The 72,089-nt window shown below is 32.6% G+C and overlaps 1 protein-coding gene and 2 long non-coding RNA genes across 3 annotated transcripts; all 3 read right to left on the reverse strand.

Moving 5' to 3' along the window:
* Window positions 1–25,229: 25,229 nt before the first annotated feature.
* Window positions 25,230–26,688, reverse strand: LOC139902839 (uncharacterized). Its single transcript, XR_011777719.1, has 3 exons — window positions 26,625–26,688; window positions 25,838–25,902; window positions 25,230–25,362 (listed from the first exon to the last, which is right to left on the reverse strand). It is a non-coding gene; the product is annotated as an uncharacterized lncRNA (long non-coding RNA).
* Window positions 26,689–28,271: 1,583 nt separating this feature from the next.
* On the reverse strand, window positions 28,272–33,179 carry LOC139901908 (uncharacterized). The gene is made up of 2 exons (XM_071884572.1): window positions 31,391–33,179; window positions 28,272–28,303 (listed from the first exon to the last, which is right to left on the reverse strand). The coding sequence occupies exons 1-2, from the start codon at window positions 33,177–33,179 to the stop codon at window positions 28,272–28,274; spliced, it is 1,821 nt and encodes a 606-aa protein (XP_071740673.1).
* Window positions 33,180–33,613: 434 nt separating this feature from the next.
* Window positions 33,614–35,072, reverse strand: LOC139902838 (uncharacterized). The gene is made up of 3 exons (XR_011777718.1): window positions 35,009–35,072; window positions 34,222–34,286; window positions 33,614–33,746 (listed from the first exon to the last, which is right to left on the reverse strand). It is a non-coding gene; the product is annotated as an uncharacterized lncRNA (long non-coding RNA).
* Window positions 35,073–72,089: the final 37,017 nt, after the last annotated feature.

The raw sequence follows: 72,089 nt of genomic DNA on the forward strand, positions 1-72,089 counted from the left end.
TGGTCATTCTTTGAGTAAATAAGTATGTCATCAATGAAAACAATGACAAACTTGTCAAGGTATGGTCCACACACTCAGTTCATAAGGTCCATGAACACAGTTGGTGCATTAGTTAAACCAAACGGCATGACTATAAACTCGTAATGACCGTAACGTGTTCTGAAAGCAGTCTTTGGAATATCATCTTCTTTCACCCGCATTTGATGATACCCGGAACGTAAGTCAATCTTTGAATAAACAGACGAGCCTTGTAGTTGATCAAATAAGTCATCGATTCTCGGTAGTGGGTAGCAGTTCTTGATGGTAAGTTTGTTCAACTCTCGGTAGTCGATACACAACCTGAATGTACCATCTTTCTTCTTGACAAACAAAACAGGAGCTCCCCACGGTGATGTGCTTGGTCGAATGAAACCATGCTCTAAAAGTTCTTATAATTGGCTTTGCAGTTCTTTCATCTCGCTGGGTGCGAGTCTGTAAGGAGCACGAGCTATTGGTGCAGCTCCTGGTACAAGATCTATTTGAAATTCAACGGATCGATGTGGGGGTAATCCCGGTAATTCTTTCGGAAATACATCGGGAAATTCTTTTGCGACGGGAACATCATTGATGCTCTTTTCTTCAGTTTGTACTTTCTCGACGTGTGCTAGAATAGCATAGCAACCTTTTCTCATTAGTTTTTGTGCCTTCAAATTACTAATAAGATGTAGCTTCGTGTTGCCCTTTTCTCCGTACACCATTAAGGGTTCTCCTTCTTCTCGTACAATGCGAATTGCATTTTTATAACATACGATCTCTGCTTTCACCTTCTTCAGCCAGTCCATGCCAACTATTACATCAAAACTCCCTAACTCTACGGGTATCAAATCAATCTTATATATTTCGCTACCCAGTTTAATTTCTCGATTCCGGCATATATAATCTGCTGAAATTAATTTACCGTTTGCTAATTCGAGTAAAAATTTACTATCCAACGGCGTTAATGGACAACTTAATTTAGCACAAAAATCTCTACTCATATAGCTTCTATTCGCACCCGAATCAAATAAAACGTAAGCAGATTTATTGTTAATAAGAAACGTACCCGTAACAAGCTCCGGGTCTTCCTGTGCCTCTGCCGCATTAATATTGAAAACTCTTCCACGGCCTTGTCCATTCGTGTTCTCCTGGTTCGGGCAATTTCTAATAATGTGGCCCGGTTTTCCACATTTATAACAAACTACATTGGCATAACTTGCTCCGACACTACTTGCTCCGCCATTACTCGTTCTGATACCATTTGTTCCTTTCGTTCTGTTAACCCCTGGTTCATAGACCTCACACTTCACCGCGCTATGACCATTTCTTTTACACTTGTTTCAAAATTTGGTGCAGAACCCCGAGTGATACTTTTCACATCTTTGGCATAGCTGCTTCTGGTTGTTGTTGTTGTTGTTGCGGTTGTTATTGTTGTTGGAATGATTGTTGTAGTTGCTGCTGCTGTTGTTGTTGTTGTTGTTGTTGTTGTTGTTGTTGTTGTTGTTGGGCCGTTTGTTGTTGTTGTTGTTGTTGTTGTTGTTCGGCCGTTTGTTGTAGTTGCGATTGATGTTGCGATTGTTGGGATAGTTGTTGTTGTTTTGGTGACTCTTATTAACGTTTTCCTCCCACTTTCTTTTGACTAGCTTCACGTTGGCCTCTTCGGCTGCCTGTTCTTTAATTCTTCCCTCAATCTGGTTCACTTGTTTGTGAGCCATTCTACATGCCTTTTGTATGGAGGCAGGCTCATGTGAACTTATATCTTCTTGGATTCTCTCCGGTAACCCTTTCATAAACGCGTCGATCTTCTCTTCCTCATCTTCGAACGCTCTCGGACACAATAGGCACAATTCTGTGAATCGTCTTTCGTACGTGGTAATATCAAATCCTTGGGTTCGTAACCCTCTAAGTTCTGTCTTGAGCTTATTGACCTCGGTTCTGGGACGGTATTTCTCGTTCATCAAGTGCTTGAATGCTGACCACGGTAGTGCGTAAGCATCATCTTGTCCCACTTGCTCTAGATAGGTATTCCACCATGTTAACGCAGTACCTATGAAGGTATGCGTAGCGTACTTCAGTTTGTCCTCTTCAGTACACTTACTTATGGAAAACACCGATTCGACCTTCTCAGTCCACCGTTTCAATCCGATCGGTCCTTCGGTTCCATCAAATTCCAAAGGTTTGCAGGCAGTGAATTCTTTGTAGGTGCATCCTACACGATTTCTTGTGCCGTTAGCTGTATTGCTAGATTCGGAGTTATTGTTGGTATGTAGCGCAGCCTGTACTGCGGCTATGTTTGAAGCAAGAAAGGCACGAAATTCCTCTTCGCTCATATTCAAGGTGTGTCGAGTAGTCGGTGCCATTTCCTTCAAAATAGTCAAATGAAACGAGTTAATCATATAGAATATCAAGAGTAGTTAATAGTATTTTGTAGCGTAATATGAACTTATTTATAAAAGCTCTTTCTTCATATTAGCGTTTTATACTCTTTAATTCGGGTAGTACCTATCCGTTAAGTTCATACTTAGTAGCTAACATACCATTTCAACTACTACAATTCTATATGAAAAACTAATCACAAAAAAAAAAAAAAAAATTATCATATTCAAACCTTTATACAATAACTTGCAAACTTACAATACCGCTTTTTTTTACATATAGCATGAAATATAGCACATAAAACTTTGATACAAAGTAGTTGCGAAGATAATTCTAGTTAATAAATAAGGTGTTCAGCAAAGGCAATAAAGACACGTAATTCATACGTCCAGAAACAAGTCATGCATTCTGGTTTTACTAATACCACTTCCCATCCTTGGTTTTGTGGAACATAACCGTTATGACCGATAGTAAGACAATGTGTTGTAACGTCGTCAAAAGGATGAAGGTTACGTAATGACCAACAGTCTCGTAATAACCTAAAAACCTCATTTCTTACCCCAATTACCGACTCCGTCACTTGTGGGAACGTTTTGTTTAATAGTTGTAGCCCGATATTCTTGTTCTCACTTTGGTGAGAAGTGAACATTACTAACCCGTAAGCATAACATGCTTCTTTATGTTGCATGTTAGCCGCTTTTTCTAAATCACGAAGTCCTATATTCGGATATATTGAGTCAAAATAATTTCTTAACCCGTTGCGTAAAATAGCATTTGGGTTCTCCGCAATATATGCGTCAAAGTAAACACATCGTAACTTATGGATTTCCCAATGTGATATCCCCCATCTTTCGAACGAAAGCCTTTTATAAATCAATACATTCTTGGAACGTTCTTCGAATGTCTTACAAACTGATCTCGCCTTAAATAGTTGTGCTGAGGAATTCTGACCAACTCTAGACAAGATTTCATCAATCATGTCTCTGGGTAGGTCTCTTAAAATATTGGGTTGTCTATCCATTTTGTGTTTTTATACTGTAAAATAGACAAGAGGTAGATTCATAAAAAAAATACTTATTAATACAAGCAATTTTTACATATATCATAAAGCATAAGCACACTATATTACATATATTACATCACACGAATACAACTATCTTATTCCGACTCGCTCATTTCTTCTTCTTCGGTTTTGGTTCGTTTTGCCAAGTTTCTAGGGATATATGATGTTCCCCTAATACGAGCCGTCGTTTTCCACATTGGTTTAGAAAAACCTGGTGGTTTAGAGGTTCCCGGGTTATTGTCACAACTTAAGAAATACGGGTGTTGACGATACATATAAAGTTCATCGGGTTTGGAATCAAATTTCTCTATTTTTATGCCCTTTCCCTTATTGTTCTCTTTTGCCTTATTAAATTGTGTTGGGGTAATTTCTATAACATCATCGGAATCCTTGTCGGGATCCGATTCATCGGAGAATTGGTAATCCTCCCAATACTTTGCTTCCTTGGCTGAAACACCATTGACCATGATTAACTTTGGTCGGTTGGTTGAGGATTTTCTTCTACTTAACCATTTTATTATTTCCCCCACTGGTTCTATTTCTTCTTCCGGTTCCGACTCTTCTTCCGGTTCCTCTTCGGGAACTTGTGAATCATTCCACGAATCATTCCAATTTACATTTGACTCTTCATTATTATTAGGTGAGTCATCTATCACATAATATCAAATATGTTAAGAGATTAATATATCACATAATATTCACATGTTAAAAATATATAGTTTCCAACAAAATTTGTTAAGCAATCATTTTTCAAGTAAACACGGTCGAAGTCCAGACTCACTAATGCATCCTAACAAACTCGATAAGACACACTAATGCAAAATTCTGGTTCTCTAAAACCAACGCTCGGATACCAACTGAAATGTCCCGTTCTTATTGATTAAAAACGTTCCATATTAATTGATTTCGTTGCGAGGTTTTGACCTCTATATGAGACGTTTTTCAAAGACTGCATTCATTTTAAAACAAACCATAACCTTTATTTCATCAATAAAGGTTTAAAAAGCTTTACGTAAATTATCAAATAATGATAATCTAAAATATCCTGTTTACACACGACCATTACATAATGGTTTACAATACAAATATGTTACAAAGAAATAAGTTTCTTGAATACAGTTTTTACACAATATCATACAAGCATGGACTCCAAATCTTGTCCTTATTTAAGTATGCGATAGCGGAAGCTCTTAATAATCACCTGAGAATAAACATGCTTAAAACGTCAACAAAAATGTTGGTGAGTTATAGGTTTAACCTATATATATCAAAGCGTAACAATAGACCACAAGATTTCATATTTCAATACACATCCCATACATAGAGATAAAAATCATTCATATGGTGAACACCTGGTAACCGACATTAACAAGATGCATATATAAGAATATCCCCATCATTTCGGGACACCCTTCGGATATGATATAAATTTTGAAGTACTAAAGCATCCGGTACTTTGGATGGGGTTTGTTAGGCCCAATAGATCTATCTTTAGGATTCGCGTCAATTAGGGTGTCTGTTCCCTAATTCTTAGATTACCAGACTTAATAAAAAGGGGCATATTCGATTTCGATAATTCAACCATAGAATGTAGTTTCACGTACTTGTGTCTATTTTGTAAATCATTTATAAAACCTGCATGTATTCTCATCCCAAAAATATTAGATTTTAAAAGTGGGATATAACTCACTTTCACATATTTTTACTTCGTCGGGAAGTAAGACTTGGCCACTGGTCGATTCACGAACCTATAACAAATATGTACATATATATATCAAAGTATATTCAAAATTATTTACAACACTTTTAATACATTTTGATGTTTTAAGTTTATTAAGTCAGCTGTCCTCGTTAGTAACCTACAACTAGTTGTCCAACGTTAGATGTACAGAAAAAAACTGATATATATATTATCTTGAATCAATCCACGACCCAGTGTATACACGTCTCAGGCTAGATCACAACTCAAATTATATATATTTTTTGGAATCAACCTCAACCCTGTATAGCTAACTCCCACATTACTACATATAGAGTGTCTATGGTTGTTCCAAATAATATATACACATGGGTCGATATGATATGTCAAAATATTTGCATATGTGTCTATGGTATCCCAAGATTACATAATATATTAGAATACATGTATAATACAATATAAGTTAGCTAGGATATGATTAATATAGATTTGTTACCAATTTTTTCATTGCTACAACAAGAAAAATTATCCAATCTTGTTTTACCCATAACTTCTTCATTTTAAATCCGTTTTGAGTGAATCAAATTGTTATGGTTTCATATTGAACTCTATTTTATGAATATAAACATAAAAAGTATAGGTTTATAGTTAGAAATATAAGTTACAAGTCATTTTTGTAAAGGTAGTCATTTCAGTCGAAAGAACGACGTCTAGATGACCATTTTAGAAAACATACTTCCACTTTGAGTTTAACCATGATTTTTGGATATAGTTTCATGTTCATAAGAAAAATAATTTTCCCAGAAGAACAACTTTTAAATCAAAGTTTATCATAGTTTTTAATTAACTAACCCAAAACAGCCCGCGGTGTTACTACGACGGCGTATGTCCGGTTTTACAGTGTTCTTCGTGTTTCCAGGTTTTAAATCATTAAGTTAGCATATCATATAGATATAGAACATGTGTTTAGTTGATTTTAAAAGTCACGTTAGAAGGATTAACTTTTGTTTGCGAACAAGTTTAGAATGAACTAAACTATGTTCTAGTGATTACAAGTTTAAACCTTCGAATAAGATAGCTTTATACGTATGAATCGAATGATGTTATGAACATCATTACTACCTCAAGTTTTCTAGATAAAGCTATTGGAAATGAGAAAAATGGATCTAGCTTCAAAGGATCCTTGGATGGCTTGAAAGTTCTTGAAGCAGAATCATGACACGAAAACAAGTTCAAGTAAGATTTCCACTCGAAATAAGATTGTTATAGTTATAGAAATTGAATCAAAGTTTGAATATGAGTATTACCTTGTATTATAAAGATATCTTACTGTAAATAATAAAGATTTCTTGAGGTTAGATGATCACTCTACAAGATTGGAAGTAAGCTAGCAAACTTGGAAGTATTCTTGATTTTATGAAACTAGAACTTGTAGAATTTATGAAGAACACTTAGAACTTGAAGATAGAACATGAGAGATATCAATTAGATGAATAAAATTGATGAATGAAAGTGTTTGTAGGTATTTTTGGTCGTTGGTGTATGGATTAGATATAAAGGATATGTAATTTTGTTTTCATGTAAATAAGTCATGAATGATTACTCATATTTTTGTAATTTTATGATATATTTCATGCTAGTTGCCAAATGATGGTTCCCACATGTGTTAGGTGACTCACATGGGCTGCTAATAGCTGATCATTGGAGTGTATATACCAATAGTACATACATCTAAAAGCTGTGTATTGTACGAGTACGAATACGGGTGCATACGAGTAGAATTGTTGATGAAACTGAACGAGGATGTAATTGTAAGCCTTTTTTTTTAAGTAGAAGTATTTTGATAAGTGTATTGAAGTCTTTCAAAAGTGTATGAATACATATTAAAACACTACATGTATATACATTTTAACTGAGTCGTTAAGTCATCGTTAGTCGTTACATGTAAGTGTTGTTTTGAAACCTTTAGGTTAACGATCTTGTTAAATGTTGTTAACCCAATGTTTATAATATCAAATGAGATTTTAAATTATTATTATATCATGATATTATGATGTACGAATATCTCTTAATATGATATATATACATTAAATGTCGTTACAACGATAATCGTTACATATATGTCTCGTTTCAAAATCATTAAGTTAGTAGTCTTGTTTTTACATATGTAGTTCATTGTTAATATACTTAATGATATTTTTACTTATCATAATATCATGTTAACTATATATATAACCATATATATGTCATCATATAGTTTTTACAAGTTTTAACGTTCGTGAATCACCGGTCAACTTGGGTGGTCAATTGTCTATATGAAACCTATTTCAATTAATCAAGTCTTAACAAGTTTGATTGCTTAACATGTTGGAAACACTTAATCATGTAAATAACAATCTCATTTAATATATATATATAAACATGGAAAAGTTCGGGTCACTACATTAACAACTCGTACTATAGTGCTACCGGCTCCGTGGTTCACACTATAACACACATACCATGATTCTACCAGCTCCGTGGTTCACATCATAGCACACTCGCACATGCTATGGCACTACCGGCTCCGTGGTTCATATCATAGCACACAAATTAATACACTATATACATACACGTATAATTATTCCACTCACCTTGGAATGCCCGCACATGTCATGTATAACATGATCTCCGTCCTCAAATCCGAGCAAGTAACCACCTATATCACACATAGGTACAATATACACATAAATAGTCATTCTCTTAAAGAGAACCCGAAACAAACATCCCTTAGCCGAGGGATCACACCTTGCTCGCCAAAACCCGCCTATTTAACACCTAATGGACACGCACCAATTACCACTTCGGGTGGTAATTTAAACCCACTCTACAATGCACAATTTAACCCAAAATTATACTTGACACCAATTAGACCAACCTAGGTCTTAGCACTAGATTACCACTTAGGTAGTGATCATTTCAAACCGCCATTTACACAAAAACCAACACGTGCAATATTGACCCATATTGCTTTTGACCGCATTTGACTTATGTTAAAACATCACTTTGACCCGAAATCACTTCTCATGCGCGATTACTTCCAAAAACTCCATTTAACACTTAACACAAGTGTTTAAACATCCATTTGACCAAAACTAGTGTCATTATCAACTTTGACCCAATCAACTTACCCATTTTGACATAAGTCCCAAAAATGCCCAAACTTAATAAAGGCTAGTGATTATATTTCTAAAACATCAATTAACACATAAATCAAGTATTTACATACTTGATTCACCAAAACTTGACTCAAAACTCATTTTGACACCAAATCAAGTCAACACCCATTTTGACTAGCAAACTTGTTCTTAAGAACATCAAAATCACTCACAAACCTACAACCTAGCGATTTAACACCCAAACCATGACAAATACTACAAATTTCATCATCAAACCCTAAACCCACAATAATCGCGTTCACTTACACTAACAATACAAAAAACACCCAATTTCATGAGAAATGGGGTTTATAACCCTAACTAGCTCAAACCCAAAACATGAACAAGAATCTCAAACAATGAAATTCAGAGTTAGAACTTACCAACACTACCACAACGTATTCGTGAACGAGGAGAACAACTTTAACTCTTGCACTCTTGACCGAATTGTGACAACCCGGAAATTTCCAACCAAATTTAAACTTTATCTTTATATTATTCCGACACGATAAGCAAAGTTTGTTAAGTTAAATCTCAAGAATTTTAAATTGTGTTCATACATTCATTATAACCTCGACCAAATTCTGACGATTCACGAACCGTTATATATAAATAAATATGTATATATATGTATATATATATTATAACTTGAGAATATTAATAAAGTATTAAACGTATAATACTTTACATGAACGTATTTGTTTCAATATGTTTATCGATGGAATTAGAAGATAATATCAAATGATTGATTTATCAGATACATTATGATATGATTACGGGTCTATGTTATGAGGTCCACTGTGATTTAAGAAATCTATTCTTTTTTACAACATTCGGAAAATGGTAAAGTGATTTATGAGTAAGAACGTGAAGTGTAAATAACTTAGATGTTGGATATCGACAAGTTAAGTAACTCGACATTTTTCATTAAGATGATTTCATACGTTTATTTAACCTTTGAACTTTATCTCATGCTTCACCAACAAACTGTAATTTAAAAACTTGAAACCTATTATGAATATATATGATTCTACTTTTCTAAAAAATTTTATGATATAACGATTTCCATTATTTTAACCTTTAAATAAAATGATTCTTAAAAATATAATTGGTTTTGGAAAACAAAATTATTATATTTGTTTGATTTAGTTTCAAACGTACAAAAACGTTTTCAGTTTAAAAAGAACTTTATTATTAAAACGTATATAACTTTTATAAATATCTAGAACCACTTTTGACAACTCATTACTTAACCAGTATGATAAAGATAACGATATTTATATTTTATTTTATTAAATATATATAACGATTTAAATTAATATTATATATTTATACGCGTATTATACGTACATAGTTTTATACTTTTACTATACTTAAACTTTACCTTTAATTTATTTTTACTTTACTTTAACTTTAATAATTCACTTTAATAATTCATACTTTAATAATTCACTTTAATAATTCATACTTTAATAATTCACTTTAATAATTCATACTTTAATAATTCACTTTAATAATTCATACTTTAATAATTCACTTTAATAATTAAAAAATCTATTATAAATAGAATTCAATAGGTTTCATTATTTCATAGAAACTTGAAAATATTTTTCTCTAAACTCTCTCAATCGATTTACATATATATATTTACTCCGTATTATTTCAAGATATTATTAGTATACATAAAATATTACGTCAGAGTGCTGTCCGAGTGATTTCGAAATTGTTTTTCGAGTGGGATTGGATTAAGGAAATTATGGGTTATAGCTATGGAGGTGATTGGGTATGGTTCATGGGTATGCTCGTGAGGTCAATATAGTGTTTATCATCTCCGTTGCGTCTACGCACCTTTCCTGCAATATTGAATCTCAATATTGATACGTGAGTACTCATAATTTAACTTTTACATACTAATAGTGTTGAAATGTCCCGTTCTTATTGATTAAAAACGTTCCATATTAATTGATTTCGTTGCGAGGTTTTGACCTCTATATGAGACGTTTTTCAAAGACTGCATTCATTTTTAAAACAAACCATAACCTTTATTTCATAAATAAAGGTTTAAAAAAACTTTACGTAGATTATCAAATAATGATAATCTAAAATATCCTGTTTACACACGACCATTACATAATGGTTTACAATACAAATATGTTACATCGAAATCAGTTTCTTGAATGCAGTTTTTACACAATATCATACAAACATGGACTCCAAATCTTGTCCTTATTTTAGTATGCAACAGCGGAAGCTCTTAATATTCACCTGAGAATAAACATGCTTTAAACGTCAACAAAAATGTTGGTGAGTTATAGGTTTAACCTATATATATCAAATCGTAACAATAGACCACAAGATTTCATATTTCAATACACATCCCATACATAGAGATAAAAATCATTCATATGGTGAACACCTGGTAACCGACAATAACAAGATGCATATATAAGAATATCCCCATCATTCCGGGACACCCTTCGGATATGATATAAATTTCGAAGTACTAAAGCATCCGGTACTTTGGATGGGGTTTGTTAGGCCCAATAGATCTATCTTTAGGATTCGCGTCAATTAGGGTGTCTGTTCCCTAATTCTTAGATTACCAGACTTAATAAAAAGGGGCATATTCGATTTCGATAATTCAACCATAGAATGTAGTTTCACGTACTTGTGTCTATTTTGTAAATCATTTATAAAACCTGCATGTATTCTCATCCCAAAAATATTAGATTTTAAAAGTGGGACTATAACTCACTTTCACAGATTTTTACTTCGTCGGGAAGTAAGACTTGGCCACTGTTGATTCACGAACCTATAACAATATATACATATATATTAAAGTATGTTCAAAATATATTTACAACACTTTTAATATATTTTGATGTTTTAAGTTTATTAAGTCAGCTGTCCTCGTTAGTAACCTATAACTAGTTGTCCACAGTTAGATGTACAGAAATAAATCGATAAATATTATCTTGAATCAATCCACGACCCAGTGTATACGTATCTCAGTATTGATCACAACTCAAACTATATATATTTTGGAATCAACCTCAACCCTGTATAGCTAACTCCAACATTCACATATAGAGTGTCTATGGTTGTTCCGAAATATATATAGATGTGTCGACATGATAGGTCGAAACATTGTATACGTGTCTATGGTATCTCAAGATTACATAATATACAATACAAGTTGATTAAGTTATGGTTGGAATAGATTTGTTACCAATTTTCACGTAGCTAAAATGAGAAAAATTATCCAATCTTGTTTTACCCATAACTTCTTCATTTTAAATCCGTTTTGAGTGAATCAAATTGCTATGGTTTCATATTGAACTCTATTTTATGAATCTAAACAGAAAAAGTATAGGTTTATAGTCGGAAAAATAAGTTACAAGTCGTTTTTGTAAAGGTAGTCATTTCAGTCGAAAGAACGACGTCTAGATGACCATTTTTGAAAACATACTTCCACTTTGAGTTTAACCATAATTTTTGGATATAGTTTCATGTTCATAATAAAAATCATTTTCTCAGAATAACAACTTTTAAATCAAAGTTTATCATAGTTTTTAATTAACTAACCCAAAACAGCCCGCGGTGTTACTACGACGGCGTAAATCCGGTTTTACGGTGTTTTTCGTGTTTCCAGGTTTTAAATCATTAAGTTATCATATCATATAGATATAGAACATGTGTTTAGTTGATTTTAAAAGTCAAGTTAGAAGGATTAACTTTTGTTTGCGAACAAGTTTAGAATTAACTAAACTATGTTCTAGTGATTACAAGTTTAAACCTTCGAATAAGATAGCTTTATATGTATGAATCGAATGATGTTATGAACATCATTACTACCTTAATTTCCTTGGATAAACCTACTGGAAAATAGAAAAATGGATCTAGCTTCAATGGATCCTTGGATGGCTCGAAGTTCTTGAAGCAGAATCATAACACGAAAACAAGTTCAAGTAAGATCATCACTTGAAATAAGATTGTTATAGTTATAGAAATTGAACCAAAGTTTGAATATGATTATTACCTTGTATTAGAATGATAACCTACTGTAAGAAACAAAGATTTCTTGAGGTTGGATGATCACCTTACAAGATTGGAAGTGAGCTAGCAAACTTGAAAGTATTCTTGATTTTATGAAACTAGAACTTTTGGAATTTATGAAGAACACTTAGAACTTGAAGATAGAACTTGAGAGAGATCAATTAGATGAAGAAAATTGAAGAATGAAAGTGTTTGTAGGTGTTTTGGTCGTTGGTGTATGGATTAGATATAAAGGATATGTAATTTTGTTTTCATGTAAATAAGTCATGAATGATTACTCATATTTTTGTAATTTTATGAGATATTTCATGCTAGTTTCCAAATGATGGTTCCCACATGTGTTAGGTGACTCACATGGGCTGCTAAGAGCTGATCATTGGAGTGTATATACCAATAGTACATACATCTAAAAGCTGTGTATTGTACGAGTACGAATACGGGTGCATACGAGTAGAATTGTTGATGAAACTGAACGAGGATGTAATTGTAAGCATTTTTGTTAAGTAGAAGTATTTTGATAAGTGTATTGAAGTCTTTCAAAAGTGTATAAATACATATTAAAACACTACATGTATATACATTTTAACTGAGTCGTTAAGTCATCGTTAGTCGTTACATGTAAGTGTTGTTTTGAAACCTTTAGGTTAACGATCTTGTTAAATGTTGTTAACCCAATGTTTATAATATCAAATGAGATTTTAAATTATTATATTATCATGATATTATCATGTATGAATATCTCTTAATATGATATATATACATTAAATTTCTTTACAACGATAATCGTTACATATATGTCTCGTTTAAAAATCATTAAGTTAGTAGTCTTGTTTTTACATATGTAGTTCATTGTTAATATACTTTATGATATGTTTTCTTATCATAGTATCATGTTAACTATATATATATATCCATATATATGTCATCATATAGTTTTTACAAGTTTTAACGTTCGTGAATCACCGATCAACTTGGGTGGTCAATTGTCTATATGAAACATATTTCAATTAATCAAGTCTTAACAAGTTTGATTGCTTAACATGTTGGAAACATTTAATCATGTAAATATCAATCTCAATTAATATATATAAACATGGAAAAGTTCGGGTCACTACAGTACCTACTCGTTAAATAAATTTCGTCCCGAAATTTTAAGCTGTTGAAGGTGTTGACGAATCTTCTGGAAATAGATGCGGGTATTTCTTCTTCATTTGATCTTCACGCTCCCAGGTGAACTCGGGTCCTCTACGAGCATTCCATCGAACCTTAACAATTGGTATCTTGTTTTGCTTAAGTCTTTTAACCTCACGATCCATTATTTCGACGGGTTCTTCGATGAATTGAAGTTTTTCGTTGATTTGGATTTCATCTAACGGAATAGTGAGATCTTCTTTGGCAAAACATTTCTTTAAATTCGAGACGTGGAAAGTGTTATGTACAGCCGCGAGTTGTTGAGGTAACTCTAGTCGGTAAGCTACTGGTCCGACACGATCAATAATCTTGAATGGTCCAATATACCTTGGATTTAATTTCCCTCGTTTACCAAATCGAACAACGCCTTTCCAAGGTGCAACTTTAAGCATGACCATCTCTCCAATTTCAAATTCTATATCTTTTCTTTTAATGTCAGCGTAGCTCTTTTGTCGACTTTGGGCGGTTTTCAACCGTTGTTGAATTTGGATGATCTTCTCGGTAGTTTCTTGTATAATCTCCGGACCCGTAATCTGTCTATCCCCCACTTCACTCCAACAAATCGGAGACCTGCACTTTCTACCATAAAGTGCTTCAAACGGCGCCATCTCAATGCTTGAATGGTAGCTGTTGTTGTAGGAAAATTCTGCTAACGGTAGATGTCGATCCCAACTGTTTCCGAAATCAATAACACATGCTCGTAGCATGTCTTCAAGCGTTTGTATCGTCCTTTCGCTCTGCCCATCAGTTTGTGGATGATAGGCAGTACTCATGTCTAGACGAGTTCCTAATGCTTGCTGTAATGTCTGCCAGAATCTTGAAATAAATCTGCCATCCCTATCAGAGATAATAGAGATTGGTATTCCATGTCTGGAGACGACTTCCTTCAAATACAGTCGTGCTAACTTCTCCATCTTGTCATCTTCTCTTATTGGTAGGAAGTGTGCTGATTTGGTGAGACGATCAACTATTACCCAAATAGTATCAAAACCACTTGCAGTCCTTGGCAATTTAGTGATGAAATCCATGGTAATGTTTTCCCATTTCCATTCCGGGATTTCGGGTTGTTGAAGTAGACCTGATGGTTTTTGATGCTCAGCTTTGACCTTAGAACACGTCAAACATTCTCCTACGTATTTAGCAACATCGGCTTTCATACCCGGCCACCAAAAATGTTTCTTGAGATCCTTGTACATCTTCCCCGTTCCAGGATGTATTGAGTATCTGGTTTTATGAGCTTCTCTAAGTACCATTTCTCTCATATCTCCAAATTTTGGTACCCAAATCCTTTCAGCCCTATACCGGGTTCCGTCTTCCCGAATATTAAGATGCTTCTCCGATCCTTTGGGTATTTCATCCTTTAAATTTCCCTCTTTTAAAACTCCTTGTTGCGCCTCCTTTATTTGAGTAGTAATGTTATTATGAATCATTATATTCATAGATTTTACTCGAATGGGTTCTCTGTCCTTCCTGCTCAAGGCATCGGCTACCACATTTGCCTTCCCCGGGTGGTAACGAATCTCAAAGTCGTAATCATTCAATAATTCAATCCACCTACGCTGCCTCATATTCAGTTGTTTCTGATTAAATATGTGTTGAAGACTTTTGTGGTCGGTATATATAATACTTTTGACCCCATATAAGTAGTGCCTCCAAGTCTTTAATGCAAAAACAACCGCGCCTAATTCCAAATCATGCGTCGTATAATTTTGTTCGTGAATCTTCAATTGTCTAGACGCATAAGCAATCACCTTCGTTCGTTGCATTAATACACAACCGAGACCTTGCTTTGATGCGTCACAATAAATCACAAAATCATCATTCCCTTCAGGCAATGACAATATAGGTGCCGTAGTTAGCTTTTTCTTCAATAACTGAAACGCTTTCTCTTGTTCATCATTCCATTCAAATTTCTTCCCTTTATGCGTTAATGCAGTCAAGGGTTTTGCTATTCTGGAAAAGCCTTGGATGAATCTTCTGTAGTAACCAGCTAGTCCTAAAAACTGGCGTATGTGTTTCGGAGTTTTCGGGGTTTCCCACTTTTCAACAGTTTCTATCTTTGTCGGATCCACCTTAATACCTTCTTTGTTCACTATGTGACCGAGGAATTGAACTTCTTCCAACCAAAATGCACACTTTGAAAACTTAGCGTACAATTCTTCCTTCCTCAATACTTCTAACACCTTTCTCAAATGTTCACCGTGTTCTTGGTCATTCTTTGAGTAAATAAGTATGTCATCAATGAAAACAATGACAAACTTGTCAAGGTATGGTCCACACACTCGGTTCATAAGGTCCATGAACACAGCTGGTGCATTAGTTAAACCAAACGGCATGACCATAAACTCATAATGACCGTAACGTGTTCTGAAAGCAGTCTTTGGAATATCATCTTCTTTCACCCGCATTTGATGATACCCGGAACGTAAGTCAATCTTTGAATAAACAGACGAGCCTTGTAGTTGATCAAATAAGTCGTCGATTCTCGGTAGTGGGTAGCGGTTCTTGATGGTAAGTTTGTTCAACTCTCGGTAGTCGATACACAACCTGAATGTACCATCTTTCTTCTTGACAAACAAAACAGGAGCTCCCCACGGTGATGTGCTTGGTCGAATGAAACCACGCTCTAAAAGTTCTTGTAATTGGCTTTGCAGTTCTTTCATCTCGCTGGGTGCGAGTCTGTAAGGAGCACGAGCTATTGGTGCAGCTCCTGGTACAAGATCTATTTGAAATTCAACGGATCGATGTGGGGGTAATCCCGGTAATTCTTTCGGAAATACATCGGGAAATTCTTTTGCAATGGGAACATCATTGATGCTCTTTTCTTCAGTTTGTACTTTCTCGACGTGTGCTAGAACAGCATAGCAACCTTTTCTTATTAGTTTTTGTGCCTTCAAATTACTAATAAGATGTAGCTTCGTGTTGCCCTTTTCTCCGTACACCATTAAGGGTTTTCCTTTTTCTCGTATAATGCGAATTGCATTTTTGTAACAAACGATCTCCGCTTTCACTTCTTTCAACCAGTCCATACCGATTATCACATCAAAACTCCCTAACTCTACTGGTATCAAATCAATCTTAAATGTTTCGCTAACCAGTTTAATTTCTCGATTCCGACATATATTATCTGCTGAAATTAATTTACCATTTGCTAATTCGAGTAAAAATTTACTATCCAAAGGCGTCAATGGACAACTTAATTTAGCACAAAAATCTCTACTCATATAGCTTCTATCCGCACCCGAATCAAATAAAACGTAAGCAGATTTATTGTCAATAAGAAACGTACCCGTAACAAGCTCCGGGTCTTCCTGTGCCTCTACCGCATTAATATTGAAAACTCTTCCACGGCCTTGTCCATTCGTGTTCTCCTGGTTCGGGCAATTTCTAATAATGTGGCCTGGTTTTCCACATTTATAACAAACTACATTGGCATAACTTGCTTCGACACTACTTGCTCCGCCATTACTCGTTCCGACACCATTTGTTCCTTTCGTTCTATTAACCCCTGGTCCGTAGACCTCACACTTCGCCGCGCTATGACCATTTCTTTTACACTTGTTGCAAAATTTGGTGCAGAACCCCGAGTGATTCTTTTCACACCTTTGGCATAGCTGCTTCTGATTGTTGTTATTGTTGCGGTTATTATTGTTGTTGAGATGATTGTTGTAGTTGCTGTTGTTGTTGTTGTTGTTGTTGTTGGGCCGTTTGTTGTAGTTGCGATTGATGTTGCGATTGTTGGGATAATTGTTGCGATTATTGTTGTAATTGCTGTTGTTGTTGTATTGGTGATTCTTATCACCGTTTTCCTCCCACTTTCTTTTGATTTGCTTCACATTGGCCTCTTCAGCAGTCTGTTCTTTAATTCTTTCTTCAATCTGGTTCACTAGTTTGTGAGCCATTCTACATGCCTGTTGTATGGAGGCGGGCTCGTGTGAACTTATATCTTCTTGGATTCTTTCTGGTAATCCTTTCACAAACGCGTCGATCTTCTCTTCCTCATCTTCGAATGCTCCCGGACACAATAGGCACAATTCTGTGAATCGTCTTTCGTACGTGGTAATATCAAATCCTTGGGTTCGTAACCCTCTAAGTTCTGTCTTGAGCTTATTGACCTCGGTTCTGGGACGGTACTTCTCGTTCATCAAGTGCTTGAATGCTGACCACGGTAGTGCGTACGCATCATCTTGTCCCACTTGCTCTAGATAGGTATTCCACCATGTTAACGCAGAACCTGTGAAGGTATGCGTAGCGTACTTCACTTTGTCCTCTTCAGTACACTTACTTATGGCAAACACCGATTCAACCTTCTCTGTCCACCGTTTCAATCCGATCGGTCCTTCGGTTCCATCAAATTCCAAAGGTTTGCAGGCAGTGAATTCTTTGTAGGTGCATCCTACACGATTTCCTGTACTGCTAGATCCAAGGTTATTGTTGGTATGTAGCGCAGCCTGTACTGCGGCTATGTTTGAAGCTAGAAAAGTACGGAATTCCTCTTCATTCATATTCACGGTGTGTCGAGTAGTCGGTGCCATTTCCTTCAAAATAGTTAAATGGAACAAGTTAATCATACAGAATATTAAGAGTAGTTAATAGTATTTCGTAGCATAATATGAACTCATTTATAAAAGCTTTTTCTTCATATTAGCGTTTTATAAGTTTAAATTCGGGTAGTACCTACCCGTTAAGTTCATACTTAGTAGCTAATATACAATTCAACTACTACAATTCTATATGAAAAACTGATTATAATAATATTTCGCGTTCAAACTTTTATACAATATTTTACAAACTTACAATACTGCTTATTTTACATAAAGCATGAAATATAGCACACAATAACTTTGATACAAGATAGTTGTGAAGATAATTCTAGCTAGTACACAAGTCGTTCAGCAAAGGCAATAAAGACACGTAATTCATACGTCCAGAAACAAGTCATGCATTCTGGTTTTACTAGGACTACTTCCCATCCTTGGTCTTGTGCAACATAACCGTTATGGCCGTTGATAAGACAGCGTGTTGTAACGTCATCAAAGGGACGAGGGTTACGTAATGTCCAACAGTCCCGTAATAATCTAAAAACCTCATTTCTTACCCCAATTACCGACTCCGTCACTTGTGGAAACGTTTTGTTTAATAGTTGTAGCCCGATGTTCTTGTTCTCACTTTGGTGAGAAGCGAACATTACTAATCCGTAAGCATAACATGCTTCTTTATGTTGCATGTTAGCCGCTTTTTCTAAATCACGAAGTCCAATATTCGGATATATTGAGTCAAAATAATTTCTTAACCCGTTACGTAAAATAGCATTTGGGTTCCCCGCAATATATGCGTCAAAGTAAACACATCGTAACTTATGGGTTTCCCAATGTGATATCCCCCATCTTTCAAACGAAAGTCTCTTATAAACCAAGACATTCTTGGAACGTTCTTCGAATGTCTTACAAACTGATCTCGCCTTAAATAGTTGTGCCGAAGAATTCTGGCCGACTCTAGACAAGATTTCATCAATCATGTCTCCGGGTAGGTCTCTTAAAATATTGGGTTGTCTATCCATTTTGTGTTTTTAAACTGTAAAATAGACAAGAGTTAGATTCATAAAAAAATACTTATTAATACAAGCAATTTTTACATATATCATAAAGCATAAGAACACTATATTACATATATTACACCACACGAATACAACTATCTTATTCCGACTCGCTCGTTTCTTCTTCTTCGGTTTTGGTTCGTTTTGCCAAGTTTCTAGGGATATATGATGTTCCCCTAATACGAGCCGTCGTTGTCCACATTGGTTTAGAAAAACCTGGTGGTTTAGAGGTTCCCGGGTCATTGTTACAACTTAAGGACTTCGGGGGTTGACGATACATATAAAGTTCATCGGGGTTGGAATTAGATTTCTCTATTTTTATGCCCTTTCCCTTATTATTTTCTTTTGCCTTTTTAAATTCAGTTGGGGTAATTTCTATAACATCATCGGAATTCTCGTCGGAATCCGATTCATCGGAGAATTGGTAATCCTCCCAATATTTTGCTTCCTTGGCGGAAACACCATTGACCATAATTAACTTTGGTCGGTTGGTTGAGGATTTTCTTTTACTTAACCGTTTTATTATTTCCCCCACCGGTTCTATTTCTTCATCCGGTTCCGATTCTTCTTCCGGTTCCGATTCTTCTTCCGGTTCCGACTCTTCTTCCGGTTCCTCTTCGGGAACTTGTGAATCAGTCCACAAATCATTCCAATTTACATTTGACTCTTCATTATTATTAGGTGAGTCAATGGGACTTGTTCTAGAGGTAGACATCTATCACATAATATCAAACACGTTAAGAGATTAATATATCACATAATATTCATATGTTAAAAATATATAGTTTCCAACAAAAATGTTAAGCAATCATTTTTAAAGAAAACACGGTCGAAGTCCAGACTCACTAATGCATCCTAACAAACTCGATAAGACACACTAATGCAAATTTTCTGGTTCTCTAAGACCAACGCTCGGATACCAACTGAAATGTCCCGTTCTTATTGATTAAAAACGTTCCATATTAATTGATTTCGTTGCGAGGTTTTGACCTCTATATGAGACGTTTTTCAAAGACTGCATTCATTTTTAAAACAAACCATAACCTTTATTTCATAAATAAAGGTTTAAAAAAACTTTACGTAGATTATCAAATAATGATAATCTAAAATATCCTGTTTACACACGACCATTACATAATGGTTTACAATACAAATATGTTACATCGAAATCAGTTTCTTGAATGCAGTTTTTACACAATATCATACAAACATGGACTCCAAATCTTGTCCTTATTTTAGTATGCAACAGCGAAAGCTCTTAATATTCACCTGAGAATAAACATGCTTTAAACGTCAACAAAAATGTTGGTGAGTTATAGGTTTAACCTATATATATCAAATCGTAACAATAGACCACAAGATTTCATATTTCAATACACATCCCATACATAGAGATAAAAATCATTCATATGGTGAACACCTGGTAACCGACAATAACAAGATGCATATATAAGAATATCCCCATCATTCCGGGACACCCTTCGGATATGATATAAATTTCGAAGTACTAAAGCATCCGGTACTTTGGATGGGGTTTGTTAGGCCCAATAGATCTATCTTTAGGATTCGCGTCAATTAGGGTGTCTGTTCCCTAATTCTTAGATTACCAGACTTAATAAAAAGGGGCATATTCGATTTCGATAATTCAACCATAGAATGTAGTTTCACGTACTTGTGTCTATTTTGTAAATCATTTATAAAACCTGCATGTATTCTCATCCCAAAAATATTAGATTTTAAAAGTGGGACTATAACTCACTTTCACAGATTTTTACTTCGTCGGGAAGTAAGACTTGGCCACTGTTGATTCACGAACCTATAACAATATATACATATATATTAAAGTATGTTCAAAATATATTTACAACACTTTTAATATATTTTGATGTTTTAAGTTTATTAAGTCAGCTGTCCTCGTTAGTAACCTATAACTAGTTGTCCACAGTTAGATGTACAGAAATAAATCGATAAATATTATCTTGAATCAATCCACGACCCAGTGTATACGTATCTCAGTATTGATCACAACTCAAACTATATATATTTTGGAATCAACCTCAACCCTGTATAGCTAACTCCAACATTCACATATAGAGTGTCTATGGTTGTTCCGAAATATATATAGATGTGTCGACATGATAGGTCAAAACATTGTATACGTGTCTATGGTATCTCAAGATTACATAATATACAATACAAGTTGATTAAGTTATGGTTGGAATAGATTTGTTACCAATTTTCACGTAGCTAAAATGAGAAAAATTATCCAATCTTGTTTTACCCATAACTTCTTCATTTTAAATCCGTTTTGAGTGAATCAAATTGCTATGGTTTCATATTGAACTCTATTTTATGAATCTAAACAGAAAAAGTATAGGTTTATAGTCGGAAAAATAAGTTACAAGTCGTTTTTGTAAAGGTAGTCATTTCAGTCGAAAGAACGACGTCTAGATGACCATTTTTGAAAACATACTTCCACTTTGAGTTTAACCATAATTTTTGGATATAGTTTCATGTTCATAATAAAAATCATTTTCTCAGAATAACAACTTTTAAATCAAAGTTTATCATAGTTTTTAATTAACTAACCCAAAACAGCCCGCGGTGTTACTACGACGGCGTAAATCCGGTTTTACGGTGTTTTTCGTGTTTCCAGGTTTTAAATCATTAAGTTATCATATCATATAGATATAGAACATGTGTTTAGTTGATTTTAAAAGTCAAGTTAGAAGGATTAACTTTTGTTTGCGAACAAGTTTAGAATTAACTAAACTATGTTCTAGTGATTACAAGTTTAAACCTTCGAATAAGATAGCTTTATATGTATGAATCGAATGATGTTATGAACATCATTACTACCTTAATTTCCTTGGATAAACCTACTGGAAAAGAGAAAAATGGATCTAGCTTCAATGGATCCTTGGATGGCTCGAAGTTCTTGAAGCAGAATCATGACACGAAAACAAGTTCAAGTAAGATCATCACTTGAAATAAGATTGTTATAGTTATAGAAATTGAACCAAAGTTTGAATATGATTATTACCTTGTATTAGAATGATAACCTACTGTAAGAAACAAAGATTTCTTGAGGTTGGATGATCACCTTACAAGATTGGAAGTGAGCTAGCAAACTTGAAAGTATTCTTGATTTTATGAAACTAGAACTTTTGGAATTTATGAAGAACACTTAGAACTTGAAGATAGAACTTGAGAGAGATCAATTAGATGAAGAAAATTGAAGAATGAAAGTGTTTGTAGGTGTTTTGGTCGTTGGTGTATGGATTAGATATAAAGGATATGTAATTTTGTTTTCATGTAAATAAGTCATGAATGATTACTCATATTTTTGTAATTTTATGAGATATTTCATGCTAGTTTCCAAATGATGGTTCCCACATGTGTTAGGTGACTCACATGGGCTGCTAAGAGCTGATCATTGGAGTGTATATACCAATAGTACATACATCTAAAAGCTGTGTATTGTACGAGTACGAATACGGGTGCATACGAGTAGAATTGTTGATGAAACTGAACGAGGATGTAATTGTAAGCATTTTTGTTAAGTAGAAGTATTTTGATAAGTGTATTGAAGTCTTTCAAAAGTGTATAAATACATATTAAAACACTACATGTATATACATTTTAACTGAGTCGTTAAGTCATCGTTAGTCGTTACATGTAAGTGTTGTTTTGAAACCTTTAGGTTAACGATCTTGTTAAATGTTGTTAACCCAATGTTTATAATATCAAATGAGATTTTAAATTATTATATTATCATGATATTATCATGTATGAATATCTCTTAATATGATATATATACATTAAATGTCTTTACAACGATAATCGTTACATATATGTCTCGTTTAAAAATCATTAAGTTAGTAGTCTTGTTTTTACATATGTAGTTCATTGTTAATATACTTTATGATATGTTTTCTTATCATAGTATCATGTTAACTATATATATATATCCATATATATGTCATCATATAGTTTTTACAAGTTTTAACGTTCGTGAATCACCGATCAACTTGGGTGGTCAATTGTCTATATGAAACATATTTCAATTAATCAAGTCTTAACAAGTTTGATTGCTTAACATGTTGGAAACATTTAATCATGTAAATATCAATCTCAATTAATATATATAAACATGGAAAAGTTCGGGTCACTACAAGTGTATCCCTGACTAGTGCTCGAGTATATAGGATTATGCATGTTTGTACTTTTGATATTGCCTTTAGTTAGGTTATGTTGATTCCTGAATTAGTTATATATGCGACTGAGATAAGGTATAAGATATGCATGTCGTTGGAAAGCTAGCGAAAAATTAAGAACTTTTCATTTAGATATTGAATGATTTCGATGAACGGATTTGAAGTTATAGTCCATAGAATTTTTGTATTATTATTAAAAATGATTATTATTATCGTCGTTATTATCGTCGTTCTAGTTTTATCTTATTATTATTATTATTATTATTATCTTTATCAATAAAAGGATTTATCATTAAAAAAAATTGTTATTTTTTTTATTATTACTATCGTTATTATCGTTAAAGTTATAATTAGTATTATTATTATTATCCAATTATTATTATTATTATTATTATTATTATCATTATTAATATATATCATTATTTAAAAATGGTTATTGTTATTGTTAATATTATTATTACTATATTATCATTAAGATAATTATTGGTATTATCGTTAATAATGTTATAGTAACTATCATTATTAATATTAGTGTAATTAAAACAAATATTTGTAACACCTAATTATTTTGATTACTATTATTATCATTATTACGAACACGATATAAAAGACGATTAAAAGCAATTAAACGAAACGATTAGGAAATAATGGGTAAGAGTATCATGATGAAATTAAAATATTATAAAATATTGATTTAGATAAAATTATCGTTCTTATTATTTTTATCATTACTATTATTATTAAAATTATCGTTAGTATTAAAACTATCATTTTAATAAAAATTATCATTTTAATAGAAATGTCATTGTTACGATAAAATATCATTATTATTATTATTTTAAATAGAATTATTATTTTAAAGATAATATAAAAAATTATCGTAAATATTAAAGTTATCATAATTAGAATTATCGTTTTATCATAATGTCATCTTAGTAATTATAAATATTGATATTTTTATAATAATAATTATTATTACAAAATAATACAACTTTTACTTACTATCATTATAGATATTATTTTATCAAATAAATATTTGATACAAACATATTTTACTACGTGTAATAACTTACTTTAATAATACCTATCATATTATCTTTATAATATTAAATGAACAATATAAATTTTATTACTTAATATATATAAAAGTATATTTTATTATATAAATATAATATAAAATTTTATTTATTAATAAATAAATTATATTATTTACTCTAATAAATCTTTTAAAAATATTTAAAAATATAAAACGACGATATTTAAACTATATATTAATCATGTATAGATTTTTGGAAATTATTTTGAGTCAAATTTACTTTTGTTGACTTTTGTATATTAGTCTCGAGCATTAGGATTGTGGTACACTATGGCTTGACCTAATTTGTTAGACAAATATTGACCAACACATAAATATATATAATTAATTTAGGTTCGTGAATCCGAGGCCAACCTTGCACTTGTTCAATGACGTTATATGTATTTTTACTACAAAATACAGTATGGTGAGTTTCATTTACCTTTTTACCCTTTATATTTTTGGGACTGAGAATACATGCGTTTTTATAAATGTTTGACGAAATAGACACAAGTAATTGAAACTACATTCTATGGTTGAATTATCGAAATCGAATATGCCCCTTGAAACGCCCCGTCATAATAATCCATGACGACCAACGTTTACTCGGTCCCATAACCTTGATCGAAAACTCTATATGAATATTTTAAACAACCATTGCATTCATTTATTTAAATGGATTACCCGAAAAGGAAAATCCAACTTTTTAAAAGTTTTAAAGACAACCAAAGGAAATAAATGTTTGCTCAAACGTCAACCAACAACCATAATAACTGAATGTATGAAAACAGAATGCAATATTATACATGTTTAAATAAAAATCTGCGACACAATATGCAGACTCTCTAGCCAGTGGAAGCAAATAATCAATCATCACCTGAGAATAAAACATGCGAGTAAAAGTCAACAAAAATGTTGAGTGAATTATAGGTTTAGTATAACAACAGTATAAAATTAGACCACAAGATTTAATGTTGAGAAACGTCTTAAAAATATTATTACATCTTCCGTGAGCACTTGGTAACTTAACTTGTCTCATTTTATTTACCCTTGCAATATATAATATACACAGAAACATGTGTATCTTCTAACGAAGTACTAAACATTCCGTTAAAAACTAGCGCGACTAGCACAGAATGGGGCGGCCAGGCCTGATAGATCTATCCATAGGATTCGCGTTTACTAGCAAGAACCAGTAATTAAAAGTTACCAAATTAGGGAATATTTGTGTTTCAACTCACAATGAATAATTTACCATGATTTGCCACTTGTGTCTAATAGGTAAAACAAAAAGCATGTATTCTCATCCCAAAATATTTAAAACATTAGAAAAAGGTGGGACTATAACTCACCTTAAAGTGCGCAGCAAAATACACAAGAGCAACAAAATGCGTAAGAACGTCTCGAAGCGTTTAACCTAGAGTAATAAGGTTGGTCAGTTGTCATACAACACCTTTATAAGTTATCTTCATATTCCTTATATTTTTATTCTATTCTTTTAATTTAGTATTGCAACAACATATAAGCCTTAGATTTGGATAGTGTAGATGATTTGGATAGTTATTTTAATGTTTGTAACTCTAGTGATAGTTCAAGGGTGAAAATCGAAAATTTCAAAAATCATCATCTTTATTCTCGATTCTGCATGTGTTTTTTTTATAGATATATTAAAATAATACTTTCAAGAACTAAAATTGAAATTCATATAAATTATCACCTAGTCTTCCATGTTCGTTTGATTCTTCCATATTATTTATTTTCTTTCATGAATTCAAATAAGTATTTAAAAAAAATGATTCTAAATACGGTAAAATTCTAAGATTTATTTACTACTAGTTTAAGCCACAAAACTATATGATATCGTTACCGGAAAAAAAAAACAGAGCATTCATATATTTTCATTCTTTTGATTGTAAATATGTAATCGAACTAAGTCTACACCGTATTACAAGTACTATAACTTTTGGATTTGTATTTGTCAATAAGAATAGATAAATTTTTAGTCACAAAGCTCTTCAATATTGTTATCGAAACGATGAGTACGAGTTAATCTTGGTTACTTTTAGAGATATCAAAACAAGATAATGAATATGGCTGCATAGCATGTTAATTAATATTCAGTTTAAGAATGAGAAATACCTTGGGAGTAACCGATTTAGTACCGAATTAAATGCGTAGATTAATCTCTCGATCTCGTTTAAGCTTTCTCACTTGCTCTATGTTTCTTTTATTTTCTCTGGTTGTGTGTTTTTTTTTTTTTATTTGTTTACGTGAGTGTGATGTTTAATCTGGTGGATGTATATATATAACGTTGGGTCTATCCATAAAACTCATGGTGGGCAATTAAATTGGGATTTGAGCACTAGTTTGTTGACTTTATTATTCTTTTCATTTGCTTGAATTATTAAGAACTTATTCTATATTTATATTATAATCATGTCGTTGATGTTTAAATGGATCAGGTGAGAGATAATAACAATATTATCTTTGACCAAGTTATAGCCAAACTCAGTGTATGTTAGTCAACTAGATGGAGGCTTGTAAATTTTAAATGTTTAACTACAAATTTAGAGAATAGATATATTTTGAGTTTTATATCTTTGAAAGATTAGAGAATATATATCTTTTGATTTAAACGTCTGTTGCAACAATTACGATATTATTCTCGATTAACAAAAGTGAAAATTTAAAACCCACTCCATATCTACTATGTAGTATTATTATATAATAATAGTTGTTATTGTTATATTTACTTATTTATATCATTTCTCATACGTACACCTTAGTACAATTGTATTATTATTATTATTACTATTATTATTATTATTATTATTATTATTATTATTATTATTATTATTTTACTTGGACTTACAAATTAGCCAAGTTTGTTATTTTAAAGAGCAAGGTCCATGTTAGTTGAGTGGTTGCATTCACTATTACAACTAATTTCTTTTTGTTTTTTTTTTTTTATATAAACTAGTGGTATGGCCATGGTCCTTTGCCCAATTTATATGCATATGCAAGTCTGCTTTAGCCAATACTTTTTGACTAAATGTATAAAACGACATGTTTGGGTTTTTGTTCAACAACTACCAATAATTGGTACACTTTTAATTATTTGTCTGTTACAATAACTAATCTTGTTTTCTTAATTATTTTAATTGTTTGTTCAATTAATTTTTCTTTCTTTCTCATCACATGTGTATTTTTATATAAAAATTTAGATTTAACAACTAATCATTTGGACTTAATATGACGTGATGATACATTGATGTCAAACTAAATCATTCAACAGTGTGTGCTTAAATTGACTTCAAACATATAAATTATAGACTCTAAACAAAATAAATATAAAATATTAAACCACAAGTTTTTAGGAAGTTTCAAGATTAATTATAAAGACTGTCCATCGTCTTCAAGATTATAAAGATTATAAAGATCGTCTTTCGTCACTATATATACCATTTATCCTCTAATTCTTTAGATACATTATGAGATTGTGAATTAACGATCATAATTATACTAGTCTTTTATTTAGGACAATTATGAACATATATGTATTAAGTAAAAATTTAAATTACATTTATAACTAATCGCGGAAGCAATACTACCATTAATGTTGTTATTATTATTATTATTTTTATATATAATCATAATAAATAACAATAATATCTTAAATGTAATTATTTAATTATTTAAGTTTGGTAGTGGGCAAAATCTATTAGAAGGAATAGATGGACAACTCATAGGGCTCCCAAAAATATTCGATCATATTGCTAAAATGGCCTAATTCATTAATTTGGCCTTTTGACCTTGGCCTGAAAGATAAACGAACTTGATCCGAGATAAATAACATTACGCGATTAAATTACGCGAGAAGGATAAAAATTCATGAAATAAAATATAGAAATATTTTATTAAATCCATATGACATTGGAATGTCTTATAAAGATAATTCGGATTTGGAAATCACAAAATATGATCGTTGGTTTAGAAACTTTAACGAGACGATTCTTCGAATAAAAATGTTATACGTAGGAACGTACTAACACATAAATACACATTTCCATTCAATAAATAATATTGGAATATTATTTAAATTATTTAGAATGTAATAAATCATATAGAAATGACATGGCAAAGCTATCAGTTAACAAAAGTTAAATATTTAATAGAAAAAAAATAACGGAAAAATTAGGGTCATGACAGTACCTGCCTGTTAAAGAAATTTCGTCCCGAAATTTAAGCAGGTGTAGGGGTTGACTCGTCATTTGGGAACAAATGCGGGTATTTCTGCTTCATCTGATCTTCACGTTCCCAAGTGAACTCGGGTCCGCGTCTAGCGTTCCATCTAACTCGGACAATAGGAATTCTGCTCTGTTTAAGAGTCTTAACCTCTCGGTCCATGATTTCAATAGGCTCCTCAATAAAATGCAATTGCTTATCAACTTGAAGTTCCTCCAGAGGAATAGTCTGATCGGCCTCGGCCAAACACTTCTTTAAATTCGATATATGGAAAACATCGTGAACAGCACTGAGCTCTTGTGGCAATCTCAAACGATAAGCCACTGGTCCAACTCTTTCAATGATCTCAAATGGTCCCACGAAACGAGGACTCAACTTTCCCCTTTTACCAAAACGGATCACACCCTTCCAAGGCGAAACCTTTAACATAACACGATCACCAACTTGAAATTCAACATCTTTCCTTCCCTTATCGGCATAACTCTTTTGCCGACTTCTAGCGGTTCTCAATCTTTCTTTAATCTGCACAATCTTCTCAGTAGTCTCGTGAATAATTTCTGGACCTGTGAGTTGAGCATCCCCAACCTCATTCCAACAAATAGGAGACCTACACTTCCTACCATACAAAGCTTCAAACGGTGCGGCTTTAATACTTGCATGATAACTGTTGTTATAAGAAAACTCAGCCAGCGGCAAATATTTATCCCACCCATTTCCAAATTCAATAACACACGCCCGCAACATATCTTCTAACGTTTGAATGGTCCTTTCACTTTGACCATCCGTTTGAGGATGATAAGCGGTGCTCATATCCAATCTAGTACCCAAGGCTTCCTGTAAAGATCGCCAAAACCTTGATACAAATCGACTGTCTCGGTCGGAGATAATGGATATAGGAACACCATGCCTACAAACAATCTCCTTCAAATACAAACGAGTGAGTTTCTCCATCGAATCTGTTTCCCTAATCGGCAAAAAGTGAGCCGACTTAGTAAGTCGATCTATAATTACCCAAATGGCATCATAGCCACCCGAAACTCTTGGTAACTTTGTAATAAAATCCATAGTAATACCTTCCCACTTCCACTCGGGAATTTCAGGTTGCACCAAAAGTCCAGACGGCTTTTGATGTTCAGCTTTGACCTTAGCACAGGTCAAACACTTAGCCACATACTTGGCCACATCACCTTTTAAATTATGCCACCAATACAGCTCCTTAAGATCCTGGTACATCTTTCCTGAACCAGGATGAATAGAGTACCTAGTCTTATGAGCCTCATCTAACACAAGTTGTCGGAGGCCTCCAAATTTTGGAACCCAAAGACGTCCCGCAAAGTACCTAGTACCATCAGCTCGTACCTCAAACTTCTTAGCCACGCTTTTTATATTCTCCTTCACGAAATTCTCCTCCTTTAAGGCTTCTTGTTGTGCCTCAAGAATCTGCCTAGCGAGGTTAGTTCAGATTGTCATATTCAAGGCCCTAAACCTGCGAGGTTCAGCCCTCTCTTTACGACTTAACGCATCAGCAACAACATTGGCTTTACCCGGATGATATAAGAGCTCGCAATTATAATCGTTTAACGTCTCAATCCACCTTCGTTGTCTCATGTTCAAATGTTTCTGATCGAGGATATGTTGAAGACTTTTGTGATCTGTGTACACTGTACTCTTAACCCCATACAAATAATGTCTCCAAATCTTAAGCGCAAAAACAACGGCCCCCAACTCTAAATCATGAGTTGTGTAGTTCTGCTCGTGAATCTTCAACTGACGTGACGCGTACGCAATAACTTTCTTTCGTTGCATCAAAACACAACCAAAGCCCTGTCGCGACGCATCACAATAAACAACAAAGTCATCATTACCCTCCGGTAGTGACAATATCGGAGCGGTAGTCAACTTCTTCTTCAAAATCTGGAAAGCATTCTCTTGTTCATCCTTCCACTCATACTTCTTCCCCTTGTGCGTTAAAGCAGTTAGAGGTTTCGCTATACGAGAGAAATCTTGAATGAATCTTCTATAGTAGCCTGCCAACCCTAGAAACTGACGAATCTGTGTAGGAGTCTTCGGAATTTCCCACTTCTCAATTGCCTCAATCTTGGCAGGATCAACTTGTATTCCCTGTTTACTAATAACATGTCCAAGGAATTGAACTTCTCTTAACCAGAAATCACACTTAGAGAATTTAGCGTACAACTCTTCTTTCCTCAACAAATCAAGTACCAACTTCAAATGTTCTTCGTGTTCTTCATCACTCTTGGAATAAATAAGAATGTCGTCGATGAAAACAATAACGAATTTATCCAGATAGGGTCTACACACACGGTTCATGAGGTCCATGAACACAGCAGGTGCATTTGTCAATCCGAACGGCATAACAAGGAATTCGTAGTGACCATAACGGGTGCGAAAAGCAGTTTTCGGAATATCAGATTCTTTAACACGCAGTTGATGATAACCGGAACGAAGATCGATCTTAGAATAAACAGACGAACCTTGTAGCTGATCGAACAGATCATCAATTCTAGGAAGAGGGTAACGGTTTTTAATAGTAAGCTTGTTCAATTCACGATAATCAATACACAAACGAAACGAACCATCTTTCTTTTTGACGAACAGAACAGGAGCTCCCCACGGGGAAGAGCTGGGACGAATGAAACCTTTCTCTAATAAATCTTGAAGTTGACTTGCAAGTTCTTGGAGTTCGGATGGAGCAAGTCTATAAGGCGCACGGGCTACAGGAGCAGCACCCGGTGCTAGATCAATTTGAAACTCGACCGCTCGGTGCGGTGGAAGTCCGGGTAAATCTTCAGGAAACACTTCGGGAAAGTCACGGACGATTGCTACGTCACTCAGCTGTCTTTCTTTTGGATCGGGTTTTCTTACGTGAGCAAGAATAGCATGACACCCTTTCCTGAGATACTTCTGAACTTTCAAACAGCTAATGAGGTTCAACTGCTTGCACTTCCTATCACCATAGATCATTAACGGTTCTCCATCTACTTGAAGAATACGAATAGCCTTCTCATAGCAAACGATCTCAGCTCGATTCTTGGATAGCCAATCCATACCAATGATTACATCAAAACTTCCTAACTCAATAGGTATCAAGTCTAAATCAAAACTTCTATCACCCAAAGTTATACTACAATTACGATACACTTTTTCAGCCTTAAGTAATTTACCATTAGCTACCTCTACAGTATACTTTCCGTCTAAGGTCGATAATGGAGTGATGATTTTAGGACTTAGTTTGCTAGACACGAAACATGAATCCGCACCAGAATCAAATAGAACATGAAGCAGTAAATTATTGACTGAAAACGTACCAGTAACCAACTCAGGATCCTCTTTCGCATCTTTGACATTAATGTTGAACGCTCTACCACGCGCGTTCCCACCATTTTTCTTCTTATCCGGGCACGAATCGATAAAATGTCCTGGTTTTCCGCACCCATAACAAACCCTCGGTGCAACAACTTTATCCTTCCCATTAATAGGTTCCTTTGCAGCAGTATTAGAAATAGAGCTTTTACAATCTTGAGCTATGTGTCCCTGTTTGTTGCACTTGGAACACACAGCTGTACAGAACCCAGTATGGTTCTTGTAGCATCTTGGGCACCTTTGACGCTGATTACCCTGCTTTGAACCCGAGTTATTATGCTTCTTATGCTGATTGTGATTTGAGTTGCGGTTACTTTCCCATTTCCGCTTCCCGCTCTCATCTTTCTTAGCAACCTCATTGCCAGTTTCTCCAGATGAAATCTTCTTTGCCTTACGCAAAATCTTGTCGTTCAGCTTGTGTGCCATAGCTATGGCAGCTTCAATAGTTTGAGGTTCACTGGATTCAACCCCAACTTCAATCAAGTCAGACAATCCTTCAATATAAGCCTCGATCTTGAGGTCTTCGGTAGGAAAAACATTTGGACACAAAAGAGTCAACTCAAAGAATCGCTGGTCATAAGCATCAATATCATTTCCCTTCATTTTTAGATTTTTCAGCTCAGTCTCTAGTTTCTTAAGTTCACCTCTTGGACAGTAGCGGGTGATCATTTTTTGCTTGAAAGCTTCCCAACTAAGGCCATATGCCACATCATTCCCAATAGCACTAACATGATTATTCCACCAGGTCAATGCACTATTTTTCAAAGTGCAACTGGCGAAGTTCACCTTATCCTCTTCTCGGACCCTGCTAGCTCGGAATATAGATTCCAACTTCTCAAACCAACGTGAAAGACCAACTGGTCCTTCAGTACCACAAAACTCTTGAGGTTTACTCCCCATGAAGGTCTTGTGAGAACAACCATCATGGTTCCCATTTCCATTCCCATTATTGCCATTGTTGTTGATATTATTCTGAAGAGTTGTGGCCATAGCAGCAGTGGCAGCAGCGATACCCTCTGCTAACAATCGCTGAAAGCGAGCTTCGGTAGATTCACGAGGAGGCATGATCTTAGCACGAGAATAAAGAAAGATAAGATAAGAAGAAATCACGGTTAGTCACGTAAATCACATGCATATATATAGTAGAAATAACATTAAAATCTAACTTATAATAAATCAGATAATGTTCATTTAACGCATAATAATGCTATAATCATAAAAAGGTCAGGCTGTAGACTAGACTCTAATGCACCCTATTGACCCAGGGTTGACCACATTACGACCACCTAGTTCCCTACAACCAAAGCTCTGATACCAAATGAAACGCCCCGTCATAATAATCCATGACGACCAACGTTTACTCGGTCCCATAACCTTGATCGAAAACTCTATATGAATATTTTAAACAACCATTGCATTCATTTATTTAAATGGATTACCCGAAAAGGAAAATCCAACTTTTTAAAAGTTTTAAAGACAACCAAAGGAAATAAATGTTTGCTCAAACGTCAACCAACAACCATAATAACTGAATGTATGAAAACAGAATGCAATATTATACATGTTTAAATAAAAATCTGCGACACAATATGCAGACTCTCTAGCCAGTGGAAGCAAATAATCAATCATCACCTGAGAATAAAACATGCGAGTAAAAGTCAACAAAAATGTTGAGTGAATTATAGGTTTAGTATAACAACAGTATAAAATTAGACCACAAGATTTAATGTTGAGAAACGTCTTAAAAATATTATTACATCTTCCGTGAGCACTTGGTAACTTAACTTGTCTCATTTTATTTACCCTTGCAATATATAATATACACAGAAACATGTGTATCTTCTAACGAAGTACTAAACATTCCGTTAAAAACTAGCGCGACTAGCACAGAATGGGGCGGCCAGGCCTGATAGATCTATCCATAGGATTCGCGTTTACTAGCAAGAACCAGTAATTAAAAGTTACCAAATTAGGGAATATTTGTGTTTCAACTCACAATGAATAATTTACCATGATTTGCCACTTGTGTCTAATAGGTAAAACAAAAAGCATGTATTCTCATCCCAAAATATTTAAAACATTAGAAAAAGGTGGGACTATAACTCACCTTAAAGTGCGCAGCAAAATACACAAGAGCAACAAAATGCGTAAGAACGTCTCGAAGCGTTTAACCTAGAGTAATAAGGTTGGTCAGTTGTCATACAACACCTTTATAAGTTATCTTCATATTCCTTATATTTTTATTCTATTCTTTTAATTTAGTATTGCAACAACATATAAGCCTTAGATTTGGATAGTGTAGATGATTTGGATAGTTATTTTAATGTTTGTAACTCTAGTGATAGTTCAAGGGTGAAAATCGAAAATTTCAAAAATCATCATCTTTATTCTCGATTCTGCATGTGTTTTTTTTATAGATATATTAAAATAATACTTTCAAGAACTAAAATTGAAATTCATATAAATTATCACCTAGTCTTCCATGTTCGTTTGATTCTTCCATATTATTTATTTTCTTTCATGAATTCAAATAAGTATTTAAAAAAAATGATTCTAAATACGGTAAAATTCTAAGATTTATTTACTACTAGTTTAAGCCACAAAACTATATGATATCGTTACCGGAAAAAAAAAACAGAGCATTCATATATTTTCATTCTTTTGATTGTAAATATGTAATCGAACTAAGTCTACACCGTATTACAAGTACTATAACTTTTGGATTTGTATTTGTCAATAAGAATAGATAAATTTTTAGTCACAAAGCTCTTCAATATTGTTATCGAAACGATGAGTACGAGTTAATCTTGGTTACTTTTAGAGATATCAAAACAAGATAATGAATATGGCTGCATAGCATGTTAATTAATATTCAGTTTAAGAATGAGAAATACCTTGGGAGTAACCGATTTAGTACCGAATTAAATGCGTAGATTAATCTCTCGATCTCGTTTAAGCTTTCTCACTTGCTCTATGTTTCTTTTATTTTCTCTGGTTGTGTGTTTTTTTTTTTTTTATTTGTTTACGTGAGTGTGATGTTTAATCTGGTGGATGTATATATATAACGTTGGGTCTATCCATAAAACTCATGGTGGGCAATTAAATTGGGATTTGAGCACTAGTTTGTTGACTTTATTATTCTTTTCATTTGCTTGAATTATTAAGAACTTATTCTATATTTATATTATAATCATGTCGTTGATGTTTAAATGGATCAGGTGAGAGATAATAACAATATTATCTTTGACCAAGTTATAGCCAAACTCAGTGTATGTTAGTCAACTAGATGGAGGCTTGTAAATTTTAAATGTTTAACTACAAATTTAGAGAATAGATATATTTTGAGTTTTATATCTTTGAAAGATTAGAGAATATATATCTTTTGATTTAAACGTCTGTTGCAACAATTACGATATTATTCTCGATTAACAAAAGTGAAAATTTAAAACCCACTCCATATCTACTATGTAGTATTATTATATAATAATAGTTGTTATTGTTATATTTACTTATTTATATCATTTCTCATACGTACACCTTAGTACAATTGTATTATTATTATTATTACTATTATTATTATTATTATTATTATTATTATTATTATTATTATTATTATTTTACTTGGACTTACAAATTAGCCAAGTTTGTTATTTTAAAGAGCAAGGTCCATGTTAGTTGAGTGGTTGCATTCACTATTACAACTAATTTCTTTTTGTTTTTTTTTTTATATAAACTAGTGGTATGGCCATGGTCCTTTGCCCAATTTATATGCATATGCAAGTCTGCTTTAGCCAATACTTTTTGACTAAATGTATAAAACGACATGTTTGGGTTTTTGTTCAACAACTACCAATAATTGGTACACTTTTAATTATTTGTCTGTTACAATAACTAATCTTGTTTTCTTAATTATTTTAATTGTTTGTTCAATTAATTTTTCTTTCTTTCTCATCACATGTGTATTTTTATATAAAAATTTAGATTTAACAACTAATCATTTGGACTTAATATGACGTGATGATACATTGATGTCAAACTAAATCATTCAACAGTGTGTGCTTAAATTGACTTCAAACATATAAATTATAGACTCTAAACAAAATAAATATAAAATATTAAACCACAAGTTTTTAGGAAGTTTCAAGATTAATTATAAAGACTGTCCATCGTCTTCAAGATTATAAAGATTATAAAGATCGTCTTTCGTCACTATATATACCATTTATCCTCTAATTCTTTAGATACATTATGAGATTGTGAATTAACGATCATAATTATACTAGTCTTTTATTTAGGACAATTATGAACATATATGTATTAAGTAAAAATTTAAATTACATTTATAACTAATCGCGGAAGCAATACTACCATTAATGTTGTTATTATTATTATTATTTTTATATATAATCATAATAAATAACAATAATATCTTAAATGTAATTATTTAATTATTTAAGTTTGGTAGTGGGCAAAATCTATTAGAAGGAATAGATGGACAACTCATAGGGCTCCCAAAAATATTCGATCATATTGCTAAAATGGCCTAATTCATTAATTTGGCCTTTTGACCTTGGCCTGAAAGATAAACGAACTTGATCCGAGATAAATAACATTACGCGATTAAATTACGCGAGAAGGATAAAAATTCATGAAATAAAATATAGAAATATTTTATTAAATCCATATGACATTGGAATGTCTTATAAAGATAATTCGGATTTGGAAATCACAAAATATGATCGTTGGTTTAGAAACTTTAACGAGACGATTCTTCGAATAAAAATGTTATACGTAGGAACGTACTAACACATAAATACACATTTCCATTCAATAAATAATATTGGAATATTATTTAAATTATTTAGAATGTAATAAATCATATAGAAATGACATGGCAAAGCTATCAGTTAACAAAAGTTAAATATTTAATAGAAAAAAAATAACGGAAAAATTAGGGTCATGACACCCCTTTTTATTAAAGTCTGGTAATCTAAGAATTAGGGAACATACACCCTAATTGACGCGAAACCTAAAGATAGATCTATTGGGCCTAACAAACCCCATCCAAAGTACCGGATGCTTTAGTACTTCGAAATTATATCATATCCGAAGGAGGATCCCGAAATGATAGGGGATATTCTTATATGTATCTAGTTAATGTCGGTTACCAGGTGTTCACCATATGAATGATTATTTTTGTCTCTATGAATGGGACGTATATTTATGAGAACTGGAAATGAAATTCTTGTGGTTTATTAAAATAATGGAAATAAATGATTATGATAAACTAATGAACTCACCAACCTTTTGGTTGACACTTTAAAGCATGTTTATTCTCAGGTGTTAAAGAAATCTTCCGCTGTGCATTTGCTCATTTTAAAGATATTACCTGGAGTCTTTCATAGCATATTTCGAAGAACGTTGCATTCGAGTCGTTGAGTTCATCAAAGATTATTATTAAATCAATTTACAGTTGGATAGTGGATATTATGAAATGGTATGCATGCCTGTCAATTTTTGATGTAAAGAAAGATTGTCTTTTAAAAACGAATGCAATGTTTGTAAAATGTATCATATAGAGGTCAAATACCTCGCAATGTAATCAACTACTGTGAATTGTTTATAATGTATATGAACGGGTCCTTTCAGTTGGTTTCAGAGCGATGGTCTTAGCGAACCAGGTCTGCATTAGTGTGTCTAACTGATAAGTCGTTAGGATGCATTAGTGAGTCTGGACTTCGACCGTTTCTGCATGTCAAAAGTTTTGCTTATCATTTCTAGTCGGAAATCATCTGCTTATCATCCATAGGAAATTACATGCTTATCATTATTAGTATAGACACGTCTTGCTACATTAATTGCATGAGTAGTGTATAGACAAAATTCATATCTTAGCGTATCTGCTAAATCATATCTTATCGTATCTGTTACTTTAAACTTTGCCTGACATATCCCGCAAATTCCTCCGTAATCTATGAAATCTTTTGATCTCTATATATAGATATCTTATGTAAATAGAATACCACCCGATAGCCGAAAAATCATTTTATATCGAAAATCCTTTATCCAATCGTACGAAATGGAATTTGTCATCAGTTCAAGTCACTCGGATTCCGAAATGGAATCTCACTCAAGCTCCGAAAGAAGTGTGACCGGAATGGATCAACCAATCAGTCATCACCTATTCTGGATGAATTGGGGATGGGTTCGTAGCCTCCTCAATCATTGGAAATAAGAAGAAGGCGATTCTTTCCATCCACCACATTGCCCTCTTGGCGAAGAACCTGAAGCACTTACCGGCGAACCTGTTCGAGACACCATTTTCTCTCTCATTTCCAGGGTATCTCGTCACGATTATATACTACATCAAATTCTAGATTTTATTTATCCGCTCGTTCCGACCGACAATCATCCAGGAATAACAGAAGAAGTCAACGAACTTCGCGCTCGGGTAGTGGCTTTGGAGAATATGGTGCAGAGATTACAAACACCAGCAGCAGCACCAGCAGCATAACCAGTACCACCATCATCAATGCCAACAGTACCATTACCACCTCCAACCACAACCGCGTTGTAAACCTCAACTTCACAATCTGTCCCACTAGCATCAACGTCATACGCACCATAGATACCAAGGAGTACCAACAACAATAACTGACGAAGTATTAATTCATAACTTCATTGGAGAAACATTTCGCGGCGATTATATAATCTCTAAAGTCTTAGAGATTATCTAATCTAGCCCTAACCATAAATCAGTTAAGCGAACCAAAATGATAGAAGAAAGAGTAGAAACCCTGAAAAAAATGGTGTGTGATTAACAAGTTAAACTTGTTTTACCAACAGCATCAACAGTACCGTCAACGTCACCAGCATCGTCAGTACAGTCAACATCAGAATCAACAACACCTATAATATCACAAACTCCGTCAGTTCAAGAATCACTGTGGACATCATTACGAATCAATAACGTGTATATTGTATCAACAAGTTATGAAGAATTAACTCATTCCCTCTGAAGAAATTATATATATATTTTATATATATATATATATATTTTGAAATAAAAATAAATCTTTCCGTGCTAAGCTATTGTGTGTGAATCTTAACTACTCGGTTAATTCATATTACAAATATGCAATAATGTACGTCCCTCGCCCGCGACTTAACCATCGTTAACTACAATCTCTGTCTCAATTCAACAAATTCCAATTCCTAATAAATCAAGTATATATTTGATTTTACACTTCATCATTGATGTAACCGAAACTTTTCAGATAACATCATTCGTACTTTGCGAAGTTCACAAGAATTTAACGAAAACCAACATCACATCTCAACAAATAACGAAATATTGATTCATAATTTCAATATTATTGAAGAAATACTTATGTAACCTCTAAAGCCTTCAAGGAATTATTCAATTCTAGTTCCAACCGTAAATCGAATGAGTTTAATTTAGTATTAACTCATTAAAATCTATGTTACATCTGAGGAGAATATATACATATATATTTTCATAAAGACTATAATAAAATTCTTATGTACAAAATATTAATTGTGAAAATTTTTTAACGGGTAGGTAATACCCGAGAGATATATATAAATTCACAATTAATATGTTACATTCTTCGAATCAGATTAAGCAAATTATCAAATTATACTTCCTACTTACACAATAATATACATTCTTTCATATAAATCAAAACAACCATACTCATTCAAACCCAATTACATATTCTGATTTTAAAATCTCAGAATTCAATTCGAGATATAACCGGTACCATCACTTTTAGATTCCTACATCTTTCAAAGCTATACTTTGACTTCAAAAGTGTGTTAGAACATCAAATGTATACAAACAATTACAATCTGTGTTCAAACCCTTCGAAAATCTCTGAAGACACTTAAAATAATGAGCAATCGAGATGATGATCCAACCACATATTACCCACAGTTATGTACTTAAAAAGCTCTCGAAACTAAAGTCATAATTCAACACATATCCGTGTCAGATGTGTTGGCATTTATTAGCAAAAATAACCTTGCAATTCCTTTGCAAAGTAGCAAATTATATCACAGCTCCAGCAAGACAACTTCGATTTTTTCATTCGGAGTAGCCTTATCATAATTTTGATATATGTGATTACCCTTTTGTTACTGGAGAACCTTTCATATTCCACCACATTAGCAATAAACTTACCAACAACTTCACTGATCTTGGGCATTCCGAAGAATCTTTATATTTATCGAAACCTCATCATTTACTCATCTGCCTCTTGTAACGAGAATTGCCATACGAATCATTGGGAATTAGCAATTAGTATTTTGAAATCTCACAGCATGTTGACGCCAACAGTTATACATAACGTCTATTTCCAAGGCTTACATACTTCGAATGTGAAGTTTCTGAAAAACACTCTGAACCGCGAACTAGTTCTCGAAATGCTGATGAAGCAACAAAAACTGTAAACGACCTTAGCAGTAAAAAGTTTGATGATAAAGATTAGTGTATTAACAAAGCTCAGAAATAGAGAAGTTTTGGAACTGGAAAACGGATTGAGCAAAGTATGAAGGAGGCTGTGGACAAATCACAAAGACTGAACCTGCCTTCAAATAATCCAAATGATTCAGTGTCTGCTGAAGTCATTAACAAATACCTTGCTCCTGACACTAAACCCTTACAGACAATATTCTTCATCATCCTCTGATATTAGAAATTCTAAGATATCATCGTATCTTTCATTATAAATATCCTCCATATTTCTGAAGATATTCCCATAACTATTCTTATCTAGAATCATTTATCTCTTTGCGCTATCTGTATTACATCAAAAAGGAAACTGTTTAATTCCTATACTCTGTAAATCTTTGAGTTTAAAATATGAATGTTTTTGAAGTAGTGTTGGAAACTGAAGCATGAGTTAGTATAATATAATGACACTTGATCAACGTGATTATATTACAGTAATTCATGCTGAGTTTCTAAATGGAACGTGATGATTCACAGATCATAACATCATCATGTGCCATGTTATACGACTCTTGTATTCTATTTAACCTCTAAAATATCAAGAAAATATTTCTTGATGATTCGGCCTTTTCCAAGGTATTCTAGTAATTTGACAAGTCAAGATCATGCCATCACAATTTCCTTCCTAGAACATTAACAATGTTCATTCCGAAATTCATATCTGTGAATTCTGGACCATTACAAGCGGTGCTTAATCGCAAGAAGAAGAAACGAAATGACAAAACTCCGAAATAGAAATTGGGGTATAAATTGCAGCAAATAAAAGAGAGCATTAACTGTGGATGACAATGATTATAGAAGATAGAAACAGAGACTTTGAAATATAAGGGAAGATATAAAGCCCAACGACAAACCAAAAATTATAAACCATATATATCGATGCATATAGCAATATAAAGACACGGAAGAAATAGAAACACTATAAAACCAAGAGTATAGTAGAAGTAAATATATTCTTCCGGCGGTAGATGAAAAAGAAGAATGACCGATATGAAAGTTATAAGTATATCGAGAATCAGAACTGGATGGAGCATACTGATGAACACTTTAAAATATGAGTTGAGGGGGAAAGAATAGAAGGTGATGAAACATGACTAGGAACTTAGAAATCAACAGATTTAACTCACACAATGACAGAATAAGTGAATCAAACCCTCTAGTAAATAGGTTAAGCTTTTTGGGATTAATTTAGTCATACCATAACTAAATCAAGTGTGATTAGATCAACACCTAGAGCTATTATTCACCACCTGGGTGATTTGGGTTGAGAGAGAATCGGAGGAGCTCACCAGATCTGAGTGTGTGTAACAAATGAGAGGCTTAACCTAAAATGAAGAACATAAGACTTTATATACCCCTGCTGTTGACTCACCCGTACGATTCATCCATCACACATACGAGTTTGCTTCATCAGCCATATGGGCGATCACTTACTCGTGTCTTCTCATTTAGGTTGTAATTGTGACTTAGCTCAGTACCAGTCGTATGTATGAGCCTATCAGCCGTATGAGTGAGGCTTCACTCGGACATCTGACAAAGTCTAACATAGTCAAACATCCAAATCTCGTTCCTGCAGTTGCTGTAACCACATACAAACACGGATAGGATAATAACGAACGATCATGGTGGCCTGTAAACTGTTGTACCTGCAATGGACGTGGGTAGATGTCTAGGGACTTGCATAAAATGCATCAACAGAAGGTGTGAGTTGTAAGAAAATGAAGGAGGTGAATTTATAAGAAAATCTCCGACAGAACAATTAAAATGGACGATCGCATTTAAAGCGGATCCTAATTCCTTTTGTTACCGGAGAATCAAATCTTATTACAAAGATTTTCTTCAAATCCCTTGAAATTTGGAAATCAATCATATCTACGTCAAATGATAAGATGAATATACACTTACTCATTTCACTCTTCTATCTTAGCTTCATTCGTACTCTTCATATAAATGGATTGTTTATCCAAATTATTCGCTGATGATAAAACTCTAATTTTCAGCCTGTATGCATCATGAAAACATACTTATTATCATTCACGATCTTTCCACTCAAATTTCGAGACGAAATTTCTTTAACGGGTAGGTACTGTGACAACCCGGAAATTTCCAACCAAATTTAAACTTTATCTTTATATTATTCCGACACGATAAGCAAAGTTTGCTAAGTTAAATCTCAAGAATTTTAAATTGTGTTCATACATTCATTATAACCTCGACCAAATTCCGACGATTCACGAACCGTTATATATAAATAAATATGTATATATATGTATATATATATATTATAACTTGAGAATATTAATAAAGTATTAAACGTATAATACTTTACATGAACGTATTTGTTTCAATATGTTTATCGATGGAATTAGAAGATAATATCAAATGATTGATTTATCAGATACATTATGATATGATTACGGGTCTATGTTATGAGGTCCACTATGATTTAAGAAATCTATTCTTTTTTACAACATTCGGAAAATGGTAAAGTGATTTATAAGTAAGAACGTGAAGTGTAAATAACTTAGATGTTGGATATCGACAAGTTAAGTAACTCGACATTTTTCATTAAGATGATTTCATACGTTTATTTAACCTTTGAACTTTATCCCATGCTTCACCAACAAACTGTAATTTAAAAACTTGAAACCTATTATGAATATATATGATTCTACTTTTCTAAAACATTTTATGATATAACGATTTCCATTATTTTAACCTTTAAATAAAATGATTCTTAAAAATATAATTGGTTTTGGAAAACAAAATTATTATATTTATTTGATTTAGTTTCAAACGTACAAAAACGTTTTCAGTTTAAAAAGAACTTTATTATTAAAACGTATATAACTTTTATAAATATCTAGAACCACTTTTGACAACTCATTACTTAACCAGTATGATAAAGATAACGATATTTATATTTTATTTTATTAAATATATATAACGATTTAAATTAATATTATATATATTTATACGCGTATTATACGTACATAGTTTTATACTTTTACTATACTTAAACTTTACCTTTACTTTATTTTTACTTTACTTTAACTTTAATAATTCACTTTAATAATTCATACTTTAATAATTTACTTTAATAATTCATACTTTAATAATTCACTTTAATAATTCATACTTTAATAATTCACTTTAATAATTAAAAAATCTATTATAAATAGAATTCAATAGGTTTCATTATTTCATAAAAACTTGAAAATATTTTTCTCTAAACTCTCTCAATCGATTTACATATATACATTTACTCCGTATTATTTCAAGATATTATTAGTATACATAAAATATTACGTCAGAGTGCTGTCCGAGTGATTTCGAAATTGTTTTTCGAGTGGGATTGGATTAAGGAAATTATGGGTTATAGCTATGGAGGTGATTGGGTATGGTTCATGGGTATGCTCGTGAGGTCAATATAGTGTTTATCATCTCCGTTGCGTCTACGTACCTTTCCTGCAATATTGAATCTCAATATTGATACGTGAGTACTCATAATTTAACTTTTACATACTAATAGTGTATCCCTGACTAGTGCTCGAGTATATAGGATTATGCATGTTTGTACTTTTGATATTACCTTTAGTTAGGTTATGTTGATTCCTGAATTAGTTATATATGCGACTGAGATAAGGTATAAGATATGCATGTCGTTGGAAAGCTAGCGAAAAATTAAGAACTTTTCATTTAGATATCGAATGATTTCGATGAACGGATTTGAAGTTATAGTCCATCGAATTTTTGTATTATTATTAAAAATGATTATTATTATCGTCGTTATTATCGTCGTTCTAGTTTTATCTTATTATTATTATTATTATTATTATTATCTTTATCAATAAAAGGATTTATCATTAAAAAAATTGTTATTTTTTTTTATTATTACTATCGTTATTATCGTTAAAGTTATAATTAGTATTATTATTATTATTATCCAATTATTATTATTATTATTATTATTATCATTATTAATATATATATCATTATTTAAAAATAGTTATTGTTATTGTTAATATTATTATTACTATATTATCATTAAGATAATTATTGGTATTATCGTTAATAATGTTATAGTAACTATCATTATTAATATAGGTGTAATTAAAACAAATATTTGTAACACCTAATTATTTTGATTACTATTATTATCATTATTACGAACACGATATAAAAGACGATTAAAAGCAATTAAACGAAACGATTAGGAAATAATGGGTAAGAGTATCATGATAAAATTAAAATATTATAAGATATTGATTTAGATAAAATTATCGTTCTTATTATTTTTATCATTACTATTATTATTAAAATTATCGTTAGTATTAAAACTATCATTTTAACAAAAATTATCATTTTAATAGAAATGTCATTGTTACTATAAAATATCATTATTATTATTATTTTAAATAGAATTATTATTTTAAAGATAATATTAAAAATTATCATAAATATTAAAGTTATCATAATTAGAATTATCGTTTTATCATAATGTCATCTTAGTAATTATAAATATTGATATTTTTATAATAATAATTATTATTACAAAATAATACAACTTTTACTTACTATCATTATAGATATTATTTTATCAAATAAATATTTGATACAAACATATTTTACTACGTGTAATAACTTACTTTAATAATACCTATCATATTATCTTTATAATATTAAATGAACCCTATAAATTTTATTACTTAATATATATAATAGTATATTTTATTATATAAATATAATATAAAATTTTATTTATTAATAAATAAATTATATTATTTACTCTAATAAATCTTTTAAAAATATTTAAAAATATAAAACGACGATATTTAAACTATATATTAATCATGTATAGATTTTTGGAAATTATTTTGAGTCAAATTTACTTTTGTTGACTTTTGTATATTAGTCTCGAGCATTAGGATTGTGGTACACTATGGCTTGACCTAATTTGTTAGACAAATATTGACCAACACATAAATATATATAATTAATTTAGGTTCGTGAATCCGAGGCCAACCTTGCACTTGTTCAATGACGTTATATGTATTTTTACTACGAAATACAGTATGGTGAGTTTCATTTACCTTTTTACCCTTTATATTTTTGGGACTGAGAATACATGCGTTTTTATAAATGTTTGACGAAATAGACACAAGTAATTGAAACTACATTCTATGGTTGAATTATCGAAATCGAATATGCCCCTTTTTATTAAAGTCTGGTAATCTAAGAATTAGGGAACAGACACCCTAATTGACGCGAATCCTAAAGATATATCTATTGGGCCTAACAAACCCCATCCAAAGTACCGGATGCTTTAGTACTTCGAAATTATATCATATCCGAAGGAGGATCCCGGAATGATAGGGGATATTCTTATATGTATCTAGTTAATGTCGGTTACCAGGTGTTCACCATATGAATGATTATTTTTGTCTCTATGCATGGGACGTATATTTATGAGAACTGGAAATGAAATTCTTGTGGTTTATTAAAATGATGGAAATAAATGATTATGATAAACTAATGAACTCACCAACCTTTTGGTTGACACTTTAAAGCATGTTTATTCTCAGGTGTTAAAGAAATCTTCCGCTGTGCATTTGCTCATTTTAAAGATATTACCTGGAGTCTTTCATAGCATATTTCGAAGAACGTTGCATTCGAGTCATTGAGTTCATCAAAGATTATTATTAAATCAATTTACAGTTGGATAGTGGATATTATGAAATGGTATGCATGCCTGTCAATTTTTGATGTAAAGAAAGATTGTCTTTTAAAAACGAATGCAATGTTTGTAAAATGTATCATATAGAGGTCAAATACCTCGCAATGTAATCAACTACTGTGAATCGTTTATAATGTATATGAACGGGTCCTTTCACGAATCACTCTTCTTCTTCCTCAAAACCCCAAATCTCTCTCTAAAACCTCTTGTTTCTCACTCTAGGGTTTCATGTGTTTGGATGAGAAGAAAAAGGAAGAAATGAGGTTTGGATAAGGCGAAGATCAGTTTTGAGGTGTTAGAACCGTCCATACGCGAAATACCCATTTTACCCCTCATTTAACCACATTTTAGCCCGCGACACGGCTCAGTGCTGTATCTGATTCTGATTATGAAGTTCAGGGACTGAAGTTGTCTGACTCTGATTCTGATGTAAATTTTGAAAATGTATAAGTGTTAGGTTGACTTTTAGTGGCAACTTCTGATGCACACATTTACTGACACTTTCAAGAACATTTTTCTGATGCACAAAATTCAGGATCTTACACATTATCGCAAAGAGGGCAAAATATGGTATGAAGATCAATTTCCCGCTTATCAAGTTCTGACAAGACGGGGAGTCTTTTACGTTTCGCCCTCCAAACGAACACCTCGAATTTTTTAGGAACAAGGAAATTCCTATGTGTAGGAATTGTTTCGATATTGGTTTTATATCACAATTTCTATGGATCACAACTGATTGGATTAAATGCTAACGCCTATGATTTCATGTGTTATTAATTTTTTTTTTCAATTGCCTACTTTATAATTAATCGGTCATTATGTCTATATCTGTTCATGTAATGAAATAAGCCAGCATCTAATGTGAAGATCGTAAATTCGCAACCTATTGTAAATCGAGTTATTCGATGCAACGAGGATGATGATTGTCAATGGTAACGATTATAAGTTCAGGTAATCCCATATTATTTATATTTGCTATATAATTAATCTTAACCTTTATCTACTAAAAGAGATGACAAATGTTGTAGTTTTAGTTTTACTCGAATGTAGTTTTGAGTTTGCGTCCACATTACAAACAGTCCCTCAACTTTGCCTATATTTTCATAACGGTCCCTACAGTATACACTTTTTAAGGGATAAAAAATGTAAATATATAATTTAATTAAAATATAAAAAACTAATTCCACCCGAATTTATAACGGGCCCTATCTTCTCGCTGGGTGCGAGTTAAATTTTTCAGAGACTACCGTTCAACTTGGAAAAATCTTACGAACCTAACGGGACTACCTATACGCGAAACAGACACTTCTAAAAAAATGCTAAATACAACGACAACCCGTATCTTCTAGCTCGGCACGAGTTAAATTTTTTCGACGGCAGCGTCTGATTCGAAATAATTTTATGAACAGAACGATACTAACTACGTTCGAAACGGACACTTTTTAAAAAACGCTAAACACAACGACAGCCCGTATCTTCCTGCTCGCCGCGTGTTAAATTTTTTTTCCAGCACCATTATGCTCGAAATAATTTTATCAACAAAACGAAACTAACTACGTTAAAACCGGACAGATTTTAAAAAACATTAAAGACGACGACACCAACAACAACGACGCATAACACATGACCCGTTTTCTCTTATGTAAATAAAACTGCGTTAAATATGAATGCGCGCCGAAAGCCCCCGCCGCATTGCGCGGGCCGATCCGGACTAGTTATCATGATACTCAGGTTGTTATCCGTTCATGAATTCAAAATGGTTCTAATTAGGTTAATGACTATGACTATTGGCAATAACAAGTATTTTTAATTCTTTTTTCAATACTAAAAATTTTTGGGGTCTTTTGATCGTTTTGTCATCCTACGACTCTTTGTTATGAAGCATAAAATACAAATTCAGTTTTTTAGGATATTTGGTACCTAATTTACGAATTTACCTTCCATAAAAAACCCATTCAAAAACATTGTTATCTAATATTCTAACTTTTTTCTTTTGCGACACAAAATAAAAGGTTCTCCCCATCCATGTACTTTGTGTCATGGGATAGGGAGAGATCATGGGTTCGATCCTTAGAGATGACATGATTTTCTTTAAATCAATTGAACACTAATAATGGTGGTATATATTGACCCTATAGGGAGATTTTACCGGATTCGTTCACGGACCTCTACCCAGACCACTGCCCGAATGGATGTTGTGATGACCCAGAAAATTTCACATTAATAAATTAATTACAGGATAAAATGTTTCCGACACGATAAACGGACCTATTATGTTGAGTCTTAAAACTTTTTGAACTAGTTTACACGTTCAAGTATCCTTTTATCATTTTCGACGATTCACGAACAACGATTTATAAATGGATATATAAATAAATAAATAAATAAATAAATAAATAAATATATATATATATATATATATATATATATATATATATATATATATATATATATATATATATATATATATATATATATATATATATATATATATATATATATATATATATATTTATATATATATAACGATTTAAATAAATAATTTAATTATATATGTTATATAAATAACTCGATATATATATCATTGAAAATGGCAAGATTGTATTTGGACAAAATGTGGGACTTTCTATTATTCACTTTTGATAAACATGCATATCTATATAGATTCGATATTAGACGAGGACAAAATTTAAAGTAGCTAGACATTTGATCATGCAAGCTGACGTGTGTGTATATAATTAGTCTCACTTAAATATTGTTAAATATAAAATAAAGATTTCTAATGAGCAACAAAAGATTACAACATTTCGTATCAAGATTTCAAGTTAAAATGATGGAAATCACTAAACCTGCGCACTTGCACGATAAAAATCATAACTAAATCATACTGACTCGAAAAAGGGTGATTCCGGTGTCCAGACGACCGTAACTCATAAATCTACAACTTTCATGAAGACACCATACGCGGACCGCGTACCTAACTACGCGAAACGCGTAATGTTTGTCGACATAAAAAGTGATGGCGGCTTTTAATTTAACACGTTTATTATTATTATATTATTATATAATCTTATCATAATTATTATATTATTATATTTATTATTATATTACATATGTATATATATATATATATATATATATATATATATATATATATATATATATATATATATATATATATATATATATATATGCATCCGCGAACACACAGAAATATATCCGAATCAGTTTTTATCAATTTCAAAATATTAGAAGTTATATACTACAATAAGTTATGTACGGGTGTTTTTAATTAGGGTTTCAAACCGTTTTAAACTAAGGAAATATTGGGTATTGTTCGGGGTATTGTTCTTGAATCCAAGGTCAACCATACAGTCGTCTACCATCATTACGTCTACGCAATTTGCCTACAATATTGAATATCAATATTGAACAGTGAGTTTATAGTCTCCCTTTTTAAATACTTTAAATATTTTTGGGCTGAGAATACATGCAATTTATTTTAAATGCAATGGACACAAATACATACTTAATTCTACACTGAGTTAAACCGAAAATCCCTTAGCTTTGATAACTAGTAGCTGCCAGTACATAGGATATGGACTGGTGGACGCGAATAATTGTACATGGATTGGTTTGCGTGTATTAAAGCGAATAGGGTAATTATCATTATAGCGTTAAGTTTAGTTACCAGGGTGCTCTGTTATGTAGAATCTATTGATAAACTTTTGAAGAAATCTTGTGGTCCATCTTTATATATTTATGACTCGAGCAATTAAACCTATAACTCACCAACATTCGTGTTGACATTTTTAGTATGTTTTTATTCTCAGGTCCTTAGACTGCTTCCGTTGTGATGTGCTTGTTGCCTGTATGGAGTTTCTCATGCTTTGTATAAAGTTTATTGCATTCGAAACAAAACCACGTTGTGTAATAAATAAATTGACTGTGATGTCAACCTGTAAAATAAGACTTATGTATTTTGGGGATTTGCTTATACTTAAGCACTCGCCCACATGTTTATAACTTTCTATGTTTAGAAAGTCACTTATTTTAATGAATGCAATATTTTATCAAAACGTATCATATAGAGGTCAAAACCTCACTGTGGAATCAATGATTAACGTGCCGCGTCAATAGCGATTTTGACGGGACGTTACAGTTGGTATCCGAGCTTGAGGTTATAGGGAACCAGAATTTGCATTAATGTGTTTAACTGGTAATTGTTAGGATGCATTAGTGAGTCTCGACTATGACCATATCTGTTTTTACCAAATTTTGCTTATCATTTTGTCAAAAATATTATATGTGATATATTTATATGCTAACATAATTGTTGTTTCAATTATGTAATAGATGACTTCTTCTAATCCCATCATTTTGTACGATTCTGAATCGGACACTGAGTCTATTCTTTCCATAACTAAAAAGGGCGTTCCAATACCTATTAAAGAAGAAATTGTGTTAGCCGGGGAATTTCAACTCCCCGTAAACCCAGAGGAGGATTTCGCTAATGAAATAAAAGAAATCACTAGGAAGGAATTCAAACTTGCTATAAAGAACCACAAAAATAAAAAGTCCTTAATTATTAAAAAGGAACAGGACCATTTGATCTGTAACCACCCTTATTGTATTAAACCCACTGAGGCAACTGGTACCTCAAAACCCCGACCAAAAATTAAATACACTGCTAGAATGTCTGTCGGACCATGCACACACAAATAATTGGCAGAGAGAACCAAATGGGAAGAAGCTTCTGATAGTTATGAATAAACGACCTCGCAACCAAAAATCTTCCATGTGCTATTCTATTGCTTATGTGTGCTACTCTATATTGTTATGTAAAATAAGCATATGTAAAATATCGGTATTGTATGGTATTGTATTATTTTGGTTTACTAATAATAAATGCATGGACTGATTATTTGTATTATTACTACTTCTTATTATTATTATTAGATAATAACGTAGTAACTCGCTATAATTTTTTATAGTGGAATATTATTAGGATTTTAGTAGTTAATTCCTTGTACTAGCTATTATGTATGAACTTAACGGGTAGGTACTACCCGAGTTATAATTATAAAGTGCTAATAAAGAAGAAACAGCCTTTATAATAATGGGTTCATATTATTAATATGCCATGATGTACCATTAATTACTCGCTACATCTATAATATTCTACGTGATTAATTATATCTGTTGTGTTTATTGAAGAAACATGTCTCAAATGTCGGATGCTGAGTTTGAGGAACTAGTCGAGAAACGTGTGAATGAAAGAATTGCTGCAGCCGAGGCGGCAAAAGTAGCAACCGAAGCAGCAGCCAAGGCAGCAGCCGAAGCAGCAGCCAAAGCAGCAGCTGTGAATACAAACTCACGAAACGGATACTCATACAAAACTTTTCAAGCATGCAAACCACAGACGTTTAGTGGAACTGAGGGACCAGTCGGTCTAACCCGATGGTTCGAAAAGATGAAGTCCGTTTTCAAAATCAGTAATTGTGCGGACGGAGACAAGTCAAAGTATGATTCGTGCACGTTACAAGTTTCATGACCCGTCCTAATCCATCTGGACGAATTCATTACATTTGGTTACATCGCGAGGTACTTGACCTCTATATGATAAATTTTACAAACATTGCATTCGTTTTTTAAAAGACAAACTTTCTTTACATCAAAAATTGACGACATGCATACCATTTCATAATATCCATCTATAAATGATCTAATTTGTCATTTACTTAATCATAATCTTTACTGAACTCAACGACTTGAATGCAACGTCTTTTGAAATATGCCATGAATGACTCCAAATAATATCTTTAAAATGAGCAAATGCACAGCGGAAGATTTCTTTAATACCTGAGAATAAACATGCTTTAAAGTGTCAACCAAAAGGTTGGTGAGTTCATTAGTTTATCATAAACGATCATTTTCATCATTTTAATAGACCACAAGAATTTCATTTCCAGTTCTCATAAATATACGTCCCATGCATAGAGACAAAAATCATTCATATGGATTGAACACCTGGTAACCGACATTAACAAGATGCTTATAAGAATATCCCCTATCATTCCGGGACATCCATCGGACATGATAAAACAATATCGAAGTACTAAAGCATCCGCTACAAAGAATGGGGTTTGTTGGGCCCAATAGATCTATCTTTAAGTTTCGCGTCAATTAGTAGATTGGTTTACTAATTCTTAGGTTACCAAGCAAAAGGGGCATATTCGGCTTCGATCATTCAACCATATAATGTAGTTTTGATTACTTGTGTCTATTTCGTAAAACATTTATAAAAATTGCGCATGTATTCTCAGCCCAAAAATATAAAGGGTAAAAAGGCAAATGAAACTCACAGTACTGTATTTTGTAGTAAAAATACATATGATGACATTGAACAAGAGTAGGGTAGGCCTCGAATTCACGAATCTATATCATTTATATATATATTAACACACATAATCGTAATCGAATAAATATATATATTATTATTAATAATATATTTGTTAAATTATTTGTTATATAGATATAGATATATTTAATTTATATATTTTATTTAACTAGTGTTTATCTTTCTGTAACATCCCATTTTTCCCGTACGTATCGAAAGGTACCTACTTAATCATTTGTACATTTATAACTCGTTAGCTTATGCGTAAATGAATGAATATATATATATATATATATATATATATATATATATATATATATATATATATATATATATATATATATATATATATATATATATATATATATATATATACTTATATGTGCACTTGATAATGTGTGTATGTATAAGTTTAATCATGGGTTTGGTTAGCGTTAAGTCTTGTGAGACTCTTGTGGAAGGCTAGGTGAACATAGGAAGCGGGTTTGGATTGTGCAATGTAAATAAAATCGAAAAGTGTATAAGTTGGCCGAGCTGTCCAGTTCTAGCCTTAGGCCGCGCCGCGACAATTGGGTCCGCGCCGCGGCATAAGAAGCAAATTGGGATCAGAAGTTGGCTTAAGAAGGGTATATTTTCCCTTTATGTGTCGCGCCGCGACGATTAAGGTCGCGCCGCGACAGTCCTGCAATTCTGATTCCGATTTTAGCTTAAATTAAATGACTTCGAGGGACAAAATGGTAATTTGACATGTAAATCTGATGGGAGCATGAACTCTCCACCACACATCCATTTATTTTGATTTTTATTTCCATTTTCTTTCCTATTTCTCTCCCAAAACACAAAACCCACCTAGCTTGATCTTGAGATTTGAAGTTGGAAATTTGTGAATCAAACCTAGGAGCGAGATTTAAAGTTGTTCTCCTTGTTACTAGCTACAATAAGATAGTCTCGGTAAGTTCTAACTCTAAGTTTTGAGTTTTAATTGGTTAATGACTAGGGTTTTGGGTACTAGAGATTTGTAAGACCCATTTGGTGGTAAAATGGGTGAGTTTGGGTTATGTTGTTGTAATGAAACCCTAATAGCCACAATCTAGGGTTTTGACCTTGTGATTTGAGGTTGTAAGTGTCAATTGGTGTTGTTAGTCACTAATGCACTTTAAGAATTATGAAAGAAGTGTTAATGGGTAAGTTTGACTTGATTGTGAGTCTAAGTAATATAAAATGGGTCAAAATGTACTAATGGACCTAATTAGATGAAATGGGTATGGATTACCCTAAGTTTTGTGTTAATTGAAGTTAATAGACTTTAATTCACTAGTCTTAGTGATTAAAGTCGAGACTTGGCCATTTATGGGCGGTTGTGAGTAGTTGAGTCATTTAATGCAATTTGGGTCATTAAATGCTCAAGTGGGAGTATTGTGGTTAATCCCACTAGTTGTGAAAGTGAATGTGCACTTAATGATTTAGGTACATTGCATTGAAGCCCGGAAGTGCTAAATCATCACCCTTGTGACAAGGTGAGTGGAATAATTATGCATTCATGTATATGGCGTGTTTATTTGTGAATGTTATGGTATGAACCACGTGCCGGTAGTGCCATAACATATGTGGGATAAGATGTGAACCACGAGCCGGTAGCATCGAGTGTGAACCACGAGCCGGTAGCACTATAAACTAAGATGTGAACCACGAGCCGGTAGCATCGAGTGTGAACCACGAGCCGGTAGCACTATAAACTAAGATGTGAACCACGAGCCGGTAGCATCGAGTGTGAACCACGAGCCGGTAGTAATATAAACGAGTATGACTCAAATGCGTATGGTGTGAATCACGAGCCGATAGCACATAGCGTTATTGGTTAACCATATTGAGATTGTTGATTTGTTTAGCATATTATATATATGATGAGTTGAGTATATGCTAATGAAATGGCGTGATAATGTACGACTTGTTGGTGTTACGTTTATGTTGACATGTTATTTGAGTTACAAGTTCGTATGAGGTATTAGGTATTGTGATTGCAAATGGATAGGTTATATATATGTATGTATAATTGTTGCACTCACTAAGCATTGCTTACCCTCTCGTTATTTACCATTTTATAGGTTCCGGCTTGGACAAGGGTAAGGGCATACGGTTGGATTAGTTGTCTCCAGTTTGTGTTGACAGGGGGATGCTTTTGGGATAGCTTTTGAAGTGGCCGAACGTTTTGGGTAGTTTAGCCCCAAACCATGCTCGAGTGTCATTTGGATTATAAACTATCATTTGTTGTTGGTCAAACTTGTATCACATTCGTTAATGGCCTTTGTGCCTCTTTGTAAACATTAAACTCGTAATATGTTTTGACGAATCGTGTGGAATGGGTTACATATTTAATTGGCGCGTAAATGTGTATTATATTTTAAATAAAAAGAAAAAATTTTATCGTACGGAGTACGGGTTGGGTTGTTTCACTTTCATTATAACATATTAATAATAATAATTTATATTAGGGTTTATATATATATGATAAAATATATGTATATATTAATGGATATATTCTATTTATAGTTTAGTTACTATCTTGTTAATATTAAAGTTATAGTGATATGTGATATTAATATTCTTGTAAATGTATTTTGTATAAAAATATCTTTTTGTAGTAATACTAATAATAATAACGATATTGTTAAAAAAAATACTTATGTTAATAACAGCACTAAAATGATAAGTTAATGATCATAATAATAATAATAATAATAATAATAATAATAATAATAATAATAATAATAATAATAATAATAATAATAATAATAATAATAATAATAATAATAATCGTAGTTGTGTCAATAATCATAATACTAATAATAAATGATAACGTCAGTAATGATTTTATTACTAATACTTTTGTTGATAATAACAATAAAAATAGTAACAATTTATAAAATGATACTAATAATAATATTTATAATGATAAATTGTGTTATGTTCATAATAATGATAATAGTAATAATAATGATCATAATTATAATAACAATAATACATATGTAATATGTAATATTAGTAATAATAATAATATCAATAATACTTATAATAATACTAATGATAATTATAATACTTTTAGATATAATAATAATGATAATAATTATAACCTTAATAATAACAATAATAATAAACGATCATAAATCTTATGTTAGTAATAATAACAATACTAATAATTATAATACTAATAACAATAACAATAATAATAATCATGGTAATAACAATAATAATAATAATAAATGAGAGTAACTACCTCATAACGAAAAAATTCCAAAAAAAGACTTCCCGCACCCGGGCTCGAACCCGTGACCACCCGGTTACACACAGAGCATCCTAACCATCTTGCCATAAGTGTTTTTCTGATTATAATTCTATCCTAAATAAATGTATAACATTTCTGCTTTTCGTTTTTGATGCCGAAAACTTTAAAATTGATCTCATCCCTATGACTTTGGGCGATTTTGATATCGTTGTTGGTATGGATTGGCTTGATCGAAATAGAGCCGATATTGCATGCCATGAAAAGTTTATACGTGTAAAGACCCCAAGTGGGGGAGAGTTAATTATTCACGGCGATAAACGAAGAAGACTTGTGCCGAAATGTTCTTTTGCACGGGCACGTCGTTTTCTTGTTAGTGGTGGCATGGCTTTTCTTTCCCATGTTGTCGATACTCGTGACGAGCCACCACCTATTCGTGAAATTCCGGTGATTAGTGAATTCGAAGACGTTTTTCCGGATGAGTTATCGGGTGTTTCGGCGGAAAGACAAGTTGAATTTCGTATTGAGTTGGTTCCGGGAGCTACTCCCATTGCTAAAACTCCTTATCGTTTAGCACCAACGGAAATGCAAGAGTTGTTAAATCAAACCCAAGAGTTGCTCGAGAAGGGTTTTATTCGACCGAGTGCTTCGCCGTGGGGCGCTCCGGTTTTATTCGTGAAAAAGAAGGATGGTAGTATGCGGATGTGCATCGATTACCGGGAGTTGAATAAAGTGACAATCAAAAATCGTTATCCACTACCTAGGATCGACGATTTGTTTGATCAACTCCAAGGTGCGACCTATTTCTCTAAGATCGACCTACGGTCCGGCTATCACCAAATGCGGGTCCGTGAGGAAGATATTGAGAAAACGGATTTTCGAACATGTTATGGGCATTTTGAGTTCGTAGTTATGCCTTTTGGTCTTACGAATGCACCGGCGGCATTCATGGATCTTATGAACCGAGTGTGCCAACCTATGTTGGACAAGTCGGTAATTGTGTTCATTGACGACATACTTGTTTATTCAAAGAGTATGAATGAACATGAACGTCATTTACGTGAAGTTTTGAAGACGTTACGAAGGGAGAAGTTGTATGCTAAGTTCTCCAAATGTGAATTTTGGCTAAGGGAGGTTCAATTCCTTGGTCACATTGTTAACAAAGATGACATTCAAGTGGATCCGGGGAAGATAGAGACGGTGAAGAGTTGGAGACAACCGACTACGCCTACAGAGGTCCGAAGTTTTCTCGGATTGGCCGGTTATTACCATCGGTTTATCCAAGACTTTTCTAAGATCGCTTCTTCATTGAAGAAATTGACAAGGAAGGATGCTAGATTTAATTGGGAGAACGAGCAAGAAATTGCTTTTCAATTGTTAAAGGAGAAGTTATGTCAAACTCCGGTGTTAGTGTTGCCGGAAGGAGTGGAAGACATGACGGTTTATTGTGATGCTTCGTTAAATGGACTCGGGTGTGTTCTAATACAAAGAGGTAAAGTCATCGCTTATGCCTCTCGACAATTAAAGGAACACGAGACGAGATATCCGACTCATGATCTTGAGTTGGCGGCAGTTGTGCATGCGTTGAAAATTTGTCGCCATTACTTGTATGGTGTCAAGTGTACGATTTATTCGGATCATAAGAGTTTGAAACACCTCTTTAATCAACGAGATTTGAATTATCGTCAACGTAGGTGGATGGATGTGGTAAAAGACTATGATTGTGAGATACTTTACCATCCGGGCAAGGCGAATGTGGTCGCGGATGCGTTAAGTCGAAAGAGTCATCACCCGGCGTTACGATTGGGATTGTTACGTATGATTATTACTAACGATTTTCTTGAAAAACTCGGCGTGATTCAAATAGAGGCTTACGTTCACAACAAGCATGCGGAGTGAATTGTGGGACAATAGGAGTTCATTACTATGGGCTCGCGGGGTTTGTTGTCTTTTAAAGGAAGAGTGTGGGTGCCTAAGATGGGAGATTATCGACGAGTGCTACTTGATGAAGCACATAAGTCAAAGTATTCCATTCATCCGGGCGCAACGAAAATGTATCTTGATTTAAGGAAAGATTTTTGGTGGCCGGGCATGAAACGTGATGTTATGAAGTATGTTGAGCAATGCGTCACGTGTTTGCAAGTTAAGGCCGAACACCAAAAGCCGTATGGTAAGTTACAACCGTTAGAAATCCCGAAATGGAAATGGGAGCACATTACCATGGATTTCATCACAAAGTTACCTAAAACGGTGAGAACCCAGTTTGATTCGATTTGGGTTATAGTTGATCGACTGACGAAAAGTGCTTTGTTTCTTCCCATTAAGGAAGCGATATCGTTGGAGAATTTGGCTAAGTTGTTTATCAAGGAAGTCATCTCTCGACACGGTGTTCCTATATCGATTGTTTCGGATCGAGATACTCGTTTTACATCTCGATTTTGGGAAAAGTTTCATGAGGATATGGGTACACAATTGAAATTGAGCACGGCGTATCATCCTCAAACGGACGGTCAAACCGAACGTACGAATCAAACTTTGGAAGATATGTTACGTGCGTGCATTATCGATTTTGGTGGTAGTTGGGACGAGCACTTACCTTTGGTGGAATTCTCGTACAATAATAGTTATCATACTAGTATTGGGATGCCACCTTATGAGATACTTTATGGGCGTAGGTGTCGAACCCCGATTTGTTGGGGTGAAGTGGGACAAAAGGAATCGGGAGTACCGATTTGGTTTTAGAGACGAATAGTAAGATTGATGTGATTCGAGAGCATTTGAAAAAGGCTCAAGATAGACAAAAGTCGTATGCCGACAGACGTAGACGAACGATCGAATTTCAAGAAGGTGACATGGTGATGCTTAAGGTTTCGCCGTGGAAAGGTATTATTCGATTTCGGAAACGAGGAAAGTTAGCTCCTCGGTTTATTGAACCATTCAAGGTTTTAGCTCGTGTTGGTGAAGTCGCGTATCGTTTGGAATTACCCAAAGAGCTTGCGGGGATCCATAATACATTTCATGTTTCTCATCTCCGTAAGTGTCTTGCGGATGATTCGTCTTGGGTGCCATTAGACGAGATTGAGCTAAATAATAAGTTAGAGTATATCGAGGAACCGATTACCATACTTGATGAGAAGGTCAAAAGGTTGAGACATAAAGAGGTTAGGACTTTTAAAGTTCAATGGCGCCGTAGTAAGGGTTCCGAGTTTACTTGGGAGCCCGAAGAGTTTGTGTTGGTTTATCTCCCTTCTTGTCATGCGGCTTGGATCGCGAGGACGCGCTCCGATTCAAGTGGGGGAGAGTTGTAACATCCCGTTTTTCCCGTACGTATCGAAAGGTACCTACTTAATCATTTGTACGTTTATAACTCGTTAGCTTATGCGTAAATGAATGAATATATATATATATATATATATATATATATATATATATATATATATATATATATATATATATATATATACTTATATGTGCACTTGATAATGTGTGCATGTATAAGTTTAATCATGGGTTTGGTTAGCTTTAAGTCTTGTGAGACTCTTGTGGAAGGCTAGGTGAACATAGGAAGCGGGTTTGGATTGTGCAATGTAAATAAAATCGAAAAGTGTATAAGTTGGCCGAGCTGTCCAGTTCTAGCCTTAGGCCGCGCCGCGACAATTGGGTCCGCGCCGCAGCATAAGAAGCAAATTGGGATCAGAAGTTGGCTTAAGAAGGGTATATTTTTCCTTTATGTGTCGCGCCGCGACGATTAAGGTCGCGCCGCGACAGTCCTGCAGTTCTGATTCCAGTTTTAGCTTAAATTAAATGACTTTGAGGGACAAAATGGTAATTTGACATGTAAATCTAATGAGAGCATTAACTCTCCACCACACATCCATTTATTTCATTTTTATTTCCATTTTCTTTCCTATTTCTCTCCCAAAACACAAAACCTACCTAGCTTGATCTTGAGATTTGAAGTTGGAGATTTGTGAATCAAACCTAGGAGCGAGATTTAAAGTTGTTCTCCTTGTTACTAGCTACAAGAAGATAGTCTCGGTAAGTTCTAACTCTAAGTTTTGAGTTTTAATTGGTTAATGACTAGGGTTTTGGGTACGAGAGATTTGTAAGACCCATTTGGTGGTAAAATGGGTGAGTTTGGGTTATGTTGTTGTAATGAAACCCTAATAGCCACAATCTAGGGTTTTGACCTTGTGATTTGAGGTTGTAAGTGTCAATTGGTGTTGTTAGTCACTAATGCACTTTAAGAATTATGAAAGAAGTGTTAATGGGTAAGTTTGACTTGATTGTGAGTCTAAGTAATATAAAATGGGTCAAAATGTACTAATGGACCTAATTAGATGAAATGGGTATGGATTACCCTAAGTTTTGTGTTAATTGAAGTTAATAGACTTTAATTCACTAGTCTTAGTGATTAAAGTCGAGACTTGGCCATTTATGGGCGGTTGTGAGTAGTTGAGTCATTTAATGCAATTTGGGTCATTAAATGCTCAAGTGGGAGTATTGTGGTTAATCCCACTAGTTGTGAAATTGAATGTGCACTTAATGATTTAGGTACATTGCATTGAAACTCAGAAGTGCTAAATCATCACCCTTGTGATAAGGTGAGTGGAATAATTATGCATTCATGTATATGGCGTGTTTATTTGTGAATGTTATGGTATGAACCACGTGCCGGTAGTGCCATAACATGTGTGGGATAAGATGTGAACCATGAGCCGGTAGCATCGAGTGTGAACCACGAGCCGGTAGCACTATAAACTAAGATGTGAACCACGAGCCGGTAGCATCGAGTGTGAACCACGAGCCGGTAGCAATATAAACGAGTATGACTCAAATGCGTATGGTGTGAACCACGAGCCGGTAGCACATAGCGTTATTGGTTAACCATATTGAGATTGTTGATTTGTTTAGCATATTATATATATATGATGAGTTGAGTATATGCTAATGAAGTGGCGTGATAATGTACGACTTGTTGGTGTTACGTTTATGTTGACATGTTATTTGAGTTACAAGTTCGTATGAGGTATTAGGTATTGTGATTGCAAATGGATAGGTTATATATATGTATGTATAATTGTTGCACTCACTAAGCATTGCTTACCCTCTCGTTGTTTACCATTTTATAGGTTCCGGCTTGGACAAGGGTAAGGGCATACAGTTGGATTAGTTGTCTCCCGTTTGTGTTGACAGGGGGATGCTTTTGGGATAGCTTTTGAAGTGGCCGAACGTTTTGGGTAGTTTAGCCCCAAACCATGCTCGAGTGTCGTTTGGATTATAAACTATCATTTGTTGTTGGTCAAACTTGTATCACATTCGTTAATGGCCTTTGTGCCTCTTTGTAAACATTAAACTCGTAATATGTTTTGACGAATCGTGTGGAATGGGTTACATATTTAATTGGCGCGTAAATGTGTATTATATTTTAAATAAAAAGAAAAAAATTTATCGTACGGAGTACGGGTTGGGTTGTTTCACTTTCATTATAACATATTAATAATAATAATTTATATTAGGGTTTATATATATATGATAAAATATATGTATATATTAATGGATATATTCTATATATAGTTTAGTTACTATCTTGTTAATATTAAAGTTATAGTGATATGTGATATTAATATTCTTGTAAATGTATTTTGTATAAAAATATCTTTTTGTAGTAATACTAATAATAATAACGATATTGTTAAAAAAAATACTTATGTTAATAATAGCACTAAAATGATAAGTTAATGATAATAATAATAATAATAATAATAATAATAATAATAATAATAATATTCGTAGTTGTGTCAATAATCATAATACTAATAATAAATGATAACGTCAGTAATGATTTTATTACTAATACTTTTGTTGATAATAACAATAATAATACTAACAATTTATAAAATGATACTAATAATAATATTTATAATGATAAATTGTGTTATGTTCATAATAATGATAATAGTAATAATAATGATCATAATTATAATAACAATAATACATATGTAATATGTAATATTAGTAATAATAATATCAATAATACTTATAATAATACTAATGATAATTATAATACTTTTAGATATAATAATAATGATAATAATTATAACCTTAATAATAACAATAATAATAAACGATCATAAATCTTATGTTAGTAATAATAACAATACTAATAATTATAATACTAATAACAATAACAATAATAATAATCATGGTAATAACAATAATAATAATAATAAATGAGAGTAACTACCTCATAACGAAAAAATTCCAAAAAAAGACTTCCCGCACCGGGCTCGAACCCGTGACCACCCGGTTACACACAGAGCATCCTAACCATCTTGCCATAAGTGTTTTTCTGATTATAATTCTATCCTAAATAAATGTATAACATTTCTGCTTTTCGTTCCTCTTCCTCATTTACATCAGAATCCAAACGACCCAGGGATCAATCCCATACATTAACAAATTACTAACCAGTTTTTAAGATAAAAAAAATGTTACAGAAAGCAATTAGTGATGATAAAAAAAATAAAAAAAAAATGTAAAATAAATATATACAGCTTTCGCTGCCATCGCTGTATTCAAACAAAAAAAAATAAATAATGATTTTTCTTATGAGGTTGTTTTGTACAAATCTTTCAACACGAGTTATGTTTAAAATCGTTCCTATAATCTATCTCAATCATCAATTTAACTTAATTCAAAACAGAGAATTCGAATTTCTCAAAGAACATAAGATTTAACTTTTTGAAGCTTAACCTTTGACTCGAAAATTTGTGATCAAAACGATGAATTGAGGTTTGAGAATTTACAGGGGGTTTGAGTAAGGAATTACTAACAACACTACATTTATGAAATTTGAAGTTTAGTACGAAATCGAGCTTTTGAATTAAGTGATGAAGAACAGGGTTAGAAATTGGTTTCAGTTTCTTTCTATTTCGATTATCAGCAAGGAATGATATATTGTAGGAGTTGGAATAATGCAGTAATAAGAATTGTTTAGTTTTTGTAAGATAGCAATAGTAGAGTAGATAGGATATTCGATCGTACAAGAAGAAATTAAAAGTGATATCGATTGCTAACCAATCTTGTATATATCTGTGAATGAATTCTGTTTTAGAGACAAAAATCAAAATAGTATGATAGTGATATGGATCTGATTTGGAATGGAGTCGATAGAAATTAAAAAAAAAAACATAAAAATAAAGCAGGTTTTTATAAGAAGGGGAAACAGATTCGCCTAATCTGTTTTTTTATTTCCTATAATTAATAAACATTAATAATTAATATATATATATACATAATTAATAATAACACTAGTTAATAATAACTAATACATTCTTATTAGTAATATTATAAATGATATATATATATATATATATATATATATATATATATATATATATATATATATATATATATATATATATATATATATATAAAGATGTTAATAAATAAAGTGATAATGATAATATTCATAATAACAATAATAATAATAAAATTAATAATAATAATAATAATAATAATTTTAGTAATAATAATATCAAAATAATAATAATATGAATAAGGATCATGATAAAGTAATGGCAATAATAAATTTATATAAAAATGATAATTATATTATTATTAATGATAAAAATAATTATCTTTACTGATAGAGGTAATAATAATATCTAATAATAATTCAAATAATAATTAAGATCTAACAAGTTAGTTGTATCAAATCTCATATTAAAAACAATAATATTTATAAGACTGATGTAAATATTAATATTAATTTTTAATGTGAATCATACTAATGAAAGTAATAATAATAACAGCTTATATTAATACTACATATTAGTAACTACGTACCATTTAATAAATATATCTACATATAATATTTATACCTTTTATGTATATAATCCAATATATATATATATCATAATAATTATTTATAGATTTCATACACATTTATATATAGCTTTATTTTAATAACCAATTTATTATCTTGTATATTATGTTACACAATTAATCTTACTGATTTATTGTATTTTATTATTTTAAGTTACAATATTTACTTTTGTTTATATTCATATATATATATATATATATATATATATATATATATGTATATATATATACATATATATATATATATATTTATTTATTTACACCCAATTGTTCGTGAATCGTCGGGAATAGTCAAAGGTTAACTGAATCCATATAAAAAAATTCAAAAATTTTAAGACTCAACATTACAGACTTTGCTTATCGTGTCGAAATCATATAAAGATTAAGTTTAAATTTGGTCGGAAATTCCCGGGTCGTCACAACAAGACTTTGCACTTACTTGGTGGAACAATTATACTAAAGCCGAAGGAGTAGATACGGCATACAATATCTCTTGGGAAGAACTGAAAAAGATGCTAATTGAAGAATATTGTCCCCGAAATGAGATTAGAAAGATGGAGACTGAACTACGTAATCTAAAGGTTTTCGGTGCGAATCTCAAGAACTATGAAAAGCGTTTCATGGAACTAGCCTTGTTATGTCCCGAATTAGTGCCAAACGAGAAACGGAAGATAGAGATGTATATTGACGGTTTGTCAATCAATATCAAAGGATACATCATCCAAACCGAATACAATGCAGGAAGCCATGACAATGGCACACCAACTCATGGACCAGATCACGGAGAGTTCGATTAAGGCACCAATTACCGAAGTCAAGACAACTGAAAGAAAGAGGAAATGAGAAGACTATAAGGGCAAAAGTACTCACCTGAAGAGGCGAGAGACTTTTAAAGGTAAACAAGATGGGGCAACTGCTAGTCCAAACTATAAGGGACCCCATCCATTTTGAAAAAGATGTTACACCCATCATTCAGGTTATTGCCAGGTGGTCTGTGATAAGTGCAACAAGAAAGGACATGTGGTGAAAGATTGTTATGCCACCATGTCATGACCCGGAAAATTTCGACTAATTTTGAACCAAACTCACGATACGATTTTATAATTCTGACATGATAAGTAAAGTCCGCCATGTTGCATCTCAAAAATTTTGAACTATTTTCGTACACTCATTTGATTTCGACCATTCCCGACGATTCACGAATAATTATTTGTAAAAAGATACATATATAAATATATAATAATTTGAAATATTATTGTAACTATTGTATGATTAAATTTTTGGAAATAAATACGTAAAATAATACGCGATGTAATGAAAACTATTATTATATATATATATATATATATATATATATATATATATATATATATATATATATATATATAATTATGTGTATAAATATTACTTGTAAATATATAAATAATATTAAATCTATTTGTTTAAGAATATATAATATATTCATTTTAGTAGTTAAACTTGCTATTTACAACTGTTTATATATATAGAAAGAGAATATATTAAAAATAAATGATTTCAAGCTTAATTAGTAAACGTCAGTAACACTCGGTTGACGTTTTGTTAGTTTTAATATAGATATAGTACATGTTTATGAAGGATTAAAATAAAAGCTGAACTGTAAATCGATTACGAAGATTTTAGATTTGTTAAAAGTATTTTTAGCTTTTTAAGTTTAAATATTAGTACTCCGTACATACAAATCGGAACAGAAAATAAATAATTTTCGAACCTTTTTGATCAGGTTTCAAACAGGTAATGAGTGAAATAATTAAATATAGTCAATCCAAAAATTTGGGATTTTTATGAACATTTTTAAACGTTAAACTGTTTAGCAATGGACACAATATAGCCATCCGGGATAAACTGTCGGTATGAGAAGACAAATGATCGATGGTTGGCTACTGTATCTTGTCAATTCTTCTTTCCAATTATCATTTGATTCATTGTTAAATTATATTATATTATTATTATTAATTATTAAATTAAATTATTAGTTATATATAAATCTACATATATACATATGCAGAAACATATTAGATATATCACCCTCCACTCCATCGACTTCCACCACCACCCTCTACAACCGTTGAACCATCCACCGCCACCTTCTACCGCCATGAACTACACTACCCTCACCACTTATCAAACACCATATACTACTTAGCCGATCACCATCACAACCGTTAACCACCACTTTACCACTAATAAACTTTCACCGATTACCATTATTTATGTTTGTATTTTCGTTTGATCACAACAAACTGCCACCACCTTCAATAAATAAAACCACGTAACCATCCTATGAAACCGTCGAACATACTATCTTTGTTGCTTTTCTGTTTGAATCAACAACCAACATCCAAAACCATTAGCATGAGCCACCAACCCAAATACCATCGATCACCGAGGAGCTGCGGTCCGTTCCCTTATATATTTTCCTGTCCTCGATGTACAGCCACCCCACGACCATCTCTTTGTCACCATAAAACATCACCACCTTTGTTTATTACACACCTGCTCGAACGATTACTGCCCGGGGATAGAGATGATGATAATGAACGTAAATAACGATGATGAGGAGGAAGATAATCGTGAATGTGAACTACGATGATGATGTGATGAAGATGAGAAGATGCAGTCACGGTGATGAAGATGGGTGATAACACGTGATAAACAATAAAGAAGATGACAGTTTGTTTTCTTTCGTTTTTGTTTTCTTTCGTTTAATGACCCTAGCGACTGCAAACATCACAGTAAACAGATTTTTTGCTAATGGATTTAGGTATTAGATGTGGGCTTCTAAATTGAATTGTTGGGCCATTTAGTTTTAGGATAATTTGAACTTTGGGCTGAGTATATATCATGTATACGATTCATTTTTTTTTCTGTTAAAAATTCAAGTGATGATGATGGCGAGTATATTATGGGGATGTCGATGATGATGAATTTCGAATAAGATGATATATGGTTATGAAGTTAATATAATGATGATGATGTTGTCACGATGATGATGATTAGCAAAGGAGTGAAGATGATGAATGGTTATGATAAAGATGAAACAGATGGTTAAATTAAATAAATATGGGTGTGATCTTAAACAGATAAACATAAATGGAAGAATGGTTAAGGGTGTTTTCGGGTTAGCGGGACGTCGCGGGTTCCAACCCGGACTTGGGCCATTTTTTTTTAAAGGACTACTTCTTTGAGGTAGTTACATATTTATTTATTCAATATTATTCTTATCTTTTTATTATCTTTATCATTATTATTATATTTATTATTATTATAATTATAATTATTTTTTTATTAGTAAGTATTAAGTATCATATTCAAAATTAATATTTTCATTATCGTTATTATTAAACTTAGCATTTTATTAAAAACTACTATTATTATTATATGTATCATTATTTTACAATCATTATTATTATTTTTACTAACAATATTTTTATTATCATTATTTTGACTACCACTAATAATATTATTATTATCATGATTAATATTATTATAATTATTTTTATTATTAAGAATTATTATTATTATTGTTAATATTATTATGAGCTAATGCAACTTTTTTTTATTTATATTAATTTACCAAATAACAATTAGTTACATAAAATCATATTTAATACATATAACCAGTGTTGTAAATCTCCCGAGATCTCCCCGAGATCTCCTCCGAGATCTCGTTTTTAGAAGGCAACCGAGACGAGATGTTCATCTCCCGGGATTTCTCAGTCAACGGGATCAAATTTAGTCAAAGCCACGATTTATCAGATTTTCTTGCTAATTTGTAAGATTTTCTTGTAAAATTCGTAATTTCTAAGATGTTTTCGCTCATTTCTCGAATATTTTTGTAAAATCTCGTAAAAACGTATATAAATATTCATATATTTATGTTTCTATGTATATTTTTATTAAAAAACTATAAAGTCAACGTAAGTCAACGTCCGAGATCTCCCCGAGATTATTCCGAGATGCCGAGATCTCCCTAAAAAAATCCAAACGAGATCTCCCCGAGATTCGAATTCTCCAACCTTGCATATAACATATAATTTACTAAAATAACAAATATATCACTAATGATATTAAACTTCGTTCAATATCAATTATATGTGTTAATATAGATATAAATGATATAGGTTCGTGAAACCGAGGCCAACCCTACACTTGTTCAATGACGTCATATGTATTTTTACTACGAAATACAATATGGTGAGTTTCATTTGCTCCCTTTTTAATTGCTTTTGCAATATATATTTTTGGGCTGAGAATACATGCGCTGCTTTTATGTTTGACGAAATAGACATAAGTACTTAAAATATATTCTACGTTGAGTTGTACCACCTTGCATATCTTCCCTAATAGCTTGGTAACTAATATTTACATGTTGGAAGAGCATGTAAGCGCGAATCCTATTGATAGATCTATCGGGTTTGACCACCCCAATAGGGCTAGTCGCTCTAGTATCGTAAACGATTGCATAGTACTTCATTTTTACTACACTTGGTACAGTGTAGGTAGATTTCATAATAAAGGGAATATGCCACATTAATAGTTAAGTATGGTTACCGAAGCGCTCAACAACTTATAGAATACTTTTATACACTTACGAGTGTACATATATTTATAAACGGAAATCTTGTGGTCTATTAATATATTGAAATGATTATTATGATAAACCTATGAACTCACCAACCTTTTGGTTGACACTTTTAAGCATGTTTATTCTCAGGTATGAAAAAAATCTTCCGCTGTGCATTTGCTCATTTTAAAGATATTACTTGGAGTCATTCGTGGCATATTTAGGTCAAGTACCTCGCAATGGGACCAGTTGTTGATGACTTCGTCAAGATGGATTAGGACGGGTCTTCACACACCATTTCTGAAGTAAAGACAAAACTGACCGATGTCAAGAAATGTTTTGGATGTGGGAAGCCTGTTCACTTTAAAAATCAATGTCCTGATAATGAGAAGAATAAAGAACCCGCACGGGGAAGGGCGTTTAACATTAATGTCAGCGAACCGCATGAGGACCCTGATCTTATTACGGGTACGTTTACCGTTAATAATCAATTAGCTTCTATTATGTTTGATACGGGTGCTGATAGAAGTTATATGTGTAAATACTTTAGTTCTAAACTGAAATGTGCATCATTGCCTCTAGACGATAAATATACTATTGAATTAGCTAATGGTAAATTGATAAAAGCCGATAAAATGTGCCATGGTTGTTAAATAAATCTCACCGGTGAAACCTTCAAAATCGATTTGATACCCGTAGAATTAGGAAGTTTTGACGTAATCGTTGGCATGAACTGGATGTCCAAAACAAGAGCGGAAGTTGTTTGTGCTGAGAAAGCGATCCTGTGACGATCGCACCAAATCCATATGGACAATACGTCATTCATTGATTTCATTGCGAGGTATTTGACCTCTATATGATACGTTTTGTAAATATTGCATTCTTTTGAAAAGGCACACCATAAATGAATATTTAAATCAAAGGTTTTCGACATCTGATAAATTATACATATAGACAATCACTGTAAATAATAGTTTACAATAGTACTTCCGTTGACAATGCAGTCAAAATAAGATACATGGTGATGATTTGGTGAATGCAACGTTTCCTTGAAAAATATGCCATTTATGACTCCATGCACATAGCTTGTCTAACATATAAGCAAACAGCGGAAGACTTCTAGGGAACCTGAGAATAAACATGCTAACAAGTGTCAACACAAAGGTTGGTGAGTTCATAGTTTTAGTGTTTCGCATAATCTGTAAATAAAAGTGGATCACAAGATTTCAGTTGTTTCATCCAGAAACGTTTATCAATAGATTATATAAAAGTGGATCACAAGATTTCAGTTGTTTCATCCAGAAACGTTTATCAAAATATTCTACGAAATTGAGCACCCTGGTAACTAAACTTTAACGTATATATAATTTGTACCCTTTGTATAATCATCTTAATAATACACGCAAACCAACGTGTACGCTTCTCAAATAGCATACGTCCATTAAAAGGCTAGCGCTCTAGCTCGGACGGGGATGTCAAGCCCTATGGATCCATATACAATTATTCGCGCCCACCAGTCCATATCCTATGTACTGGCAGCTACTAGTTACCAAAGCTAAGGGATTTTCGGTTTAACTCAGTGTAGAATTTAGTATGTACTTGTATCCATTGTGTTTAAAATAAAGTGCATGTATTCTCAGCCCAAAAATATAGATTGCAAAAGCAATTAAAAAGGGAGCAAATGAAACTCACGCATATATATATTGTAAATCAGTTAATAAAGGATTTGCATGTATTCTCAGCCCAAAAATGTAGAGAGTAAAAGGGATCATATGAAACTCACCTTAGCAGCACATAAAGTTGTTCATCGTAATGTGACCGAAACTCAGAATATCAAATAATCGTAGATCTCAACGTATCAATATTGAGATTCAATATTGTAGGAAAGTACGTAGACGTAACGGAGATGATAAACACTAGGTTTGACTCGCGAATATACCCCCGAACATTTCCCATAACCGCCTTGGCAATAACCCATAATTTCCTTAACTCTATCCCGCTTGAAAACCATTTTAAAAGTGACACGCTTATGACTTCGTCGTAGTATTTTATGTATAATACTAATTAATAATACTAATAATAATAAGATTAATAATACTAATAATAATAAGATTACTAATAATAATAATCTTAATAATAATAATAATAATAATAATAATAATAATAATAATAATAATAATAATAATAATAATAATAATAAATATTTACGGAGTAAAATGAATATATAAGTATGTAAAACTGAGCTGAAATCGATCGAATTTATAGAGAGTGCCTGACCCAGACTGCCATGCGATCGCATGGCCTTCATGACCATTTCCCATGTGATCGCATGGGAAGATTCTCCAGTTCACAACTTGTTTGTAATCTAGTTCGTCGACATAATAAAATATAAATATAATATATATAATTTAAATAATTAATTATATAATATATTATATTTACGTGTATAATTAACTTGTAATTTTGGTACCGATGATTCGTACGTTGTCACTGGACTTATGTCCCGGTTCCGGTTTTTCGAATGTCCCTTCGTACGCTGAGAAAACTTGTAATTTACATTTTGGAACACGTACCTTTGTCAAAATATAATCTTAAATTCTCCCTAAATCATATCACTCAAAGTGTATCTTAAACTTTCGAGTGTTTTGGTCATTTACTTCTATAAATTATTGTCTCATAGTATATACATATACATATACATATATACATTTTCATTTTTAAAATAGTGTTTACTATAGCAATTTTACTGTAGCAATTCACTGTAGCAAAGTAAATTTTACTGTAGCAAATAGTGATTTTTGAAAACATTGTAGCTTTTCGGGTATTGTAGCAATTCAAAAATACTGTAGCATATTAGTGTTTTACTGGTTCATCTTAAACGTTTTAGTTAACTTATCTAAATATTAATCAGATAATCAAACCAATATGGTTAATGCACAGTATCATTTTCATAACACTTTGTTACGTTTTCAAGTTATAGTATATGTATCTATTTACATATAATTGTTCGCGAATCGTTGAGAACAATCGAAGGGTAATTGAATAGTTCAAAATTTTGAGATTCAACTTCATGGACTTTGCTTATCATGTCGGAAACATTAAAGATTAAGTTTAAATTTGGTCAGAAATTTCCGGGTCATCACAGTACCTACCCGTTAAAGAAATTTCGTCCCGAAATTCGAGTGAGGTCGTCATGACTAACAATAAAAATGTTTTCATGACGAATATGAGTTGATAAATAGAGTTTTATCATCGTTGAATAATATGAATAAAATAATCCAATTACTCGAAGCGTATGAGAGAAGTTATCGTAATAGAGTGAAATGAAGAATAGAGATTCGTCTTAACTCTTGACGTAGTATCGATTGATTTCCGGATTTTAAGGAATAGAAAATCTTTATAATCTAAATATGATTTGATTCTTTGAAATTGCGGAAATTAGGATTTTCTTTGATTAAATGCGTAATCTACCTCTATTGTTGTTTCCGATATTTCGCTATAAATTGACCACTTCCGTTTTATTATTTTC

Source organism: Rutidosis leptorrhynchoides, chromosome 3 (assembly GCF_046630445.1).
Source record: "Rutidosis leptorrhynchoides isolate AG116_Rl617_1_P2 chromosome 3, CSIRO_AGI_Rlap_v1, whole genome shotgun sequence".
NCBI lineage: Eukaryota > Viridiplantae > Streptophyta > Magnoliopsida > Asterales > Asteraceae > Rutidosis > Rutidosis leptorrhynchoides.

Bases quoted from the DNA above. Each gene is read 5' to 3' on its own strand.
- LOC139901908 (XM_071884572.1), bottom strand. From the start codon at position 33,179: ATGCCTCCTCGTGAATCTACCGAAGCTCGCTTTCAGCGATTGTTAGCA. The intron at 28,304-31,390 runs GTTTCATTCGTC...TTTATCTTTCAG, and splicing joins TCAAGATTTATTAGAGAAAG to GCCAAGGTCAAAAGGCCAAA.